Source organism: Nicotiana sylvestris, chromosome 11 (assembly GCF_000393655.2).
Source record: "Nicotiana sylvestris chromosome 11, ASM39365v2, whole genome shotgun sequence".
Taxonomy (NCBI): Eukaryota; Viridiplantae; Streptophyta; class Magnoliopsida; order Solanales; family Solanaceae; genus Nicotiana; species Nicotiana sylvestris.
The window spans coordinates 164761877-164833965 of NC_091067.1; the positions used below are offsets into that span (position 1 = coordinate 164761877).

General features: G+C 38.0%; 2 protein-coding genes and 1 long non-coding RNA gene across 6 annotated transcripts; 2 read left to right on the top strand and 1 right to left on the bottom strand.

The window, feature by feature from the left end:
• Positions 1-3736: 3736 nt before the first annotated feature.
• Positions 3737-56650, top strand: LOC138882193 (uncharacterized). 4 transcript variants are annotated; one of them, XR_011403652.1, is made up of 3 exons: positions 3737-4337; positions 12399-14332; positions 56456-56650. It is a non-coding gene; the product is annotated as an uncharacterized lncRNA (long non-coding RNA). The 4 variants fall into 4 exon arrangements; XR_011403653.1 differs by lacking the exon at positions 56456-56650 and adding an exon at positions 27635-28300; XR_011403651.1 differs by lacking the exon at positions 56456-56650 and adding an exon at positions 25156-25486.
• Positions 56651-62373: 5723 nt separating this feature from the next.
• On the top strand, positions 62374-67307 carry LOC104243121 (mitochondrial dicarboxylate/tricarboxylate transporter DTC-like). The gene is made up of 6 exons (XM_009798269.2): positions 62374-62690; positions 63374-63457; positions 64496-64557; positions 65552-65913; positions 66639-66853; positions 66944-67307. The coding sequence occupies exons 1-6, from the start codon at positions 62577-62579 to the stop codon at positions 66998-67000; spliced, it is 894 nt and encodes a 297-aa protein (XP_009796571.1). The 5' UTR covers positions 62374-62576; the 3' UTR covers positions 67001-67307.
• Positions 67308-67770: 463 nt separating this feature from the next.
• LOC104243123 (GDSL esterase/lipase At1g09390-like) lies at positions 67771-71025 on the bottom strand. Its single transcript, XM_009798272.2, has 5 exons — positions 70773-71025; positions 69595-69780; positions 69075-69232; positions 68674-68944; positions 67771-68103 (listed from the first exon to the last, which is right to left on the bottom strand). The coding sequence occupies exons 1-5, from the start codon at positions 71023-71025 to the stop codon at positions 67865-67867; spliced, it is 1107 nt and encodes a 368-aa protein (XP_009796574.1). The 3' UTR covers positions 67771-67864.
• Between the last annotated feature and the right edge of the window lie 1064 nt (positions 71026-72089).

A 72089-nucleotide genomic window follows, 5' to 3' on the forward strand; every position in this document is an offset into this window, starting at 1 on the left:
GAGGATTAGCTAGTATACCATGGGAAACTCCGGGTTTGTTAATGCCGGAAAATCGCAAGGGTAGAGGTATCCTCAAAATGATGGGTCTAAAGAAGAATCCGAACCTGATATGCTTGAAAGAGTCGTATATTCCCTTTGATTATTTGTACGAGAGATACGATCACAGCAAATCTTACCGTATTATCCGGACGAGTTCACCCTCATATCATTGGGGCATATTCACCGAAAGGTCTTTGTCTTTATGTTTTGCTTCCTGGGGATGATAGTGTTTCCAATAAAGAAAGCCAGGATCCACACCAGGCTAGCTATGGTAACCAAAACTCTAATGGAGGGAATTGGTGGGCAACCATTCAGCATTGTACCCATGATTATTGCAGAGATATATCGAGCCTTGGAGAAGTGTCAACGAGGAGTCGAACGCTTCGAAGGTTGCAATTTGCTACTTCAGCTTTGGCTCTTGGAGCATCTACAAAGGGGTGAATACCGACAGGAAATTCAGCAAAGAGACTGGGACGATCTTATCACCTTCAATCATCCAAAACGAATGAACTACATGCCCAACATGTTCGCCCAGCTAGAAGATGCCAAGGGATGGTCAGAGCTGTTTGAAAATCTAACTGAGGATCAAGTACAATGGATGTTCGAGTGGTTCCCTACTGAGGAGTTCATCGTCCGATCCAGGGATGTGCCATTTCTAATACTAATCGATCTGAGAGGAACCTACCCTTATGTCCCTCTCCAAGTTATAAGGCAGGCTAGTAGAAAGCAGGTTATACCAAGGGTAGACAAGAAGAGTCACTTCCGGGCTGACTTCTAAGCTATGGCAGTCCTTATAAGTGCCAAGCTCAGCATATGTGGCATTGCAAGATCATCATGGGAAGAGACACTATCGAACCAGACAAATACCATGCTGGTTGTACTCTATACTATTCAGGCTAGTTGGAATCTAATCACGATGGTCTGGGTTAGCCAGGACTTACTAGGGGCCACAAGATCATAGATGAAAGGGCCGAGGCACAGGTCAAATACAGTCAACTGCACAAGAGGATCCGGGAATGTGAAAGCGAGCACCGTGAGATACAAGAAGCCAACCAAAAATTGATCGAGGAGTGGAAAGACATGGCTGTCAGTGCCAACAAGCGACTGGGACATTTGGAGCGAGGCATAGTGGAGCTAGAAAGGAAGTTCCTCAAAAGGATCGAGGATTGCCAAAATGCTGAGGGAAATGAGGGCGGCCATCTAGCCAGAGCCTACCTATTGATAGGATTTCACGAGCTGGGAAAGTTGTTCAACGATGCTGAGTCTGGGGAAGGTTCTTCTGGAACCAAGTATATAGGAGCTTGTTCTTTTGCTTTAAGAAATGTAATAAGGCCCATGGCCACTAGTGACATTTTATTTCCTGTTATTCAGCATCGTTTTGGGATTCGTCTACTTTTTATCAATAGAATGAGGCATTTAGCATTCTAAGTTCTCCAAATCAACTTGTCACTAGGCCTACATCGGGCACAAAGAAGTTCCCAAATAGGACACGATTTATATTCTTACACTATGTGCTTAAATATCGCAACATTTTTTTCTTATAATTCGCACTGACTTGTTACCTTTTTTGTTTTTACTTTTGTTTTATTTATTCCCCTCTCCAAAGGTTAGTTCGTGCACTCTGGTAACATCATCTTATTCAACGAGATCCAGGGGCCCTCCACCCACTCCTCCTCTTAGTCCTATCAGAAACAAGAACAAAGGGAAGATGGAAGATTCGAACAAAAAGAAAAACTCAACTGAACGAGTAGAGGTCACTCATGGTACTCAGGTTTCCAAAGAAGGTGCATCCCAGCTTGAACAAAAGCTGCTTAAATTTCAAGAAGAACTTGATCAGGTTCGAAATCTGGCGAATCTGTCATTTTCCCTCACCACTCCCGACATTAATTTCCCGAATGCTCAGAACCCCACACCTCCAGAAAATATCCCAAAGTCACGAAACCATCCCGCTCCTCACCACCATTGCAATACTTGCCACACTCTCAACAGTACTCCACTGCTCATCTCGGAACCTTTAAACTCCACAAATGACCACTTCTACACTCATCATAACACCCCATCTACGTGGAAACCATGCCATACTCCACCCAACCCATGTTAAGCACACCCGAGTCTGATGATAAATACTCACTCATCAGGAGTCTGGTTGAAGAGCTTAAGAAGTTGACTAGCCGAATTTAGGGCGTTGAAGGAAGTAAGGGGATTGAAGGGTTGAACTATGAAGATCTCTGCATACAGCCTGATGTTGAATTGCTCGAAGGGTACAAACCTCCAAAGTTCGAAATGTTTGATGGTACAGGAGATCCAAGGGTCCATCTGAGAACGTACTGTGACAAGCTGGTTGGAGTAGGGAAAGACGAGAGAATTCGCATGAATCTTTTCATGAGAAGCTTGAAAGGAGATGCTTTGTCTTGGTACATCTGCCAAGATCCAAAGAAATGGTAAAACTGGGTAAGCATGACATCCGACTTTATGGACAGATTCAGGTTCAATACAGAAAATGCACCAGATGTGTTCTACGTTCAGAACCTAAAGAAGAAGCCCGCGGAAACATTTCGCGAGTGTGCCACTCGTTGGAGATCAGAAGCCGCTAAGGTCAGACATGCTCTAGAGGAAGAACAAATGAACAAGTTTTTTGTCCGGGCTCAGGATCCGCAATATTATGAGAGGCTAATGTTGATCGAGAACCATAAATGTTCTGACATCATCAAGCTGGGAGAAAGGATCGAGGAAGGCATCAAGAGTGGTATGGTTACGAACTTTGAAGCCTTGGAAGCTACCAATAAGGCTTTACAGTCTGGTGGTACATCCAAGAAAAGGGACGTAGGTGATTTAGTGGTTGCATATAGGACCAAATCCCCTATCAAATACCAAGCCTATCCAATTCCTCCGCTCACATATCAACCTACTCCGAACTACCAAGCACCCTCACCCTCTCACCAAACTCCACCGCCCACTTACCAATCATCCCCACCTCACACATATCAGCCTACTTCGCCCAGATACTCTCAACCCACACATGTTTACCAAGCCTACAATACTCAACCATCCCACTATCAATCACCTCCCACACGTCAAAACTTTCCTAAACATCGACCAAATTTTGACCGCAGGCCTCCCAAACAGTATACCGCCATTGCTGAACCCATTGACCAGCTGTACGAAAGGCTCAAAGCTGTTGTTTATGTCACCCTTCTCAATGGGTTAACCCAAACAAATCCTGTGCATACCATTCCAGCATGAAAGGAAATACCATTTGTAGACATGTGATTTTTGACCCTCCCCAAGATTTTTTATATTTTAGCACGTAAATATTTAATTTAGGACTAATATAGCTATTTCAACTCATTTTTACTCTTTTACTTTATTTTATTACAAGAAAACAAAAATTACAAAAAATAGATTCATTAATGTTTTGTAGTCATTTTTTTAGTCTTGAAAAATAATAAAATTAGTTTTGTTTTAACGGCCAGTCTTATTTTAATGGTTATTTTACTTAAGTATGATTAATTAATAAATGAGATCGTATTTTTAGGCTCGTTCGCGGAGAAAGAATAAAATTTGGGCTCAAACGACCATTTTAAGCCTAATTACCAGACCTAGCCCATTATTTCCAAAGCCCATAACTCCTAGTCCCATACCCTTAACCTAAAAAACCCTATAAAACTAATCTAAACCTATACACAAGAGGGGGGATCAGCTAAAAATACAAAGAAAAGACCTAGGGATCTAAATGAGACCTAGAGAAAAGAAGATCGATCAGCATCCTAACACGCCTAAATCTCCAGCCGTTTCCATCGCTTTTGAACAAAAAAGAACACCCCTTGAGCAAGAAGGAGAAGTTCCATCTCCTCCATCCCAAGAACCTTCAGCCATTAGAGTCCAAAAAGCTGTCCAAAATTATCCCAAGTATCATCTTCTTCCCTCTGTTTTTAGCCTTGTAAGAGCTCCAAAACACCACCTCAAATCACCCCTTAATCAGCTCTGTTTTATTCTCAAAATAACTCCATAAAACCAGCAAAAAAGAGCTCTAATACCCAGATAAAACCTCCCTTAAAACAGTCCACTCTTTCATATAACACAGCAGCAGTTTCGAGCTTCAGTTCCGTCGAAGTCACCGATATAATTTCGCGGTCGATAGGTGGTCCGCTCATTGGTTCCGTTCCTAGTTTAAAGTTGTTGTTCATTAGATCAGCTGAGCAAGAGCTTTTGAGCTCAAAGAATGGACTAACACATTTACTTCACTGAAATCTATGTTAAGCTTCAAGTGATCAGTGACAATCGCCAAGCTGTATGAGGTAAACTAATGAGAGTATTATTTTTTTCATAATTTCATCTTTAACATCGTCAGTTCTTGCTTATACTTACTCAGATCTATGAATGATTGATTTTATTTTGTCAAATTTCATGTTTTTCTTTAGTCATTTTTTTAAGTGGTAGTTTAATATATTGCCCCATTTTAATTTACAGATTTCGTTCTTGTTGTGTTTGAGACTTTAGATATACAAAAATGTATCTTATCAATTGGATCAAATCTCGTATCGAGATATCACCTTCCTGATATTTCAGTATGGGATTAATATAAAAGTTTACTTGATATTACCACCAGGATAGTTAATATGGGAGTAATCTAACTGTAGTTAGACATGAATATATAAGATACATTTTTGTATAAGTGCTGATTATAAATAATTTAATCATACATCTAAATGATATCAACTTTGTATAATAAAAAGTATTTAAGGTAAAATTGTGATCCAATTGGCTAACTGCCAAAATTTATACCGAAAAATGACATGTATCTAATTGTGCCTGAAAGTTTGTTATATTTAATTGGAATTACCTAAACAAATAAGTGTTATAGTGAGCTCATAAAAGTTATAAAAACGATGGGTTGGTCGTCAAATTTGCTCTGTATTTCGTTTTTTGATTAGTTGTTTTAATTAGTTTTATTGTGATGTATGTAGTCTTGGTTCTTGAATAAATGCTTTTAATTGGGTAGATGAAAACTGGAGTTGTTTCTTTCTTGGCAAGGAATGAGAATGGGCTATAGGGTGGGTCTTGAACTATAAGAAATTTAGGCCAAGTAATAGATCATGTTAGCTAGCCTATTTGCTCCCCAGTAATATCTTGTCCATAAATTTGGCATCACAACAATCTCAAAAGATCAGGAAAATAATCCAAATGCGCTAGTTTGCTTTAGGCGCGTTAATTAATTTGTCATAGCTACGGGTACGGTTCCCGTAACGTAGTTGTGACGCTTAATTGCCAAAACTCGGGTACGCATTTATGTGACCCAAATCCAAATCTCAACAATGTTGGATAAAATGTGTCGGGGACCGCAGGTGCATTTATGTGACGTGGTTCAAGACGTATTTTAAATGACGTTGCAATCTTCCTTAAAAATAATTAAAAGCGGTTAATTAGTTAAAATTGTATCATAGGCTAAACATGTACTAAAATCAGATAATATGCCAATTATAACAGTTGAGAGACCGTGCTAGAAACACGGAATCTGGGAATGCCTAACACCTTCTCCCGGGTTAATTGAATTCCTTACCCAGATTTATGTGTTCGCGGACTATAATACAGAGTCAATCTTTTCCTCGATTCGGGATTTAAAACCGGTGATTTGGGACACCATAAATTATCCCAAGTGGCGATTCTAAATTTAATAAATAAATAATTCCGTTTCGATTGTCACTTTAATTGGAAAAAAACTCTCTTATATGCCCTTTTCGGGATGTAGGAAAAAGGAGGTGTGACAGCTCTGGCGACTCTGCTGGGGAATAAACACCCAGAACTTCTGGTTCGGGGTTCAGAATTCGAGCTTGGAATAATTGTTATAGTTGGCTTTGTTTATTATCTGATTTTTACGTGTTTGGGCCTAATGTGCTAAGTGTTACTTTTTACCGATTTGATACTATTTGAATTGTATATAAACTGTTACGAAACCCTTCTCTTCTCATCTTCGGGGATGTGCATGCTGGCGTGACTCCTCCTTCTGTTAGTGTCATAAATTGAAATAAGAAAGAGGCTCGGACAAGTTACAAAGCCGGATGGCCTTTCGGTTCCCGGTACGTAGCCCCCTCCTCGGCTCGAGTTGTTCGCTCGGGTACACAAGTCTATAATAATATACCCAGGTTTTTAGCTTAGAATAGCTCAGCCTCATGCTGGATCCCTAGTAGGAACGTTTGTTTGTATCATGTGCATTTGACTTTGGGGACTCAACACAGGGGTTGGGGCCATCTAGGACAGGTGCACCCAAATTAAAAGACCATCCTGATACATCTTAAGTGCTACTTGTGTATCTGTCTATTTCGGCTTGCATGTTGACTGGCTTCTAGAATAGGGAAAGAAAATGTAAAAAATAAAAATCGAAAAAAAAAAGAGAAAAGAAAAGAGAGTGAGAGGTAGGTATTTGAATTACCGTGAAATTCTGTTGAAATTTTGAAAAAAAGAAAAGTTATTTCAAAATAAGTCATATTTTCTTTTGTTCCGTCAAAACTAGGCGAACTACACGGGTCTGATTCTCACCGGATGTGAGATACGTAGGCAAACCTCATCGGTTCCGGCCCATAATTTTCAAAAAATCCAAAAATATTTTTCTTTACTTCTTCTCTAGAAAAGTCTTTTTTTTTAGACCCCAATTTTCAAAAAATCCAAAAATATTTTCCATTACTTGATTCTTTAGAAAGCCTTTCTTTTAGATCCTAATTGTCTTTTAAAAAAAATATACAAAAATATTTTCTTTTAGTTCCTTCCAAAAATCCAAAAATATTTTCATTCTTCTTTCAAAATTAAAAAGAAAATTCAAAATTCAAAAATATTTTCTTTTTTTTAGAAGCATTTCTTTCATAAATTCAAAATAAAATTCAAAAATATTTTCTTTCTTCTTTAGAAGTTTTTCTTTCGAAATTCCAGAAAAAAAAATTCAAAAAAAAAATCTTTTTTCCTTTAGAAGTCTTTCTTTGCAAAAATGCTGAAGAAAAATCAAAATCCAAAAATATTCCCTTTCTTCTTTATAAGTCTTTCTTTCGAAAAATAAAATAAAAAATTCAAAAAAAAAAGTTAGTTTATTTACTTTATTCATGATCTTTCCGAACTACACAAGATCTGATTCATGTTCCCACATGATATGTAGGCAACTCACATCAGGTTCGATCACTATTAAAAAGAAATGAAAAAAAAATGAAGAAACGAAAAAATATTGATAATAATAAGGAAAAAATATTGATAATAATAAGGACCGACTGAGTCCATTCTAACATGTTTTGTTTTGAATTGTGAAGAAAGTTGAGGTGGTCGGTTTGTGGTAAGCTGGAAACACAAGATCCAAGGAAAAATGATAACTGACATCGAAGCTGCTACAAGTGCTCAAGAGATTCAGGGTCAGAGGGTTCAATAAGAGTCTACTGTATTTGAGAAAAATAGAATACCGAAACAACAAATGACCGAAATGTGTCAAGCATGGGCTAGTGGTCAAGGACAGCCTCGTCATGAGTCACAATTTTCTACACAGCAAGAGCAATACCACTCTCCTAAGTACCACTCGTACTCGTTTGATCTGCCTACAAACATTGAGAAGCCTGCCCGAAAGATGGTACAGGAAGAAATGACCCAAAGAGTGAAAATCTTAGAACAACGGTTGAAAACATGCAAGGGTTGGCCGGTCAAAAGAGTGTTGCCTTCAAAGATCTATGTATATTCCCCGATGTCCACTTGACGCCTGGTTTCAAGACTCCCAAATTTGAAAAGTATGATGGACATGGAGATCCCATAGCCCACCTGAAAAGGTATTGCAATCAACTGATAGGTGGGGGAAGAAATGAAGAATTGTTGATGGCTTATTTTGGGGAAAGCCTTACGGGAGTAGCCTCTGAATGGTTTATGGATCAAGACACGTCTCGCTAGTATGTCTGGGATGACATGGCACAGGCTTTGTCAAACAGTTCCAATACAACATTGACATTGCCCCAGACCGTAATTCCCTTTCAAACTTAAAGAAGAAACCAACTGAAAGTTTCAGGGAATATGCCATTAAATGGAGAGAGCAAGCAGCTAGAGTTAAGCAACCCATAGACGACCATAAGCTAATCACTGTCTTCCTTCACACTAAAGAGCCAGATTACTTTCAAAACATGATGTTCGCAGTTGGAAAATCCTTCTCAGAAGTAATCAAAATGGGAGAAAAGGTCTTAAGACAAGCAAAATTATAAGTCAAGTAGTTTTTAAAGCCGCAACTCAGGCTGTCCGGGTTGAATCTGATAATTTTAGCGACACAAATGAGAAGGTTGAAGAAATCATGATGACATCAGGGTCGAGAAGAGGTTCCAGGAGAACATCTCGAAGGTATGAGCAGCCTCCTCAAGTTTCCCATGACTCCCCTGAGCAATATTATCCACCTTAGAACCCTCAATACTCTGTCGCTCCACCTCAGTATGTTGTCCAGCCACCAAAACACCCCAGAAGGTGAGCACGAGCATCACAAAATCTCCAACAGCCTCCATAAAATTTTTAGGTGCCCTATAACCCATATCCAAGCCAGAGGTATAAAGGGGAACAAAGGTTGAAAGATAATTTTACACCAATAGGAGAGTCCTATGCAAGCTTATTTGAGAAGTTAAAGCATTATGACATGATTGCACCTATTCCTCCAAGTCATGTGGATCCACGTGCAAGAAGCTTTGACCCTTCTAAAAGGTATGAATACCATTCCAATGCTCAGGGGCACAATGTTGAAAGTTGTCGGGATTTGAAAAGAGAAATAGAAACGATGATCCAGGAAAATCTGATTGTGATCCAAGACAATGACAGCCAAAATGTCGCGCAGAATCCTTTACCTGCACATCATGATGCACACTTTGTGGGGATGATGCCTGGTGACATGGAGTATGAGAATCCTCTTGGGAACTTGCTAATTGAAGTTAATGATGTTGAAATTAGAGAAGGCTCTGCTGATTTTGATGAGCAAATTTGTGGCTAAATGTCAAGCCTAGCAATTGAAAAGTCATTCCCTTCTCACTATGAAGGAATCTTGGTAGCATTGTTTTGATGTTTTTTTTATTATCTGGGTTATTTCAGGGTTGTGATCCAGATTTTATTTATTTTATTGAGTCAAACCCTTCTATCCCTCCATTCTGTTTGTGTGAGTCTTGTCTGTCTGTTCTGTTGCTATTTTCATTATTCGGGTTATTTTAGGGTTGTAACTCGTATTTTAGGTTGCTTGTTTAGTTGTAAACCCTTTCATCCTTTACTCAATAAAATATAGTTTGTCCTTTTGTGTCATTCTGTTCTTAGTTCTTTTGTCGCTAGTTCTAATGACATGACATGCATGCAAAAATTTTGGCCAGATCTTAGGAACTGATTTAATCTGGAATCCGATAACTAAAAAAATACTTTTGAGGATGAATAGAGAGTTGGAATACTTTGGAACTAAGGTCGAGTAAAATTCACCTTCAAATCATTGTGAAGATCAGGCTTGAGGATGTTTAATCAATTGATGTTTGTTGGAAAGTTTGTCACTAAGGGATGAAAAAATGTCTTGTGACCACGGCACACCAAGAAGACAGACATGTTCGAAAATGTTGTGATCGCGAAAAGATATCATGTTTGACGTTCTTGAGGTTGGGAGGCCCTTTTTCTGCTACCCAAACACTTTATATCATTTGCTACACCTTTTGAGTCTGTGTTATTTTTCTTTGACTACCCTCTTTTGGAATCAAGTTTAGAGTCAAAAAAAAAGAAAAGAAAAGAAAAAATCCATGTCCCAAGAGTACAAACTAGGGCAGTTCTTAGAAAGCTCAGAAAAAAAAGAATTATCAAAGGTCCACGCCCTCAAAAATAGAAGCTGGGGCAAACAAAAAAAAGAAAAAAAAAGAAAAGAAAAAAAGAGAAATAGAAAGAAAAATGAAAAATAGTTTAGGTCAGATGTTTGAACTACGTTCGACCTGATTCCTTAAAAAATAAGGATACGTAGGCAGCCTCACGATTCGGTCCAACCAAATAAGAATTTAGAAGAAAAAGAAAAAAACTAGAAAAAATAGAAAAATCCAAAAATCCCCAGCATCTGAAAGTGGGGCAAAGCTTTTATTTCATTTTTGAAAGAGTCGATTCTAAGAGTTGTAAGTCTACAACCCCTCATTTTGAGTTTATTTTGAGCCTTCATGCCGACCTTTCTTTCCAACCCTATCCAAAAACCTTCCAAATAAAGACCTCCCAATATGCCTTCAAGAATGCCAAGAGAAACATGCAATGAGCAATGGTTGTCACATGACGTAGAACACCGTCGAGTTTCTCACAAAAAGAGAAAGAAAAAGAAAAGAGTCTTATTAGTGAAAACCCTCACGGGCACTGTAAGACGACAGTAAGCAGAGATGAATAAATGAGAGAGACTTGTTGGTGAAAACCCCTCGGGGCACCACTAGTCGAAAGTGAGTCGCGAAGCTGATGCAAAGAATTGGCACGAACAAGCCCGAATTCAAAGCTCATAAGAATGGTAAAATGGAAGATTGGATTAGTTTGATAGATCAGGCCGTTGAGTCCAAAATGCATGTCATGATCATTAAGGCTAGTTATTGAAAAAAAAGAAAAAAAATCTTCCTTCTGTCCTTCCGACGGGGGCATTTCTTGTTAATATTTGTTTCTTTGCATCATTTGTGTCTTCCACTCTGAGTCAGTCCTTCTCAAAACAAGCAAGAAAAGATTTCAAAATCTGCTACCAGCTTTTCAGTTGTACCAAGTAAGTTTGGCCAGCAAACTTAGTTGTTAATGTCAACATGCCTTGAGGATTCATACAAAGGCTCCCCCAAAAGACTCTTGTCAGCCTGCTTGGCGCAAACAAAGATAACTTGTGATTCTCTCTGACAGACAAATTGCTCAAAGCAGGAAGTCATTCAAGATATCGAAAAGGGTCACCTAAGAAAAGATCTCTGGTTGGGATAAAGCTATTTGAGCTGCAAATACAAATGGTACTGATGTTAAACAATCAGAGTTGGTGCAGAACAAAGGTCTTTTAAGACCGACTTAAGCTGATTGAGCAGAAGCCAAGTTGCCAAAGACTCAAGGCCACAAACCGACCACCATTTTCAAAATTGACAAATTTTTCCTTGTATGAAACAGGAACAAAGCGGTGCAAGGAAAGTGATTCAAAAAGAGAAAAAAAAAGAAAAAAAAAACAACAACAAAAAAAAGAGAAGAAAAAGAAAAGACGAGAAGAGCCGAAAAAGGGAAGTTTCTCAACCCTTTGTCTTTATTTATCTTGCTAATTATGCATAAAATCTTGCCATTGATCTTCTCATTTTTCCTCCTAGGATAAAAGTCCTAGTCTGATGGATTTTCCTCCCAATATCTTAGTCTGATGAATCTTTCTCCTAAGATAACAAAAATAGACCTAGTCTGATGAATCTTCTCCTAGGATCAAAATCTTAGTCTGATGAATTTTTCTCCTAAGATAAAAATACCTAGTCTGATGAACTTTCCCCTATGATCAAAATCTTAGTCTGATGATTTTTTCTCCTAAGATAAAAATACCTAGTCTGATGAACTTTTCCTTAGGATCAAAATCTTAGTCTGATGAATTTTTCTCCTAAGATAGAAAACATAGTCTGATGAATTTTCTCCTAGGATAGAAATTTTAGTCTGATGAATCTTTCTCCTAACATAACAAAAATAGACCTAGTCTGATGAATCTTCTACTAGGATCAAAATCTTAGTCTGATGAATTTTTCTCCTAAGATAAAAACCTAGTCTGATGAATTTTCTCCTAGGATCAAATTCTTAGTCTGATGAATCTTTCTCCTAAGATAACAAAAATAGACCTAGTCTGATGAATCTTCTCCTAGGATCAAAATCTTAGTCTGATGAATTTTTCTCCTAAGATAAAAATACCTAGTCTGATGAATTTTCTCTTAGGATCAAATTCTTAGTCTGATGAATCTTTCTCATAAGATACCAAAAAAAAAAGATAAGGGACCTAGTATGATGAATTTTCTCCTAGGATAAACGTCTTAGTTTTTATGAATCTTTCTCCTAAGATAGAAAACCTAGTCGGACAAATTTTCTCCTAGGATAATTTGAAAAAGAGGAAGTCTAGATTTGCAAAAAAGGGTCAATTTTTAGTTTTCTTAAGTTATCAATGTTTAGTTTTCTTGAAATCAGGGGTCCCGCCTGGAGAATAGGGTCAGTCTTTACTTTAGTCAAGCTTAGTTTATAGTATTCCTAGTCTATTCTTTAGTTTACTCTCATCATTGCATCAATAGTACAAGTGGTTTACAATTTTGCTAACAACTCACAAATCTTCCTAGTGCAAATTGGGGCAGAAAAAATTTATTTTGTTTTGTCTGTTTTGTTGTAATCAGGCGCCCACCTAGAGAACAAGGGAAGACAACTCAAGTTTCTAGAGAAATCAGTGTAGAAGGAAGACAACTCAAGTTTCAAGGGAAAGCAGTTTCGAAGGAAGACAATTCAAGTTTCAAGGAAAAATGGTTTAAGGTGCAAGGGAAAACAATGTCAAGTAACAAGAGAAGACGGTTCAAGTTCAGCAATCAGGCGCCCACCTGGAAAAAAAGGGGGATTCAATTCAGAATGCAATTCAGGTCAGCAACAAAAGAAGCTCGCGTCAAGAATGCGAGTCAGCAGTCCAAGATGATCAACATAAATTAGTCACAATCCAGAATAAAAAGAAAAAAAACAAAAAAAAGACAAGAAGTGAATCCAAATGCAGAAGTTAATAAAATATGTGAGCTGCTCAAGACAGGGCTGAGGTCACAAGCTCTGCATGTCCCGTTTTGGTCTGAAAAGCTGAAGAAGAACGAACTAGCACCTACAACTAGCAAGCGTCAAGGCTTAAATCTAAATTCTGCATGAAGAACCACTCAAAACTCAATATCAAGCTTCAGAAGACTTATAGATAGGAATCTTGTAACTCGTAGTTGGTAGGCTTAGCTAGTCTTTTTCATGTTTTGATTTTTGATTTAATAACAGGACTGCGAATCGGAACCTTGGCAGAACGCACCTCGACCGGCTCTCTACCTCGGTATACTTCATCATCTCACTAACCTCTAAACTACACGTGGTGTGATTCCTTTATAGCCAAGTATATGTAGGCAACTCAGATATCAGGGCTCGGTCACCTTCCCATAGTTTTAGTCTCTCCAAATAAGGCTCGGTATACTCCATCATCTCACTAATCTCTCTAGTCGTTCTTTGTCTGAAAACTCTTCGCGTTTCCAGTCAAAGAGGGGTAGATGTAGACATGTGATTTTTGACCCTCCTCAAGATTTTTCATATTTTAGCATGTAAATATTTAATTTAGTCCTAATATAGATATTTTAACTCATTTTTACTCTTTTACTTTATTTTATTACAAGAAAACGAAAATTACAAAAAAATAGGTTCATTAATGTTTTGTAGTCATTTTTTTAGTCTTGAAAAATACCAAAAATAGTTTTGTTTTAACGGCCAGTCTTATTTTAATGGTTATTTTACTTAAGTATGATTAATTAATAAATGATATCGTATTTTTAGGCTCGTTCGCGGAGAAAGAATAAAATTTGGGCTCAAACGACCATTTTTAAGCCTAATTACCGGACCTAGCCCATAATTTCTAAAGATCATAACTCCTAGGCCCATACCCCTTAACCTAAAAAACCCTATTAAACTAATCTAAACTTATACACAAGAGGGGGGGATCAGCTAAAATACAAAGAAAAGACCTAAGGATATAAATGAGACCTAGAGAAAAGAAGATCGATCAGCATCCTAACACGCCTAAATCTCCAGCCGTTTCCATCGCTTTTGAACAAAAAAGAACACCCCTTGAGCAAGAAGGAGAAGGGCCATCTCCTCCATCCCAAGAACCTTCAGCCATTAGAGTCCAAAAAGCTGTCCAAAATTATCCCAAGTATCATCTTCTTCCCTCTGTTTTTCAGCCATGTAAGAGTTCAGAAACACCACCTCAAATCACCCCTAAATCAGCTCTGTTTTCTGCTCAAAATAACTCCATCAAACCAGCAAAAAAGAGCTCCAATACCTAGATAAAACCTCCCTTAAAACAGTCCACTCTTTCATATATCACAGCAGCAGTTTCAAGCTTGAGTTTCGTCGAAGTCGCCGGTATAATTTCGCAGTCGATAGGTGGTCCGTTCGTTGGTTCCGTTCCTAGTTTAAAGTTGTTGTTCATTAGAGCAGCTGAGCAAGAGCTTTTGAGCTCAAAGAACGGACTAACACATCTACTCCACTAAAATCTATGTTAAGCTTCAAGTGATCAGTGACAATCTCCAAGCTATAAGAGGTAAACTAATTAGAGTATTATTTTTTTCATAATTTCAGCTTTAACATCGTCAGTTCTTGCTTATACTTATTCAGATCTATGAATGACTGATTTTACTTTGTCAAATTTCATGTTTTTCTTTAGTCATTTATTTAAGTGGTAGTTTAATATATTGCCCCATTTTAATTTACAGATTTTGTTCTTGTTGTGTTTGAGACTTTAGATATACAAAAATGTATCTTATCAATTGGATCAAATCTCGTATCGAGATATCACCTTCCTGATATTTCAGTATGGGATTAATATAAAATTTTCCTTGATATTACCACCAGGATGGTTAATATAGGAGTAATCTAACTGTAATTAGACATGAATATATAAGATACATTTTTGTATAAGTGCTTATTATAAATAATTTTAATCATTCATCTAAATGATATCAACTTTGTATACTGAAAAGCATTTAAGGTAAAATTGTGATCCAATTGGCTAACTGTCAAAATTTATACCGAAAAATGACATGTATCTAATTGTACCTGAAAGTTTGTTATATTTAATTGGAATTACCTAAACAAATAAGTGTTATAGTGAGCTCATAAAAGTTATAAAAACGATGGGTTGGTAGTCAAATTTGCTCTGTATTTCGTTTTTTGATTAGTTGTTTTAATTAGTTTTTATTGTGATGTATGTAGTCTTGGTTCTTGAATAAATGCTTTTAATTGGGTAGATGAAAACTGGAGTTGTTTCTTTCTTGGCAAGGAATGAGAAAGGGCTATAGGGTGGGTCTTGAACTATAAGAAATTTAGGCCAAGTAATAGATCATGTTAGCTAGCCTATTTGCTCCCCAGCAATATCTTGTCCATAAATTTGGCATCACAACAATCTCAAAAGATCAGGAAAATAATCCAAATGTACTAGTTTGCTTTAGGCGCATTAATTAATTTGTCATAGCTACGGGTACGGTTCCCGTGATGTAGTTGTGACGCTTAATTTTCAAAACTCGGGTGCGCATTTATGTGACCCAAATACAAATCTCAATAATGTTGGATAAAATGTGTCGGGGACCGTGGGTGCATTTATGTGACGTGGTTTAAGACGTATTTTAAATGACGCTGCAATCTTTCTTAAAAATGATTAAAAGCGGTTAATTAGTTAAAACTGTATCATAGGCTAAACATATATTAAAATCATATAATAGGCCAATTATAAGAGTTGAGCGACCGTGCTAGAACCACGGAATCCGAAAATGCCTAACACCTTCTCCTGAGTTAACAGAATTCCTTACCCGGATTTCTGTGTTCGCGGACTGTAACACAGAGTCAATCTTTTCCTCGATTCGGGATTTAAAACTGATGACTTGGGACACCATAAATTATCCCAAGTGGCGACTCTGAATTTAATAAATAAATAATCTCGTTTCGATTGTCACTTTAATTGGAAAAACTCCTTTATATGCCCCTTTCGGGGTGTAGGAAAAAGAGGTGTGACACCATTGATGAATGTCGTTCTCTAAAAGATAAGATACAGACCTTTATTGATAACAAGATTATCGTGACGAAAGAGCCTGCTTCGAATGTCCGCAATAACCCTCTGCTAGACCACAAGGGTGGAGGTGTTCACATAATTGAAATAGAGAATGATTGGGACCCCAAGGGATCGATTGGGTTGATCACAAAAGGTGACGATCCAAAGAAACCAATAGTTACACTTAATCAAATTAGAGTCCAGATTCAGCCATCTGGGGATACTGAGGTAGACATGTCTGTGCCACTTGAGTTCGAAGCAACTGCAAAGACACCAACACCAATCGAGATCGAATTCATGACTCCAGCTAATGCACCTCCACCATTTGAAGTTGCAGTTTTACCTCCCAAAGAACATGCTCCGTTCGGAGTGGAGATGTCCACGCCAATCCCAGTGGTGTTGTCGGCCGTAACACCATTCCATATCAAGGCTATACCATGAGACTATACATCTGAGGCAAGGAGGAAGGGTAAGGTTAGGTTCGAGGAAACTGTTGCCGCACAGGGTATGATGAGGAACGGCAGGATCTATACCCTAGAACACCTAGCTGAGTCAAGCAAGCATGCCTCCAATCGGTCACCCATCATTGAGACAGGTCCAGACGATCTTTGCAGAAAGATATAGGCCAAAGAATACTCGGTCATCGACCAGTTGAACAAAACACTGGCGCAAATCTCCATACTTGCTTTGCTACAAAATACTAAGGCACACAAGAATGCCTTGATAAAAGTGGTGAGTGAGGCATATGTACCAGGCAACATCACCGGAGGAGAAATGGCAAACATGGTAGGGCAAGTATTGGAAAGTCACAAGATCACTTTTGATGAAGATGAGCTGCCACCAGAAGGGTTGAGTCACAATAAGGCGTTGCACATCACCGTACAATGCGAAGATTATTTTATCACTAGAATTCTGATTGATGGAGGGTCCAGCCTCAACATTTGTCCGTTGGTAACACTCAGGACATTGGGAAAGGGGTTGCACGAGATAAAGGACGGAGCCATCAACGTGAAAGCTTTCGACGGTTCCAAAAGGTCCACCATCGGGGAGATTAGCCTGTGTTTTCAAATGGGGCCAACTTGGTTCGATGTTGATTTTCAAGTGATAGACGTGCCGGCATTTTACAATTTGTTGTTGGTACAATCGTAGATTCATGCCGCTGGGGCCGTAGCGTCAACACTACATCAGGCGGTGAAATTTGAGTGGAACCACCAAGAGGTGATCATTCACAGTGACGGTAGCAATCCCATATACAGTCGCCAGACCATCCCAGCAATCGGAGGCAGTAGAAAGATAGGCGGGGAGACCTATCACCATATCGAGCGAGTCAACGCCGTCGACAAGGACAAATGGTGGGACAATAAAATTGAAAGCATATTGAACTGGAGCGGATACGAACCTGGCAAGGGGCTTGGCAAGAACCTCCAAGGAATCGCTAAGCCTATCACACTAAAGAAACATGGCACCACCTTCGGTCTGGGATATGAGTACACTTGGGAAGAATTCAACAACTAGTCGCCACCATGGTGCGGTCCTTACTATCCGCTAGAGCAGCCAATACCACATTTGGAGCAGACTTTCCAGCCAGTCGATGTTATCTATGGGTCAGAAGAAGAGGAAACACTGGCATCAGTAACGAATTTGTTCCTAGAAGATAATGACATGGATTGTTGTGTCATCTTCAAGGAGGATGGGGAGAAAGGCCCTTCCATACGGGTAGTAAGCAGAGGATCATGCCTCAATAACTGGATCATCATAACCACCAGAGCCCGGAAAGCCTCGGGGTAGCGAGGTTGAACAAGCGTCATGCACTATCTTTTATTTTTACTAATTGACTTTCCTTTTGAATTTTAAAATTTCGCAATAAGACATTCAATGTTCAAAACAGTTATGGAATTTATCAAAGAATTTCGATTTTCCCTATAAATCCTACTCTTATTATTTCTCTCTCATTACTTTACTTATACATCATTACTATTACTTATCTTGATGAACCAATAACTGTGACATGCAACGAGACAACACAATAAAAGGACATAGATTTAGAGGAAGACGACATACCGAAAGAGATTGTTAAAGAAGTCGAGAATTTTGAGAACAGACCTAAGTCCAACCTATTACAAGGAGATGTACTGTTACAAGATGATGTCGTTTGGCCTGAAGAATGCAGGGGCCACCTATATGAGGGCCATGACCACCATTTTCCACGATATGATACACAAGGAGATCGAATTATATGTAGACGATGTTATCATCAAGTCCAAGAAAGCCACTAATCGCATGGAAGATTTGAGGAAGTTCTTCAGTAGACTAAGAAGGTACAACCTAAAAATGAATCCCGCGAAGTGTGCATTTGTGGTTCCTGCCGGAAAACTATTTGGGTTCATTGTAAGTCACCAAGGAATAGAACTGGATCCATCAAAGGTCAAAGCTATTCAAGAGTTGCCACCGCCAAAGAACAAAAAAGACGTAATGAGTTTCTTGGGGAGACTTAACTATATCAGGCGATTCATAGCACAATCTACAGTTATCTGTGAGCTGATCGTTAAGATGTTGAAGAAGGATGTCGCTACCAAATGGACTGATGAGTGCCAAAGGGCCTTCGACAGAATCAAGGAGTACTTATCAACACCACCAGTTTTGGTCCCGCTCGAGCCAGGTAGACCTCTATTACTCTACCTCGCAGTATTGGATGGAGCATTCGGTTGTGTTCTGGGGCAACATGATGAAACGGGGAGGAAGGAGCAGGCCATCTATTACCTCAGTAAGAAGTTCACCCCATATGAGGCCCGGAATTCTCTGTTAGAGCGCACATGTTGTGCTTTGACTTGGGTAGCTCAGAAGCTTCTGTGCCTCCAGTACATATCTCATATCAAGGATGGATCCTTTGAAGTACATCATTCAGAAGCCCATGCCCACTGGCAAGCTAGCCAAGTGGCAAATCCTGTTGAGTGAATTTGACATTGTCTACGTGACTTAGAAGGCGATAAAAAGACATGCATTAGCAGATTACCTCGCTGAAAATCCCATGGACAAAGAATACGAACCCCTGAAAATGTATTTTCCCGACGAAGAGGTATTATTCATAGGAGAAGACATTGCAGAATCCTATGATGGTTGGAGGATGTTTTTCGATGGAGTAGCAAATTTCAAAGGATTTGGCATAGGAGTAGTCCTGGTATCAAAAACTGGTTAGCATTATCCGGTCTCTGCCAAACTCATATTCCCGTGTATCAACAACTTTGTCGAATACGAAGCATGCATCTTAGGGCTCAAGATGGCTATTGACATGAACAGTCAAGAGTTGCTAGTGATTGGGGATTCAGATTTTCTTATACATCAGGTTCGAGAAGAATGGGCAACCAAGAACTCCAAAATACTCCCTTATATGCATCATGTACAGGAGTTGAGAAAGAGGTTCACAAAGACGGAGTTCCAGCATGTCCCCAGAGTCCAGAATGAGTTCACAGATGCATTGGCTACCCTATCATCCATGATACAACATCCATACAAGAACTTCATTGATCTCATTCCAGTAAAGGTCCATGATCAGCCAACCTACTATGCTCATGTCAAAAAAGAAACAGACGGAAAGCTTTGGTTTCATGATATCAAGGAATACTTGCCAAAAGGAGAATACCCAGAGCTCGCAAATCCTACTCAGAAACGCACACTTCGGAGGTTGTCCAACAATTTCTTTCACATCGGAGGAATCCTATATAGGAGGACTATGGATTTGGGATTACTGAGGTGTGTCGACGCAAAGGAAGCATCTACACTACTAGAAGAAATCCATGTTGGGACCTGCGGTCCTTATATGAACAGTTTTGTCTTAGCCAAAAAGATACTCCGGGCTAGTTATTTTTGGATGACTATGGAAACGGATTGCATCCAGTATGTCCGAAAGTGCCACCGTTGTCAGATACATGCAGACATGATAACGGTGCCTCCAAATATGCTTAATGCAATAAGCTCGCCATGGTCGTTCGCCGCTTGGGGAATGGATGTCATCGGACCAATCGAACCTGCCGTATCAAAAGGGCACAGGTTCATCCTTGTAGGAATTTATTGTTTCACCAAATGGGTTGAAGTAGCATCTTACAGAGCAGTGACTAAGAAATTCGTGGTAGACTTTGTCCGCGATCGTATAGTTTGTCAATTCGGGATCCCAGAATCAATCATCATTGATAATGGTTCCAATCTTAACAGTGACCTGATGAAAGCCATGTGTGAAACTTAAAGATCAAACAAAAGAATTCTACAGCCAACAGACCTCAGATGAACGGAGCCGTAGAGGCCGCCAACAAGAATATCAAGAAGATATTAAGGAAAATGATAGAGAAGCATAAGCAGTGGAATGAGAAGGTATCATTTGCTTTATTGGGGTACTGCACCATAGTCTGCACATCAACTGGGGCAACCCCTACCCGCCGAAGTAGAAATCCCTTCCTTGAGGATCATATAGGAAGCAGAACTCGACGATATAGAGTGGGTGAAGAGTCGTTATGAGCCGCTGGCTCTTATATATGGAAAAAGAATGAACGCAGTTTGCCATGGTCAACTTTATCATAACAGAATGTCTAGAGCCTTCAACAAAAGAGTCAAGCCAAGACAATTCACACCAGGGCTGCTGGTATTAAAGAAGATTTTCCCGCATCAGGATGAAGCCAATGGGAAATTCTCTCCCAACTGCCAGGGTTCGTACATGGTTCACCGGGTTCTAACAAGAGGAGCCCTCATACTTGCAGAAATGGACGGAGAAGTTTGGCCAAAGCACATTAATTCAGACGCAGTCAAGCGATACTATGTGTAATCTTTATGCTTTCCTTCATTATGTAATTTGAACTACGCCTGACTTGATTCCCGTTTAAAAGGGGATACATAGGCAGCCCTATGGATTCGGTCACAAGTTAATAAAATTTTTATTTCCCCCTGCAATTAGAAACTGGGGCATAATTTTGAGGAGGACCCTAAAAATTCCGAAGTGATTTCAGCCATTCGCCGCAAGCAGCCGTCAGAAGCAGCAGCCCAGTAAACTAGGGAAGAATTTTGAGAAGTACCCTTAAAATTCCGGAGCATGAGAAGTTGCAATGTCTTGAACCACGTCGCAGTCGTCGGTTCATCTAAAGAAAACTATTCTCGATTATGTATTTATGTTATATTTTTACTAAATCATGCATGTCTGTTACCGAAATTGCTTTGTGTAGCAACGTTACCCCAATGGTACACACAGTATCACCGAAATAGAGCCAAGCAGGTCAAGCAGAGCCAGCGGGGATACGAACTAACCTCCCCTTTACAAAACTCACGACTTTTATTTAGATGCAGGCACTTGAGTTGCAAAATCATCAAATATACTATACGCTCACTCATAAAGTTCAGGAATACAACTCTCCGAACTGTTGCACTTGCTCGCAACTATTATCCGCACACAACAATGTCCCCAGCAGGCATAATATCCCTAGCAATCACGATACCACAATCCGCTATCAGCTAAGAAAACTCTATTGTCGTTTGCTCTTTTTACTTCCCGCATAAGGCTACCATTATGCCTTCCGAGGTTAAGCTCTACCTCTATCTGCATTTTCTTGCACTGCATAAGGCTACCATTCTGCCTTTTGAGGTTAAGCCCTACCTTCATCTGCATTTTCTTGCATCGCATAAGGCTACCATTCTGTCTTCCGAAACTAAGCTCTGTCTCCATCTGCATTCTCTACATTGCATAAGGCTACTATTCTGCCTTCCGAGACTAAGCTCTTTCTCCATCTACATTCCATGCATTGCATAAGGCTACCATTCTGCCTTCCGATTTTAAGCTCTACCTCCATCTGTATGGCTAAAAGATCGCCAATTTATTTACATTCTACATCAGCTGAAAGATCGCCACTTCATTTACATCTTGCATCGGCTTACAGATCGCCACTTTATTTACATCTTGCATCGGTTGAAAGATCGCCACTTCATTTACATCTTGCATCGGCAGAAAGATCGACACCTTCTGCATCTCATGGGCAAAAAGATCGCCAATCTATCCAAAGGCATCATTGTTTGGAGGCACCATTTTCATAGCCCGATAACACCATATCAGGGCCTGAGGACCCCTTTTATTCTTTTGCATATCATTATTCAAAGGCGTCATAGTTCGGAGGCATCATTCTCATAGCCCGAGAGCATCATTTTATGGCCTGCGAATCCCTTATTATACGTTTCATGGCCTAGGACGTCATGGTCTAAGGACATCATCCTCATCGTCTGATGACAACTCTTATGGTCCAACGGGAATTTGCATCATGTTTAATATTACGCACAATATATGCTTGTATTGCTTACTTGCAGGTAAACCAGTGAGCAACAAACATCCCAGCAGGAGCGATCCCGCTCCAGTTCCCGCAGCCCTTGCATGTTTCAAGCCATTCACCCCAAACTGAATATTGCATCCATTCTTGAAAGTCTCCATCGGCCTACTCCTCCGATGGGTCCTGAACTACATATGGCATGATTCCTATAAAACCTGGGATATGTAGGAAGCTCAAAAACTAGAGTACGGCCTAAGTCTCCTCGAACCCTTTCGTTCGGTCAAAATTGGCCATCATATCTTTACCCGACAACTCTTTCATCCTTCCCGGGTAAAGAGGGGCAGCTGTTGATACCTAATTTTCCCCCGTGTATTTTATATGTAAAATGCCTTTCAAATAGCATGTATATACATATATAAGTATACCCCAAGGCTACATTATTTTTCTTATTTTTTAAAGATTTTTAAATCAATTTACTGCCCTATTTTATCAAGAAAAACCCCATAATTATCCCCAAAATTATCATCTTGGTGATTCATTTATTGAATTCTCATATTTTTACCAAAATATAACTAAGATATTTTTTTTACACATTTTTTTGGTATTTTAAGGATAAAATTGCATAATTGCAATATTAGCCTCTTTTATGATTTGATTGCATTTATACTTATAAAATTAAGTCCAGTATTTTTAAATTGATAATTATATGTTATAAATCATATTAGTTTATTCAATTTATTTCCAGGATTTAATTTACTATTTTTATAAAAATTAAAAGCGAAAATGGGTATTTAAAATCTAGCTAGATTTCATTTTGATTGTAGCCTAAATTCTACCCCAATTAAATCCAATTGAACCCCAGCCCAATTCCTAAAATTACCCGCCCCTGACCCACCTAAATTCAACCCGCCCGGCTCCCCATTTAATTCAGGTCGTTGATCAAAATGATCAACGACCACATTCTCTCCTTTCCTTTTTTTAATTCACCAAGCCCACTAACCCTAAGTCATTTTCACCTACCCGCCGCCTCTGAAACCCTCCACTCTCTCGAGTCCTCTCAGAACCCTAGCCGCCTCTTACCGCTTCCACCCTGAAAGCCACCGGAATCCATGGCTTCCAGGGCTATGGGAGTCTTATACCTACCTCATGTTGCTCTTATACACCTGATCTCTGAAGATTCAAGGCCTGACCATGAAGGTTTGTACCCAGACCTTGTTCGATTCAAGTTCCACGGCCATCTGCGGCCTTGCTCCGGCGTACCATGGTTGATTGAGCCTGATCCTGACCTCTCCGACTTAGATCAGTGACTTTTCAAAGCCTTTCTCATTTCTAGGGTTCTTCTAAAACCCTAACCCTTCAAGGATTTTCCGATTCCCTTAGATCTGTTCCAGATCCATGCTTTCCTTAAGGTCTTAAACGTTTTCCTGACATTTCTTTCAAAAAACTACTTTCAAAATCTTTCTTTACCGATCTAGGGTTTTCTGAAAGTATTTAAGTGATTTCTAACTTTCTTTTTCCTCTTATGTGTATTTGCTTCTACTGGGTTCTTGTATTTTCTTCTACCATGTTCTTACTTTCTTCTTCTGCTATATTTTCCTATACTATGTTCTCGTATGCTCTTCTACTGTATGCTTTCTCTACTGTGTTCTGATATGTTTCTCCTACTATATTTTCTTACTAAGCTCTTAAGTTTCCTTATAAAGTTCCTTTTACTGAGCTTTGTTTAAAGTTTCTTCTAAAATTTCTTAGCATACTTCTTCTATTGATCTTATCAGTCATCTCTATTATATTTCGTATTAGCTTCTTCTACTCTATTTTTCTTTGAATTCTGCTACTATGTTCTGCGTGTTACTTGCTATCATTGTTTTCTCATGAGTTTCTGCTGCTTAAAGAAACATGCAAGAGGTTTCATAGAACTGAAACCTCTGAGCCTGTTTCGATTACTTGCCTTCTCATCTCTGTACTTGATTCAAGGTGGAAACCATAGAATTCGGGGATTCTGCCAAGTTTGATTATGTGATTTAATTGAACTAGGGTTTTTATTTTAGAACCCCTAACTCTTTCAGACCAACTTCGAGTCTCTGAACCGAGTTTGGACATCCGTGTTTGCATATGATTCTGACCTTTGGTTAAACTCTTCTAAAAACTCTTTTTTCACCGGATTTTTCTATTGATTTTTGCAATGGCACAACATTTTCTTCCAACTCAACGTGTTTGTGTGCTCTTTATATGTGATGAATCTTCCTCTAAAAAGGCTTTCAACTCGTGATTTATTCAACTTCCTTCTAAATAGGTCTGATTGATTCTCTTTCCATTGTTTGCTGATCTCCCTTAAGTTAAAAGACCTTTCTCATCTTTTTGACTCGGTTCATTCATACAAGATCCTTGACCTTTGATTTACTGGTTGTTAATTAATTTTCTTGCCTTGTTTGTGCAACCGCGTATTTCAAAAATTCTGTCGTTAAATAACCTTTATGTATTTTCCCTTAATTGCATGTTGTGCACAAAGTGCTTATTCATTTTTCTTTCCTTAAATTATTTTTACCCGTTTTAATATGAATTCCTTAATTAAGGGAAGTCTTGTGTAATTGATTGACAATCAGTTCCTTGACTATTTTCTTACATTATTTCTTCATGATTTTCACACTATAAAAGGCACGACCCTTTTTCACAGAGGAGAGAGGAGAATCCTTCTGAACTCACACTCTCTCAATAATATTCTTTTCTTGTCTGCGTTGTGGCCTATTTACAAGACCTACTGGATTTCCTTTATTTGTTTCTTTGAAACTGGTATGTCCTAATTAAGCTTCAGCATCACAACAATGTGTTTTCCATGTTTATGTGTTGTTTCTATAAAGTTCAATGTTTAAACTAGCATGCCGATTTCTTTCTATCTGTTTCTGCTATGAATCCCTGCTCCCTACCCCCTTATGTATTTTGAGTTATGGTTTAAAACATGGCAATATGTATGTTGTTGTCCATGGATTGAACTTGGTCCCTTAGGGGATACTAACCTCTAAACAGTGTGTTCTAACAGGCTTATGGGTGTAAGCACTGCCCGAAGTTCATATGAGACTCTTAGGGAACTTTGACACACCCCAAAATGGGAGAAAGGCTTTGAAATATGACCTCTTAGAGTTGGTCTACTTCATACTTCAGACAAGAAGTCTGAATCAGCCTCTCCTTGGTTGTACTTTTTAATTTCCGATGTATTTTTTACTTTGCTTTTTCTGGGCTGTAATAACTTTGTAGTAAACTCTCGGGGATGGATAGTGAAAAAGGGAGGGGTAACCATGTATGCAAAAAAGGGTAGATATCCTTCCTATAGGAGTTTCTGGATTCGTCCATTCTCTCATATAGATACCATATCTATAGGAATCCTGCATTCACTTATATAGATACCATGTCTATAATTACCTAAAAATATGAATTCTGCATATGCACATAGAGTATATGCCTATAGGTCTTTTGAACCTTGCACATCCATTCTTCATTAGGCAATCATGTTTGTAGGTCTTAATAATCAACCGCAATTAGATATCATGTTCATAGGTCTTAAACGAAATTCAGCACCTAGATATCATGCTTACAGGGTCTCTGAATTTTGCTATGTCTATGAAAGTGTTTAAAATCAATAATGTGTAGAAAGCATTCCTATAGGCGCTATTAATCAAGTCTGAATTGTTTCACTCGCTTATAAGTCTAAAATCAGCAATAATGATGCATTACCAGTTGCAGAACTTATGATCTTTTGGTGAAACTCGTCCTTCTTTAATAACTAACACCTTCTCTTAAATCAATATGTAATCATCTCACATCCTTGTTCCTGAAGTTTGTAGATATCACGCCTATAGGGTTTTCGTCTAACACTTAGGTAAGCCATAGCGTAAAAGTTTATAAATTGAATCTGTTGTTATTAACTACAACCCGCAGGCAGGCCTGATTCGGGTTTCTTATCTGAATTATGTGATTAATCAGTCTGCCTCGACCTTTTAAGTTTAATCAGGCCCAAAATAGTATGTGTAAGTCATGATGATTACTTGTTTTCTTTGTTTAAAGGAGGTGTATTTGAACCTTTCCACTTGCTGTATGCTTTTCCCAATTTTCTATACATGTTTTTGTATGTCGCCTTAGTATTTTACCCTTTTGAAACCACAAATAAGCCCAATATCTCCCCCTATTTAGGATTAGTAGTCCCAAATACCTCCGGGACTGATAGGATCGGGACAGGTAATAGTATGCAATAAGTAAACGAAACCATTCCGCGCTTTAATACCTTAAACAGGGCGGGAATGGTAGATATGGATATGATGACCACGCGGTAACATCACGTATAGCCCCTCATTGAGGAGTGATTACCGGATGTTGTGTGGGGTGATCCATATTATTAATAAACCTAGGACCCCCCCCCCCTTTCATTTGTTTCTTCCTTTTAAACCTTTTAAATTGTTTCTTCAAAATCAACTCTTTTAGTTTTCTTACTTGTAACCCTCATGTGCAAAATCCCTTCTTATTTGAAGTGTTATTCGCCTATGTATTGTTTGCGCTTAAAGTCACAATAGTTGTCTTGCCGGTAACCATACTAGTGGATCCTGAGGGGTGCCTAACACCTTCCCCTTGGGATAATTTCAAGCCCTTACCCAATCTCTAGTTACTCAAAACAAACCCTTTTTAGTGTCCTAATGCACTTTAATCATTAGGTGGCGACTCTTCTATGCAAACCCAATTCCCAAAAGGGAACGAGTTGTCCTCCCAAATGTCATAAACCTGATTTCACGAGATAAAGAGGGCGCGACAGCGTGGCGACCCTGCTAGGGAACTTTTAGGCTTTTACCATTTCAGACTATTGTTGTGAATTTATGCGCAATTATTTGTTTATTTCTTTTAAGCATTCAATTTCCTTTTCGATTCCAAAACTGACTTGTCTTTTTGTTTCTTCCCTTTATTACTTTTCTTTACTGCTTTCCTTTACTAGCGCTTTAATTTTACGAAAAATGTTGTATTTACTGCTTTCCTAATGTGTAAATACGTGACAATCTTCTTTAATTATTGCATAATCATGCTCAACATCATATTCCACTCGTACCAAACAAAATACCATAGCAACGCTTATAATGAGTGGTTGCGCTCTTCCGATATTATCACCCCCTAAATTTGGAAAAGGTATATTTTCGGTAAAACCATTCGATCAACGGTGTAGTCGACGGTTCCGTGCCTTTCCCCCTTGAGTTGTTCGCTCAAGGGTACTAGTCTAAAATCCCATAGAAACCTTACTTTGTTTAACTGTGCATGCATCATGGCCAAACCTAGCCGAGTCGATTGTGTTGTCTGCATAATGACTCTTTAAGATAACGTTGTCCAAATTCCACCAGGTTTCCCTGAACCCAAACGGACATCATCATGTTTTGTGCATTTATTTGGAGAACTAAATGCTTCATGCTAATTGTTGATATTAAATAGTCGAGTCTAGTGGGGGTAAGGGCCTAACCCTTTTGTCTTGCAGAAATATGAGGCACGAAGTCCCCAGATTTGGTATGGTCACCAACATCCACCCAAAATTGCTAAGCTGGTGGGGGGATCTTCATTCCAGTGATCAGACTCTTGTTCGGAAATACCTAGGAAATCTACCTTCTCTCCTGGAAATCCAACATAACAACAAGATCATAGAAATTGCTACTCTATTTTGGGATTGTGATAGGTCTGTGTTCCGCTTCGGGGACATTGAGATGACACCCCTGCTGGAGGAAATAGGAGGATTAGCTGGTATACCATGGGAAACTCCGGGTTTGTTAATGCCGGAAAACTGCAAGGGTAGAGATTTCCTCAAAATGATGGGTCTAAAGAAGAATATGGACCTGACATGCTTGAAAGAGTCGTATATTCCCTTTGATTATTTGTACGAGAGGTACGGTCACAACAAATCTTACTATAATTATTCGGACGAGTTCACCCTCACATCATTGGGGCATATTTACCGAAGGGTCTTTGTCTTCATGTTTTGCTTCCTGGGGATGATAGTGTTTCCAATAAATAAAGCCAGGGTCCACACCAGGCTAGTCATGGTAACCTAAACTCTAATGGAGGGAATTGGTGGGCAACCATTCAGCATTGTGCCCATGATTACTGCGGAGATATACCGAGCCTTGGAGAAGTGTCAACGAGGAGCCGAACGCTTCGAAGGCTGCAATTTGCTACTTCAGCTTTGGCTCATGGAGCATTTACAAATGGGTGAATACCGATAGGAAATTCAGTGAAGAGACTGGGACGATCATATCGCCTTCCATAATCTGAAACGAATGAACTACATACCCAACATGTTCGCCCAGCCAGAAGACGCCAAGGGATGGTTAGAGATGTTTAAAAATCTAACTGAGGATCAAGTACAATGGATGTTCGAGTGGTTCCCTACTGAGGAGTTCATTGTCCGATCGAAGGATGCGCCGTTTTTTATACTAATCGGTCTGAGAGGAACCTACCCTTATGTCCCTCTCTGAGTTATGAGACAGGCTGGTAGGAAGCAGGTTATAGCAAGGGTAGACAAGATGAGTCACTTCTGGGCTAACTTCCAAGATGATGACAGTCCTTATAAGTGTCAAGCTCAGCATATGTGGCATTGCAAGATCATCATGGGAAGAGACACTATCGAACCAGACAGATACTATACTAGTTGTACTCCATACTATTCAGGCTGGTTGGAATCTAATCATGATGGTCTGGGTCAGCCAGGACTTACTAAGGGCCACAAGATCATAGATGAAAGGGCCGAGGCATAGGTCAAATACAATCAACTGTGCAAGAGGATCCGGGAATGTGAAAGCGAGTACCGTGAGATAGAAGAAGCAACCCAAAAATTGATCGAGGAGTGGAAAGACATGGCTGTCAGTGCCAACAAGCGACTGGGACATTTGGAGCGAGGCATAGTGGAGCTAGAAATGAAGTTCCTCAAAAGGATCGAGGATTTCCAAAATGCTGAGGGACATGAGGGCGACCATCTAGACAGAGCCTACCTATTGATGGGACTTCGCGAGCTGGGAAAGCTGTTCGACGATGCCGAGTCTAGGGAAGGGCCTTCTGGGGCCAAGTAGATAGGAGTTTGTTCTTTTGCTTTAAGAAATGTAATAAGGCTCATGGCCACTAGTGACATTTTATTTCCTGTTATTTAGCATTGTTTTGGGATTCGTCTACTTTTTATCAATAGAATGAGGCATTTAGCATTCTAAGTTCTCCAAATCAACTTGTCACTAGGCCTACATCGGGCACAAAGAGGTTCCCAAATAGGACACGATTTACATTATTGCACTATGTGTTTGAATATCGCAACATTTTTTTCTTATAATTCGCACTGACTTGTTACCTTTTTTGTTTTTACTTTTGTTTTATTTATTCCCCTCCCCAAAGGTTAGTTCGTGCACTCTGGCAACATCATCTTATTCAGCGAGATCCAGGGGCCCTCCACCCACTCCTCCTCTTAGTCCTATCAGAAACAAGAACAAAGGGAAGATGGAAGATTCGAACAAAAAGAAAAACTCAACTGAACGAGTAGAGGTCATTCATGGTACTCAGGTTTCCAAAGAAGGTGCATCCCAGCTTGAACAAAAGCTGTTGTAATTTCAAGAAGAACTTGATCAGGTTCGGAATCTGGCGAATCTATCATTTTCCCTTACCACTCCCGACATTAATTTCCTGAATGCTCAGAACCCCACACCTCCACAAAATATCCCAAAGTCACGAAACCATCCCGCTCCTCACCACCACTGCAATACTTCCCACACTCCCAACAGTACTCCACTGCTCATCTCAGAACCTTTAAACTCCACAAATGACCACTTCTACACTCATCATAACACCCCCATCTACGTGGAAACCATGTCACACTCCACCCAACCCATTTCAAGCACACCCGAGTCTGATGATAAAGACTCACTCATCAAGAGTATGGTTGAAGAGCTTAAGAAGTTGACTAGATGAATTTAGGGCGTCGAAGGAAGTAAGGGGACTAAAGGGTTGAACTATGAAGATCTCTGCATATAGCCCAATGTTGAATTGCCCGAAGGGTACAAACCTCCAAAGTTCGAGAGAATCTGCATGAAGCTTTTCATGAGAAGCTTGAAAGGAGATGCTTTGTCTTGGTACATCTGGCAGGATCCAAAGAAATGGTCAAACTGGGTAAGCATGGCGTCCGACTTTATTGACAGATTCAGGTTCAATACAGAAAATTCACCAGATGTGTTCTACGTTCAAAACCTAAAGAAGAAGCCCGCGGAAACATTCCGCGAGTATGCCACTCGTTGGAGATCAGAAGCCACTAAGGTCAGACCTGTTCTAGAGGAAGAACAAATGAACAAGTTTTTTATCAAGGATCAAGATCCGCAATATTATGAGAGGCTAATGTTGATCGAGAACCATAAATTTTCTGACATCATCAAGCTGGGAGAAAGGATCGAGGAAGGCATCAAGAGTGGTATGGTTACGAACTGTGAAGCCTTGCAAGCTACCAATAAGGCTTTATAGTCTGGTGGTACATCGAAGAAAAGGGACGTAGGTGCTGTAATGGTTGCACAGAGGACCAAATCCCCTATCAAATACCAAACCTATCCAATGCCTCCACTCACATATCAACCTACTCCGAACTACCAAACATCCTCACCCTCTCACCAAACCCTATCACCCACTTATCAATCATCCCCACCTTACACATATCAGCCTACTTCGCCCAGATACTCCCAACTCGCACATGTTTACCAAGCCTAAAATACTCAACCACCCCACTATCAATCACCTCCCACACGTCAAAACTTTCCTAAACCTCGACCAAATTTTGACCGCAGGCCTCCCAAACAGTATACTGCCATTGCTGAACCCATTGACCAGCTGTACGAAAGGCTCAAAGTTGTTGGTTATGTCACCCCTATCCCTACTATAACCCCGGAGAACACTTCTCAATGGGTTAACCCAAACAAATCCTATGCATACCATTCCGGCATGAAAGGACATACCATTGATGAATGTCGTTCTTTGAAAGATAAGATACAGACTTTGATTGATAACTAGATTATCGTGATGAAAGAGCCTGCTCTGAATGTACGCAATAAGCCTCTGCTAGACCACAAGGGTGGAGGTGTTCACCTAATTGAAATAGAGAATGATTGGGACCCCAAGGGATCGATTGGGTTGATCACAAAAGGTGATGATCCAAAGAAACCAATAGTTACTCTTAATCCAATCAGAGTCCACATTCAGCCATCTAGGGACACTCAGGTAAACATGTATGTGCCACTTGAGTTCTAAGCAACTACAAAGACACCAACACCAATCGAGATCGAATTCGTGACTCCAGCAAATGCACCTCCACCATTTAAAGTTGCAGTTTTACCTCCCAAAGCACATGCTCTATTCGGAGTGGAGATGTCCATACCGATCCCAGTGGCGTTGTCGGCCGTAACACTATTCCATACCAAGGCTGTACCATGGGACTATACAGCTGAGGCAAGGAGGAAGGGCAAGGTTAGGTTCGAGGAAACTGTTGCTGCACAGGGTATGACAAGGAACGGCAGGGTCTATACCCCAGAACACCTAGCTGAGTCAAGCAAGCAGGCCTCCAATCAGTCGCCCATTATTGAGAAGGTCCAGATGATCTTTGGAGAAAGATACAGGCCAAAGAATACTCGGTCATCGACTAGTTGAACAAAACACCGGCACAAATCTCCATACTTGCTTTGCTACAAAATTCTAAGGCACACAAGAATGCCTTGCTAAAAGTGCTGAGTGAGGCATATGTACCAGGAAACATCACCGGAGGAGAAATGGCAAACATGGTAGGGCAGGTATCGGAAAGTCACAAGATCACTTTTCATGAAGACCAGAAGGGTTGAGTCACAATAAGGCGTTGCACATCACCGTACAATGTGAAGATTATTTTATCATTAGAATTTTGATTGATGGAGGGTCCAGCCTCAACATTTGTCCATTGGTAACACTCAGGACATTGGGAAAAGGGTTGTACAAGATAAAGGACGAAGCCATCAACGTGAAAGCTTTCGACGATTCCCAAAGGTCCACCATCGGGAGATTAGTTTGTGTTTGCAAATAGGGCCAACTTGGTTCGATGTTGATTTTTAAGTGATAGACATGCCGACATCTTACAATTTGTTATTAGGACGACCGTGGATTCATGCCGCTGGGGCTATAGCGTCAACAATACATCAGGCGGTGAAATTTGCGTGGAACCACCAAGAGGTGATCATTCACAGCGATGGTAGCAATCCCATATACAGTCGCCAAACCATACCAGCAATTGGAGGCAGAAGAAAGATAGGCGGGGAGACCTATCACCATATCGAGCGAGTCAACGCCGTCGACAAGGATAAATGGTGGGATAATAAAATTGAAAGCATATTGAACTGGAGAGGATATGAACCTGGAAAGGGGCTTGGCAAGAACCTCCAAGGAATTGCTAAGCCTATCACACTAAAGAAATATGGCACCACCTTCGGTCTGGGATATGAGTACACTTAGGAAGAATTCAACAACTGGTCGCCACCATGGCGTGGTCCTTACTATCCGCTGGAGCAGCTAATACCACATTTGGAGCAGACTTTCCAGGCAGTCGATGTTATCTATGGGTTAGAAGAAGAGGAAGAACTGGCAGCAGTAAGGAATTTGTTCCTAGAAGATAATGACATGGATTGTTGTGTCATCTTCAAGGAGAAGGGGGAGGAAGGCCCTTCCATACGGGCAGTAAGCAGAGGAGCATGCCTCAATAACTGGACCATCAGAACTACCAGAGCCCAGAAAGCCTCGGTGTAGCAAGGTTGAACAAGCATCATGCACAATCTTTTATTTTTACTAATTGACTTTCCTTTTGCATTTTAAAATTTCGCAATAAGACCTTCAATGTTCAAAACAGTTATGGAATTTATCAAAGCATTTCAATTTTCCCTATAAATCCTACTCTTATTATTTTTCTCTCATAACTTTACTTATACAGCATTACTATTACTTATCTTGATGAACCAATGACTGTGACATGCAACAAGACAACGCAACAAACGGACATAGATTTAGAGGAAGACGACATACTGGAAGAGATTGTTAAAGAAGTCAAAAATTTTGAGAACACACCTATGTCCAACCTGGACGAGACTGAGATTGCTAACCTGGGAGATGCAGAGAATGTCAAAGAAACACGAATCAGCATTCATTTGTCACCGTCATAAAAGGAAGAGTACACAGAATTTTTAAGGGAATATGAGGACATATTCGGCTGGTCGTATGATGACATGAAAAGTCTGAGTACATCTATGGTGGCTCACAAATTGCCAACCGATCCAACATGTCCACCGGTAAAGCAAAAGCTCAGAAAATTTAAGCCTGACATGAGTCTGAAAATCAAGGAAGAAGTTACTAAGCAAGTCAAAGCCAAGGTTCTCAGGGTAGTAGAATACCCAACATGGTTGGCCAATATTATGCCAGTACCAAAGAAGGACGGGAAGGTCAGAGTCTGTGTAAACTACCGGGATCTAAACTTGGCCAGTCCGAAAGATGTCTTCTCCTTGCCAAATATACACATCCTGATCGACAATTGTGCTAAGCATGAATTGCAGTCATTTGTGGATTGTTTCGCGGGGTATCATCAGATCTGGATGGATGAAGAAAATGCTGAAAAAATAGCTTTCATTACGCCGTAGGGAATGTACTTTTACAAGATGATGTCGTTCATCCTGAAGAATGCAAGGGCCACCTACATGAGGACCATGACTACCATTTTCCACGATATGATACACAAAGAGATCAAATTATATGTAGATGATGTTATCATCAAGTCTAAGAAAGCCATTGATCACATGGAAGATTTGAGGAAGTTCTTCAGTAGACTGAGAAGGTAAGTCCTAAAACTGAATCTTGCGAAGTGTGCATTTGGGGTTCATGCGGGAAAACTACTTGGGTTCATTGTAAGTCGCCGAGGAATAGAATTGGATCCATCAAAGGTCAAAGCTATTCAAGAGTTTCCACCGCCAAAGAACAAGAAGGACGTAATGAATTTCTTGGGGAGACTTAACTATATCAGCCGGTTCTAGCACAATCTACAGTTATCTGTGAGTCGATCTTTAAGATGTTGAAGAAGGATACCGCTACCAAATGGACTGATGACTGCCAAAGGGCCTCCGATAGAATCAATAATTACCTATCAACACCACCAGTTTTGGTCCCGCCCGAGCTAGGTAGACCTCTATTACTCTACCTCACAGTATTGGATAGAGCATTCGATTGTGTTCTGGGGAAACATGATGAAACGGGAAGGAAGTAGCAGGCCATCTATTACCTCAGTAAGAAGTTCACCCCGTGTGAGGCCCGGTATTCTCTGTTAGAGCGCACCTATTGTGCTTTGACTTGGGTAGCTCAGAAGCTGAGGCACTATTTCTGTGCCTACACTACATATCTCATATCAAGGATGAATCTTTTGAAGTACATCTTTCAGAAGCCCATGCCCACTGGCAAGCTAGCCAAGTGGCAAATCCTGTTGAGTGAATTTGACATTGTCTACGTGACTCAGAAGGTGATCAAGGGACAGGCACTAGCAGATCAACTCGCTGAAAATCCCGTGGATGAAGAATACGAACCCCTGAAAATGTATTTTCCCGACGAAGAGGTATTATTCATAGGAGAAGACATTGCAGAATCCTATGATGGTTGGAAGATGTTTTTCGATGAAGCAGCAAATTTCAAAGGAGTTGGCATAGGAGCAGTTCTGGTATCAGAAACCGATCAGCATTATCCGATCTCTGCCAAACTCAGATTCTCGTATACCAACTTAGCCGAATACGAAGCCTGCATCTTAGGGCTCAAGATGGCTATTGACATGAACATTCAAGAGTTACTATTGATTGGGGATTCAAATTTGCTTATACATCAGGTCTGAGAAGAATGGGCAACCAAGAACTCCAAAATACTCCTTTATCTGCATCATGTACAGGAGTTGAGAAAGTGGTTCACAAAGATGGAGTTCCAGCATGTCCCCAAAGTCCAGAATGAGTTTGCTGATGCATTGGCTACCCTATCATCCATGATACAACATTCAAACAAGAACTTCATTGATCCCATTCCAGTAAAGGTCCATGATCAGGTAGTCTACTGTGATCATGTCGAAAAAGAAGCAGATGGAAAGCCTTGGTTTCATGATATCAAGGAATACTTGACAAAAGGATAATACTTAGAGCTTGCAAATCCTACTCAAAAACGCACAGTTCAGAGGTTGTCCAACAATTTCTTTCACAACGGAGGAATCCTGTATAGGAGGACTACGGATTTGGGGTTACTGAGGTGTGTCGATGCAAAGGAAGCATCTAAACCACTAGAAGAAATCCATGCTGGGACCTGCGGCCCTCATATGAACGGTTTTGTCTTAGCTAAGAAGATACTCCGGGCTGGTTATTTTTGGATGACTATGGAAACAGACTGCATATAGTATGTCCGAAAGTGCCACCGATGTTAGATACATGTAGACATGATAAAGGTGCCTCCAAATATGCTTAATGCAACAAGCTCGCCATGGTTGTTCGCCGCTTGGGGAATGGATGTCATCGGACCAACTAAACCTGCCGTATCAAACGAGCACAGGTTCATCCTAGTAGCAATTGATAATTTCACCAAATGGGTTGAAGCAGCATCTTACAGAGCAGTGACTAAGAAAGTCATGGTAGACTTCGTCCGCGATCGTATCTTTTGTCGATTCGGGATCCCAGAATCAATCATCACTGATAATGGTTCCAATCTCAACAGTGACCAGATGAAAGCCATGTATGAAACCTTCAAGATTAAACACAAGTATTCTACAGCCACAGACCTCAGATAAACGGAGCCGTAAAGGCCGCCAACAAATTTATCAAGAAGATACTAAGGAAAATGATAGAGAAGCATAAGCAGTGGCATGAGAATGTATCATTTTCTTTATTGGGGTACCGCACCACAGTCCGCACATCAACTAGGGCAACCCCCTACATGCTGGTATATGGTACAGAAGCGGTCATTCCCACCGAAGTAGAAATCCCTTCCTTGAGGATCATAAAGGAAGCAAAACTCGACGATGCAGAGTGGGTGAAGAGTCGTTACGAGCAGCTGGCTTTTATAGATGGAAAAAGAATGAATGCAGTTTGCCATGGTCAACTTTATCAGAATAGAATGTCCAGAGCCTTCAACAAAAGAGTCAATCCAAGACAATTCACACCAGGGCAGCTGGTATTAAAGAAGATTTTCCCGCATCAAGATGAAGCCAAAAGGAAATTCTCTCCCAACTGGCAGGGTCTGTACATAGTTCACCGGGTTCTAACAGGAGGAGCCCTCATACTTGAAAAAATGGACGGAGAAATTTGGCCAAAGACGATTAATTCAGACGCAGTCAAGCGATACTATGTGTAATATTTATGATTTCCTTCATGATGTAATTTGAACTACACCTAACTTGATTCCCGTTTAAGAGGGGATACATAGGAAGCCCTATGGGTTCGGTCAAAAGTCAATAAAATTTTCATTTCCCCCGCAATTGGAAACTGGGGCAGAATTTTGAGGAGGACCCTCAAAATTCCAAAGTAATTTCAGCCATTCGCCGCAAGCAGCCATCAGAAGCAGCAGCCTAGTAAACTGGGGCAGAATTTTGAGAAGGACCCTCAAAATTCCGGAGCAAAAGAAGTTGCAATGTCTTGAACCACGTCGCAGTCGTCGGTTCATCTAAAGAAAACTATTCTCGATTATGTATTTATGTTATATTTTTACTAAATCATGCATGTTTGTTACCGAAATTGCTTTGTTTAGCAACGCTACCCCCAATGATACACATTGTATTACCGAAACAGAACCAAGCAGGTCAAGCAGAGCCAACGGGGATACGAACTAACCTCCCTCTTTACAAAACTCACGACTTTTCTTTGGATGCAAGCACTTGAGTTGCAAAATCATCAAATATACTATACGCTCAATCATAAAGTTCAGCAATACAACTCTCCGAATCATTGCACTTGCTCGCAACTGTTATCCGCACATAACAATGTCCCTAGCAGGCACAATATCCCCAGCAATCGCGATACCGCAATCCGCTATCAGCTAAGAAAACTCTATTGTTGTTTGCCCTTTTTACTTCCTGCATAAGGCTACCATTCTGACTTCCGAGGTTAATCCCTACCTCCATCTGCATTTTCTTGCATCGCATAAGGCTACCATTCTGCCTTCCGAGGTTAAGCCCTACATCCATCTGCATTTTCTTGTATTGCATAAGGCTACCATTCTGCCTTCCGAGACTAAGCTTTGTCTCCATCTGCATTCTCTGCATTGCATAAGGCTACCATTCTGCCTTTCGAGACTAAGCTCTATCTCCATCTGCATTCCCTGCATTGTATAAGCCTACCATTATGCCTTCCGAGGTTAAGCTTTACCTCCATCTGTATGGCTGAAAGATCGCTACTTTATTTACATCTTGCATGGGCTGAAAGATCACCACTTCATTTACATCTTGCATCAGTTGAAAGATCGCCACCTTCTACATCTCATGGACTAAAAGATCGCCAATCTATCCAAAGGCGTCATTGTTCGTAGGCACTATTTTCATATCCCGAGAACACCATATCATGGCTTGAGGACCCCTTTTAATCTTTTCCATATCATTATTCAAAGGCGTCATAGTTCGGAGGCATCATTCTCATATCCCGAGAGCATCATTTCACGGCCTGCGAATCCCTTATTATACCCTTCAAGGCCCAGGACGGCATGGTCTAAGGACATCATCCTCATCGTCCGATGACAACTCTCATGGTCCAACGGGAATTTGTGTCATGTTTAATTTTACGCACAATATATGCTTGTATCGCTTAATTGTAGGTAAACTAGCGAACAACAAACATCCCAGCAAGAGCGATCCCGCTCCAATTCCCGCAGCCCTTGCAAGTTTCAAGCCATTCACCCCAACCTGAATATTGCATCCGTTCTTGAAAGTCTCCATCGGCCTACTCCGCCGATGAGTCCTGAACTACATATGGTCTGATTCCTGTAAAACCAGGGATGTGTAGGTAGCTCAAAAACTAGAGTACGGCCTAAGTCTCCTCAAACCCTTTCGTTCGGTCAAAATTGGTCATCATATCTTTACCCGACAACTCTTTCATCCTTCCCGGGTAAAGAGAGGCAGTTGTTGATACCCAAATTTTTCACCGTATATTTTTATATGTAAAATGACTTTCAAATAGCATGTATATGCATATATAAGTATACCCCAAGGCTACATTATTTTTCTTATTTTTTTAAAGATTTTTAAATCAATTTACTGCCATATTTTATAAAAAAAAAACCAATAATTATCCCCAAAATTATCATCTTGGTGATTAATTTATTGGATTCTCATATTTTTACCAAAATATAGCTAAGATATTTTTTTTACACATCTTTTACAAATTTATTTGGTATTTTAAGGATAAAATTGCATAATTGCAATATTAGCCTCTTTTATGATTTGATTGCATTTATACTTAAAAAATTAAGTCCAGTACTTTTAAATTGATAATTATATGTTATAAATTATTTTAGTACATTCAATTTATTTTCAGGATTTAATTTACTATTTTTATAAAAAAAATAAAAGGGGAAAATGGCTATTTAAAATCTAGCTAGATTTCATTTCGATTGTAACCTAAATTCTACCCCAATTAAATCCAATTGAACCCCAGCCCAATTCCTAAAATTACCCGCCCCTGACCCAACTAAATCCAACCCGCCCGGCTCCCCACTTAATCCAGGTCGTTGATCAAAATGATCAATGGCCACATTCTCTCCTTTCCTTTTTTAATTCACTAACCCCACTAACCCTAAGTCATTTTCACCTACCCGCCGCCACTGAAACCCTCCACTCTCTCAAACTCTCTCGAGTCTTCTCAAAACCCTAGCCGCCTCTTACCGCTTCCACCCTGAAAGCCACCGGAATCCATGGCTTCCGAGGCTGTGGGAGCCTTATACCTACCTCATGTTGATCTTATACACCTGATCTCTGAAGATTCAAGGCCTTACCTTGAAGGTTTGTACCCAGACCTCGTTCGATTCAAGTTCCACGGCCATCTCCGGCCTTGCTCCGGCATACCATGGTTGATTGAGCCTGATCCTAACCTCTCCGACTCAGATTGGTGACTTTTCAAAGCCTTTCTCATTTCTAGGGTTCTTCTAAAACCCTAACCCTTTGAGGTTTTTCCGATTCCCTTAGATATGTTCCAGATCCATGCTTTCCTTAAGGTCTTAAACGTTTTCCTGACTTTTCTTTCAAAAAACTACTTTCAAAATCTTTCTTTTCCGATCTAGGGTTTTCTGAAAGTATTTAAGTGATTTCTAACTTTCTTTTTCCTTTTATGTGTATTTGCTTCTACTGGGTTCTTGTATTTTCTTCTAGCATGTTCTTACGTGCTTCTTCTGTTGTATTTACCTATACTATGTTCTCGTATGCTCTTCTACTATATGCTTTCTCTATTGTGTTCTGATATGTTTCTCCTACTATATTTTCTTACTAAGTTCTTAAGTTTCCTTATTAAGTTCCTTTTAGTGAGCTTTGTTTAAAGTTTCTTCTAAAAAAATTTAGCATACTTCTTCTACTGTTCTTATCAGTCTTCTCTATTATGTTTCGTATTAGCTTCTTCTACTCTATTTTTCTTTGAATTCTGCTACTATGTTCTGTGTGTTACTTGTTATCATTGTTTTTTCATGAGTTTCTGTTGTTAAAAGAAACATGCAAGAGTTTTCATAGAACTTAAACCTCTGAGCCTGTTTCGATTACTTGCCTTCTCATCTCTGTACTTGATTCAAGGTGGAAACCCTAGAATTCGGGGGTTCTGCCAAGTTTAATTATGTGATTTAATTGAACTAGGGTTTTTATTTTAGAACCCCTAACTCTTTCAGACCAACTTCGAGTCTCTGAACTGAGTTTGGACATCCGTGTTTGCATATGATTCTGACCTTTGGCTAAACTCTTCTAAAAACTCTTTCTTCACCGGATTTTTCTATTGATTTTTGCAATGGCACAACATTTTCTTCCAACTCAACGTGTTTGTGTGCTCTTTATATATGATGAATCTTCCTCTAAAAAGGCTTTCAACTCGTGATTGATTCAGCTTCCTTCTAAATAGGTCTGATTGATTCTCTTTCCATTGTTTGTTGATTTCCCTTAAGTTAAAAAACCTTTCTCATCTTTTTGACTCGGTTCATTAATACAAGATCCCTGACCTTTGATTTACTAGATGTTAATTGATCTTCTTGCCTTGTTTGTTCAACCGCGTATTTCAGAAATTCTGTCCTTAAATAACCTTTATGTATTTACCCTTAATTGCATGTTGTGCTCAAAGTGCTTATTCATTTTTCTTTCCTTAAATTGTTTTTACCCGTTTGAATCTGAATCCCTTAATTAAAGGAAGTCTAGTGTAATTGATTGATAATCAGTTCCTTGACTATTTTCTTACCTTATTTATTCATGATTTTTATACTATAAAAGGCACGACCCTTTTTCACAAAGGAAAGAGGAGAATCCTTCTAAACTCACACTCTCTCAATAATATTCTTTTCTTGTCTGCGATGTGGCCTATTTACAAGACCTACTGCATTTCCTTTATTTGTTTCTTTGAAACTGGTATGTCCTAATTTAAGCTTCAGCATCACAACAATGTGTTTTCCATCTTCTGCTATGAATCCCTGCTCCCTACCCCCCCCCCCCTTTTGTGTTTTAAGTTATGGTTTAAAACATTGCAATATGTAAGTTGTTGTCCATGGATTGAACTTGGTCCCTTAGGGGATCCTAACCTCTAAACAGTGTGTTCTAACATGCTTATGGGTGTGCCATCACTTCAAATTGTTGGGTATGCCCATTAGCCTGTCTTTGCCTATTTACCACCTCTCCATTCCATATACCACTATGTGTATTGATGTAATATTTTTTCCCTTTCCCTTTCCCCTTTCAGAATTCTATTCATGCACTTGCACGCTCTCTTAGTCCCTAAGTTTTGCCCCCCTCTTATGAGTCTTGCCTTGGGACCTTGAGTTCCCTCTAAACTTAGACACCTGAGCGTTGTCCCTTCTACACTGCACTATGTCCTAATCTGGTGATACATTTGGGTGTAAGCACTGCCCGGAATTCATATTAGACTCTTAGGGAACTTTGACACACCCCAAATGGGAGAAAGGCTTTGAAATATGACCTCTTGGAGTTGGTCTACTTCATACTTCAGAAAGAAAGTCTAAATCAGGCTCTCCTTGGTTGTACTTTTTAATTTTCGATGTATTTTTTACTTTACTTTTCTGGGCTGTAATAACTTTGTAGTAAAATCTCGGGGATGGCTAGTGAAAAAGGGAGGGGTAACCATGTATTCAAAAAGGGGTAGATATCCTACCTATATGAGTTTCTAGATTTCTGCATTCTCTTATATAGATACCATACCTATAGGAATCCTGCATTCTCTCATATAGATACCATGTCTATAATTACCTAAAAATCTGAATTCTGCATATGCACATAGAGAATATGCCTATAGGTCTTTTGAACCTTGCACATCCATTCTTCATTAGGCAATCATGTTTGTAGGTCTTAATAATCAACCGCAATTAGATATCATGTTCATAGGTCTTAAACGAAATTCAGCACCTAGATATCATAATTACAAGGTTTTTGCATTTTTCTATGTCTATGAAAGTGTTTAAAATCAATAACGCGTAGAAAGCATGCCTATAGGAGCTATTAATCAAGTCTGAATTGTTTCACTCGCTTATAAGTCTAAAATCAGCAATAATGATGCATTACCAGTTGCAGAACTTATGATCTTTTGCTAAAACTCGCCCTTCTTTAATAACTGACACCTTCTCTTTAATCAGTATGTAATCATCTCATATCCTTGTTCCTGATGTCTGTAGATATCACGCCTATAGTGTTTTTGTCTAACACTTAGGCAAGCCATAGGGTAAAAGTTTATAAATTGAATCTGTTGTTATTAACTACAACCCGCAGGCAAGCCTGATTTGGGTTTCTTATCTGAATTATGTGATAAATCAGTCTGCATCGACATTTAAGTTTAATCAGGCCCTAAACAGTATGTGTAAGTAAGCCTGATTTGGGTTTCTTATCTGAATTTGGGTTTCGTATATATGGATATGATGACCATGCGGTAACATCACATGTAGCCCCTCACTGAGAAGTGATTACCGGATGTTGTGTGGGGTGATCCATATTATTAATAAACCTAGGACCCCCCCCCCTTTCCTTTGCTTCTTCCTTTTAAACCTTTTAAATTGTTTCTTCAAAATCAACTCTTTTAGTTTTCTTACTTGTAACCCTCATGTGCAAAATCCCCTTTTATTTGAAGTCTTATTTGCCTACGTGTTGTTTGCGCTTAAAGTCACAATAATTGTCTGGCCAGGAACCACACTAGTGGATCCTGAGGGATGCCTAACACCTTCCCCTTGGGATAATTTCAAGCCTTTACCAAATCTCTGATTACTCAAAACAAACCCTTTTTAGTGTCCTAGTGCACTTTAATTATTAGGTGGCGACTCTTCTATGAAAACCCAATTCCCAAAAGGGAATGAGTTGTCCTCCCAAATGTCATAAACCCGATTTCGCGAGGAAAAGGGGGCGTGACAGCAAGTATAGACTAATCTCCCCAATGGTGGACCTTTGAGAACCATCGAAAGCTTTCACATTGATGGCTCTGTCCTTTATCTCGTGCAATCCCTTACCCAACTTCTTGAGTGTTACCAGTGGACAAATATTGAGATTGGAACCCCATCGATCAGGATCCTAGTGATGAAGTAGTCCTCGCATTGCACAGTAATGTGCAGTGCTTTGTTGTGTCCCAACCCTTCAGGTGGTAGCACGTCCTCATGAAAAGTGATCTTATGGCTCTTCAACACTTGTCCTACCATGTTAGCCATTTCTCTGCCAGTGATGTTTCTTGGTACGTATGCCTCACTTAGTACCTTAGGCAGAGCATTTTTGTGTGCCTCAGAGTTTTGTAGTAAAGCAAGAATAAAGATTTGCGCTGGCATTTTGTTCAACTAATCGATGACCGCGTATTCCTTGGCTTGTATCTTTCTCCAAAGATCGTCTGGACCTATCTCAATAATGGGTGGCCGGTTGGAGGCCTGCTTGCTTGACTCGGCTAGGTGTTTTAGGGTATAAACCCTACCAGTTCTCATCATACCCTGTGCGGCAACAGTCTCTTTGAACCTGACCTTGCCTTTCCTCCTTGCCTCGGTTGTATAGTCCCAAGGTACAACCTTTATATGGAATGGCGTCATGGTCGACATCGCCATTGGGATCGGCGTGGCTATCCATACTCTGAATGGAGCATGTGCCTTGGGCGGCAAGACGGCAACTTCAAACGGTGTGGGTGCATTTGCCGGAGACACAAATTCAACCTCAATTGGCGCTGGTGTCTTTGTGGATGACGTTGCTTCAAACTCAAGTGGCACAGACATATTTACCTCAGCATCCCCAAATGACTAAATCTGGACTATGATCGGATTAAGAGTAACTATTGGCTTCTTTGGGTCATCACCTTCCGCGATCAACTCGATTGATCCCTTGGGATCCCAATCATCCTCTATTTCAATCATGTGAACGCCTCCACCCTTATGGTATGGCAGGGGGTTATTGCGGACATTCGGGGCGGGTTCTTTTGCCACAATAATCTTGTTATCGATCAAAGATTAGATCTTATCTTCAAAGAACGGCATCCATCGATGATGTGCCCCTTCATGTCGGAGTGGTAGACACAAGATTTTTTTGGGTTAACCCACTGGGAAGGGTTCTCAAGGGTTGCAGCAGGAATGGGGGTAATATAAGAGCAACTTTGAGTCTCTCGTACAACTGGTCAATAGGTTCAGCAATGGCTGCATATTGTTTTGGGGGTCTGCGATCAAAATTTGGTCGAGGTTTAGGGAAATTTTGGTGTGTAGGAGGTTATTGATAGTAGGATGGTTGAGTATTGTAGGTTTGGTAGACATGTGTGGGTTGGGAATATCTAGGCGAAGTGGGTTGGTATGTGGGAGGTGGAGGTGATTGATAAGTGGGTGGTGGAGCTTGGTATGCGGGTGATGGTGCTTGGTAGTTCGGAGTTGGTGGATATGTGAGTGGAGGTATTGGGGAAGTTTGGTATTTTATAGGAGATTTGGTTCTCTGTGCAACCATTACGGTGCCCACGTCCCTTTTCTTGGACACACCACCGGACTGTAAGGCCTTATTTGTAGCTTGCAAGGCCTTGAAATTTGTAACCATACCACTTTTGATGCCCTCTTTGATCCTTTCACCCAGCTTGATAATGTCAGAAAATTTATGGCTCTTAATCATCATTAATCTTTCATAATAGTGCTGGTCCTGAGCCCGAACAAAAAATTTGTTCATATGTTCCTCTTATAAGGCAGGTCTGACCTTAGCAGCTTCGGACCTCGAGTGAGTAGCATACTCGTGAAATGTTTCTATGGGCTTCTTCTTTAGATTCTGAATATAGAACACGTCCGGAGCATTCTCTGTGTTAAACCTGAACCTGTCCATAAAGTCGGACGCCATGCCTACCCAATTTGACCACTTCTTTGGATCTTGGATAATGTACCAAGACAAAGCATTTCCCTTCAAACTCCTCATAAAAAGCTTCATGCGGATTCGCTCGTCTTTCCCTACTCCAACTAGCTTGTCATAGTACGTTCTCAAATGGACCCTTGGATCCCCTATACCATCAAACATTTCGAACTTTGGAGGATTGTACCCTTCCGGCAGTTCGACATTGGGCTGTATGCAAAGATCTTCACAGTTCAACCCTTCAATTCCCTTACTTCTTTCGACGCCTTGAATCTGGCTAGTCAATTTCTTAAGTTCTTCGGCGAGGTTCCTAATGAGCACGTCCTTATCATCAGACTCGAGTGTGCTTGAGATGGGTTGGGTGGAGTGTGGCACGGTCTCCACGTAGATAGGGGTGTTATGGCGGGTGTGAAAGTGGTCATTTGTGAAGTTTTGGAGTTCTGGGATGAGTAACGGGTGTTGTTTCAAGTATGGCAAGTGTTGCAGTGATGGTGAGGAGCGGGATGGTTCTGTTGCTTTGGGATATTCTATGGAGGTATAGGGTTCTGAGCATTTGGGAAATTGATATCTGGGGTAGTGAGGGAAAATGATAGACTTGCCAGATTCCAAACCTGATCAAGTTCTTCTTGGAATTTCAACAGTTTTTGTTCAAGTTTGGATGCATTTTCCTTAGGAACCTGAGTACCATGACCATGAGTGACCTCTACCCGTTCAGTTGAGTTCTCCTTTCTGACGTTGTTCAAATCTTTCATCTTCCCTTTGTTCTTATTTTTGACAAGACTAAGAGAATAAGTGGGTGGAGGGCCCCTGGATCTCGTGGAATAAGATGATGTTGCCAGGTGCACGAACTAACCTTTGGGGAGGGGAATAATAAAAACAAAAATAAAAACAAAGGGTAACCAAGTTAGTGAGGATTATAGGAAGTATTGCAATATTTAAACACATAGTGCGAGAATGTAAATCGTGTCCTAATTTGGGGGACCTCTTTGTGCCTGAGGTAGGCCTAGCGACAAATTGATTTGGAGAACTTAGGATTCTAAATGCCTCATTTTGTTGATAAAAAATAGACGAATCCCAAATTGACACTAAATAAACAGGAAATAAAATGTCACTAATGGCCATTGGCCTTATTACATTTCATAAAGCAAAAAGATAAAACTCCTATCTATTTGGTCCCAGAAGGACCTTCCTCAGGTTGAATGCTCTTGTTGATCAGATCCTCCAATTCGCATAGGTTCACCAGTAAAAATGCCTTTGTAAGGTGTTCTCCTTCGTTTCCCTCAGCGTTCTGGCAGTCGGTGACTCTCTTCCTCACTTTTCCTTCTAATTCCAGCAGACTGTATTCCAGATATTTCAACTTTTCGCTAGCTTTGGTGGCCCTATCTTTCCACTCATTGATTTGGTCACTGGATGGAGGAATCCTCCACCAGTCTAGCAAAGTGGGGGCATGCTAATCATACCGAAACTGGGGACATCGTGCCTCATTTTATGCAAAACAAAAGGGTTAGACCCTACCCCTACTAGACTCGACTATTTATCATCAACAATTAGCATGAAGCATTTAGTTTCCCAAAAAAATGCACAGAACGTGATGGTGTCCGTTTGGATTTTAGGGAAACCCAGTGGACTTTTGGACAAGGCTATATTAAAGGATCATTATGTGGACAATATAACTGATCCGGCTAGGTTTGACCATGATGCATGCATAATTCGAACCGAGTAAGGCTTCTATGGGGTTTTAGACTGGTAACTTTGAGCGAACAACTCAAGGAGGAAAGGCACGGAACCGTCGACTGCATCGCTGATTGACTGGTTTTACCGCAAATATGCCTTTTTCGGATTTAGGGGGTAATAATATAGGAAGAGCGCAACCACTCATTATAAGTGTTGTTATAATATTTTGTTTGGCACGAGTGGAGTATGATGTTGAGCATGGTTATGCAATAATTAAAAGCATGTTGACATGTATTTGCACATTAAGAAAGCAGTAAATACAGCAGTTTCATAATTTAAAGAAATAGTAAAGTAAAGAAACAAAGAAGACAAGTCATTTTTGCAGTTGAAAAGGAAATTGAATGCTTAAAGGAATTAAACAAGTAATTGCACATAAAGAGGTAAAAATTCGCAATAACAGACTGAAATGGTAAAATCCTAAATATCCCCAACAGAGTCGTCATGCTGTCGCGCCCCCTTTTTTCCCTCTTATGAAATCGGGAGATCGGGTTTGTGACATTTGGTATGGGACAACTCATTCCTTTTGGGAACTGGGTTTTGCATTTTGAAGAGTCGTCACCTAATGATTTAAGGTGCATTAGGACACCTATAAGATCTACTCCTAAGCTTGTTTGATAACCAGAGATCGGGTAAGGGCATGAAATTATCCTAAGGGGAAGGTGTTAGGCACCCCTCAGGATCCACTAGTGTAGTTCCCGGCCAGATAGTTTATTGTGAATTTGTACAATTTAGCAAATAGACAAATATAGGCTCAAATAGTAGGGGGTTTAAGTTTAAACACATAAGAGTTTGAAAACAATTAAAGGCGAATTTTGAGAAGAAAGGGTTATAATTTCTACAAATACTTAAAAATATAAAAGAGGAAAAGAAGGGGATCCTAGGTTTATTTATAATATGGATTACATCAATGTGATACCCGGTATGACACTCCTCAGAATAGTGGATACATGTGGCATTAGTGCACCAGTCATCATATCCATATCTATCCTTCCCACCCCGTTAAGGTATTAAAGCGCGGATTGGTCTCAATGTCTATTGCATGCTACTACCCATCCCTTCCTATTAGTCCCGGAGGATTTTTAGGACTACTATTCCTAAAGGGGAGGGATATTAAGCTGATTTTAGGTTTTAAAGGTGAAAAAGCTAAGGCGACATACAAAACATATAGGGGCTGCACATTAGGGGAAACATATAACAAATAAGAGGCTCATGTATACCTCCTCAAACAAAGCACATAAATAGCATGACTTAAACATACATCTAAGGTCTGAATTTAACATACTAAGATAAGGGAAATTTCAATTGTTGAGACAGACCAGTTTATTACATAACTCATATAAGAAGTCTGAATCATGCCTACCTGCTGGTTGTAGCAATTAACAAAGGCGGATTCAATTTTTTGGTTGTTATCACCTAAGGCTTGCCTAAGCGTTTAGGAGAGATCATATAGACATGGTATCTATTCAGAATGAAGCGAAACAGTAACAATTGAAGACGAACGATTTGGATCCTATAGGCATGCTTTCTAAACCGCGTTAAAGAAAGAGTAAGGTTGTTTAAAACTGATTCAGAGTCAAACTGATTTTAAATTGGTTTCAGCCTATAAGCAGGATATCTAGTGTTGCTCATTTTAATTCCTATAGACATGATATCTAGTCGAGCGTGAATTGAAGCATGTAGTATCCCTATAGGCATGACTTCTACGAAAGGGGGTACTGAAAATGATATCTGATTTTTAGCCCGTTAGTTCCTAAGCAAGGTGTTTAAGTGTGGTAATGCAGAAATTAAGACAAGTCCTATAGACAGGTTCTCTAAATGCAGAATTCAATATGCAGAATTTAGGTCCTATAGGCATATTCTCTAAATGTAGAACATTCAGAAATTTAATGAAATTGGATCTTATAGGCATAGTATCTAGATACATAATTAAACATGCAGAACAACAGATGATATCTAAATTGCAGAACTGAACATGCAGAATTTTAAATCCTATAAACGTGATATCTACCCTTGAGCATGCATAATTACCTAGTCCATTTCACTAGCCAATCCCCCAAATGTTTATTACAAAATTATTACAGACTAGACAATGAATTACATCAAGGAAGCACAAAGAAAAGTTACAACTAGAGGAAGCCTGATTCTTGACTTCCTCTCGGAGTTATGGAATAAACCACCTCAAGTGTCATTGTTTCAAAGCCTTTCTCAGACTTGAGTGTGTCAAAGTTCCCTAAGGGTCTTAAGAGGACCCCGGGCATGCTTACACCCAAGTTTCATAACCAAATAGAGATGAGTGCAGTGTGGAAGGGCCAGCCCTTATGTGTCCATGTTCAGACGGAGCTCATGGGTCCCAAGGCAAGGCTCACACAAGAGGGGCGGAACTTAAGTCTAAGAATATGGTGGAAGTGCAGGAGTAGAGATTTAGAACTGAATGGAGAATGGAGAGGGGAGAGGGTTGAGTTGAAAACAGTAGCAGTAAAGCTAAAATCACAGAATCAGCAATTGCAGAAAAGGGTTAGGGGTTTGGGAAATACATTGCAAGGAGCATATATCCTTAGGCAGGGACCAGGTTTGCGCACGCACAGTAATAGATAGTGTTGTCATGCCTATAAACCAACCAGAACACACAACATATAGAGGGGATATGGAGGTTATGATCCCAGGGAATCAGGTTTGGGTCATGCACAGCAATGTTCAATGATGTCATGCCCCAAAACCAACCAAAGATACCAAACACATAGGGGATGTGGAACATATGACCCAGGGAGGGTCAGGTTTAGGTCATGCACGGCAATGTATGATGCTGACATGCTCTCAAACCAATATACAAACACATAGGAGGTATGGGGTATTGGGTTCATACATGAGAAAACATTAATTCAGAAAAAGGAAAGGGCAGATCATAGCATGCTTGATAATGAAACTCGATTAAAAATAAGCAGGAAACAGGTAAGAGTGAAGGAATTAATAAAGAAACATGTTGTTGCTGATGCTGGAAGAGTAATTAGGATATACTAGTGAAGAAAGCAAATGCAGAAAGAAAAAGTAGGCAAGTTTCCTACAACCTAGCCTTGGTTTTTAGCCGGCTATACAAGGTAGCAACACAAGTAGTAACAGAGAAAAGAGAGAGAGTTTGAGTGAAGTGTGTGTTTTTGAACTCAATTGATTCTTGTCCTTGAAAGACGAGGGGTGCAGGGTATTTATAGTTTTTTTTTGAAAATGAGTGAAGGAAAAGTAATAAGATACAAACATGCAAACAATCATAGGTCAGAATCAATTACATGGGTGATTCCCTTTAATTAAGGAATCGTTGTTTAACAGATTCAAATAAGGAAAGAGATCAGTTTAGATATAGATTGATTATTGCCATAAAAGAAATGGTACAAGCATTCAGTAAGTAATCAAGTCTAAGTACAGAATATACTTATTTTGGAAATAGATTCAGCAAGGTAAATATTACAATAAAGGGAAAAGAATCAATCAATTTCGAACGGGCGAGTGAAATCAGGGTTCATAAAAGGGAAACTGTAGAAATCAGTCACAAGGTGAAGATTAATCAAGGAAGAAATTTCAGCATATAAATAAAGTGAATAGGGTGATCAGACATGCGAGGCCAAACAAAAGAGATAATCATAAACATGCAATAGTGGCAGAAATAAGCTAGTAGTAAAGCAAACATTCGAAGCATATTAATCAAGTAGGTCAAGTCACATTGAATCAATAGTGAAAAATATATAGTATCAGAGACATACAAAGGTCTCACAGTAACAGATGAGAAACCTTTTGAAAAGTTAGGGTTTCAAGCATAGTCAAGTTTTAAAGATAGTAGAAACCTAGAGTCAGAGGAATCACATAAAGGAAAAGGGATTCTGAAACAAGGAACTTCAAATCGAGTTAGGCATTTAAACGAACAGTTTCAGACCCAAAGCCACAGGGTTTTCAACAATAGTCGAGCCCTAAAAATAGATCAAACAAAACTTAACCAAACAAATACTCATCTAACAAATAACTTTTAGAACTCGACTGAGACCCACAAGAATTTAGAGTTTTCAACAACAACGAGTTCGAAAGATGGTAAACAGACGAGTCAAGCAAGATTTTAAACAAACAAATGCGCATCTTAAACATATTAAAAGTCAGAGAAAAGATTTTGAAATAACTTAACAGGAAAAACCCTAATCGGAAAAAGACAAAGAATCATTTTTGAAAGCAAAATTGAAGAAACTTCGAGAAGATGCTTAAAAGTTCAGAGCAAGCATATATCTAAAGTAGATCTGAAAGAAATCAAAAGACCTTAGAGATTAGGGTTTCAGAAAACCCAAAAAAGATGAGAAAGACTTCGAAAGTTACTGATCTAACTAGGAGAATCAAAGGTCTGACTCGAATGACCATGGTCGGCCGAAGAAAGGTCGAAGATGACCGGAGAAGGGCCATGAACTAAAATCGAACGAAGACTGGACCAGAGCTCTTCATAGTCTGGCCTTGAAACCATAAGGACGAACACATAGGAGCCAGGGAAGGCTGGTACAGGTCTCCGATGACCTCGGAAGGCCATGGATTAGGGCGGATTAGGGTGGTGGCGGCTAGGGTTTGAGTGGTGTTGCAGAGAGTGTTTGAGAGGAAGGGGATTCTAAGGTGGCATTAAGTGAGAAATGATAGGGTTTTGGGGTCGTTTGGAATTAATTAAGGCAAGGACGACTATTGGGCGTTGATCTGAGTCATCAACGGCCTGAATTAAAACGGGTAAGTGGGGCGGTTTATGAAAGTAGGTTTGGGTCTGGTCCGATGGGTTCACCACGCCTGTATTGTAAATATGTAGTTAGGAATAATCCAGCCAAAGTAATAGGAATTAGACCTAACACGATTCCAAATAGAAAAACTTCAATCATTTTTCTTTGTTTGAAAGGAGAAAAAAAAAGAGGTAATATCTATACCTAAATATTAATCCGAATTGACATGAATCTCAATGACAATGACCAAGAATTGACAATTGGTAACGTAAGTAAATATAGAATACATGTAATCCCACAGAAAGATTTCTTTTTATGAATTGTTAATTTTAAATATTCAGTTTAAATAATAAGTATCTTGCTCAGACCAATAAATAGAGCTGAGGTTCTAGTTAAAGCCGCTAATAGAAAAGCGAAATAACTAGTTATAGTAAGCATGAAAGGGCTAAATTAAATGAAAGATGTTCTTTTTATACATATGTTTAGAAAGCACTTACCTAAGTTTCCATTTTTTCAAAATAGGAGGATAGGCAAAAATCTCAATTTCAATTGAAAGAAGAAGTTGAATGAAAAGTTTTTGATTCATCTATCATTATAGGCAGACAGCACTAACAAAGATAAAGTGACAGACATATAAAAGAAATTGATTCATCATCTGTAACATCTATCCATCCCGCAATTCCAATCAACCGATTCATTGAGTAACTCTTGAGTAAACTATTAAACTAATAAGAGCTGTATCGTCTAACTGCATTCAAAAATGAAACTTGAATTTTTATAGAATAAAAATAGAAATGATTGGGTATCAACAAATATTATACATGGTCAAATAAGCAGTATGGTACAAACAGGATCAGCAGTAAGATTGATAGAGCATTTGACAACTATGAGTGGATGATGCAATGGGGTCATGTGACCACTGAATATGGGCTTCCATTTATATATGATCATAGCTCAATGCTAATTACCTTTCACTCAGCCTCAAAACCTGGCAAAATACCTTTCGAATTCTTCAATATATGGGCAGATCATGACAATTTTGCTACACTTATGGAAAGAGTTTGGAAACAGTCTCATACTACTTGCAAAATGAAGAACATTTGGTTAAAGTTGAAGGCACTAAGGCCTTTATCCAAAACTCTGAATAATGAATAATTTAGAACCATTAGTATGAAGATTGAACAGGCTAGAGTAAGTCTAGAAGAGGTGCAACAAAAGATCACTACAACATGCAATGATTCACTGCTTGAAGAAGAAAAGAGTATACTGCAGAATTTAGAAAAATGGTCTTTTTTAGAAGAAAGTGTATTGAAGCAGAAGGCAAGAACAAAATGGATCAAACTGGGAGATTCCAATACTAAGTACTTTGCAGCAATTATGAATGAAAGAAGCCAGAAGAAACAGTTGAATGGGCTTGTTGCACTCACAAGTGATAAGATTACTCATCCTGACATTATAAAGCAAGAAGTTGTGGAATTTCACAAGTCTCTAATGGAGTCAACAACTCACTCTCTCCCTGCTATAAATAGATTGATTATGGAAAACGACCCAGTTCTGTCACAACAACAAAAGATTTCTCTGTGTTCTGAGGTTACAGACAGAGAGATTTATGCTGGATTATGTGCTATTGACAGTGATAAAGCACCAGGAATTGATGGATACAATGCCTATTTCTTTAAGAAGGCATGGATGATTATTAAAGAAGAAGTTATTCAAGTTGTTAAAGAGTTCTTTATTACTAGAAATCTTTATAAAGCTATGAATTGTACTACTCTCACACTGGTACCTAAACTGACTAATCCTAGCACAATAAAAGATTATAGACCAATTGCTCGTTGCACCATGCTTTACAAGCTGATATCTAAAGTCCTAGCAGCCAGAATACAACAAGTTATTGCATCAGTCGTATGTGAGGCACAAGCTGGTTTCATTCCGGGTAGGAGTATAGCTAATAATATCATACTAGCACATAAGCTAGTGAAAGCTTACACAAGGAGGAACATTTCTGATAGATGCATGATCAAAATTGATCTTCAAAAGGCTTATGATTCAGTTGAATGGAGCTTTTTAAAGCAAGTTATGATTGAGTTGGGATTCCCAATGAGGTTTGTGACATGGGTATTGGAATGTGTTACTACAGTTAACTACACTATCATGATTAATGGAGAGCCTACCCCACCTTTTGATGCTGCAAAAGGCTTGAAACAGGGAGACCACATCTCCCCTTTTCTGTTTGCAATAGTAATGGAATATCTCAGTAGAAGCCTTAATAAATTGAAGGAGGTAAAAGGTTTCAAGTTTCATCCAAGATGTGCAAAGCTAGGGATTACACACCTCAGCTATGCATATGATCTTTTACTATTTGCTAGAGGTGATTTAAATTCTCTCTCTCATATTCATGGATGTTTCAACCATTTCTCTCAAGTTTCTGGTCTACAAGCCAATTTGAAGAAAAGCTCAGTATATTTTGGGGGAGTTCATCAGAGTGTCAGAATGGAGATTATACAGAAGTTGGGATTCACAGCTAGAGAGCTACCTTTTAAGTATCTTGGTATTCCTCTTACTACCAAGAAGCTCTCTTTGATACAATGGTATCCTCTGGTAGAGAAGATAGTTGCAAGGATCTCTTCATGGACAACAAAGAAACTATCATATGCTGGAAGAGTGCAATTGGTTCAAACTGTATTGTTTGGTATTCAGTCTTACTGGTCACAGTTGTTCAATTTTCCTACAAAAGTCTTGAAGATGATAGAAGCTTATTGCAGGAGCTATATCTGGTCTGGGTTTAATACCATCACAAAAAAGACTCTGGTTGCATGGAATAGAATGTGTACACCTAAATCAAGTGGGGGTCTAGGCTCGATTAACTTGCAATTGTGGAACAAGGCAACACTAGCAAAAATATGTTGGGATGTAGCAAGTAAATAAGATTGACTACGGATATGGTGGATTCATATTTTTTATATAAAAGATAAGAATTTAGAAGAGCTTGCAATCCCCCAACAGGCAAGCTGAAACAACACTATAGCAAGTGCAACATATGCAGCATGTCAAGAAGAGTGTGATTAGTCAGTTTTACCTCCAGCTACTGGAAAATAGGTCAAGAGTCTCTTGGAAATGTTTGATGTTCCAAAACAAGGCTAGACTAAAGGCTATATTTACAATGTGGTTACAATTGCACGAGAGACTATTAACATCTAACATGTTGATCAAATGGGGTGTAACTGTGGAACCAAGATGCTCTCTATGCCTGAACCATGATGAAACCAAAGATCACTTGTTTGTAAAATGCCAATTTGCAAAGGCAGTATGACAGAAAGTTCTTCAGTGGATGCAAAGGCAAGGTGTAGTTCGAGACAATTGGGAGCAACATGAACAATGGGTGATACAATGTGCTAAAGGCAGGACTCATGGAGCTCAACTGTATAGGATGGTGTATGCTGAGATCACACATATTCTGTGGATTGAAAGGAATATGAGGATATTTGAACAGAGAAGCAGATGAGTTGATAGTATTGCTAGAGAAATAGCCTACATATGTAATGTGAGAGCCACCAATGGAATTAGTAGTTTAGTACAACATTTTATGTTTTATTAGAAACAATTATGTAGGTTTGAGTTTTCTTATTTTGACAGATATGGCTGCTGAGTTATAAGCAGACCATGGAATTGTAAAGCTTATTGGTGATTAATAAAATTGTTAGTTACCTAAAAAAAAGTCGGCGGGTTGGGCTATGACCTAAATTTTAACCCACTTTTAGGTTGGCTCATTAACCCGCTCATCCATTGACTCAGCCCATTTGACACCTCTATTCCCAGTAAACTATATGTTTTTAACTACATTAGTTCTTGGACATGTGCGTTGCACGTGCATCATACGTTAATCGGTAAAAACTTTTAAATTATTATAAAATAATACTGTGTGATAAGATGCACGAATTTCTTAATTTTGAAATAAAAATACAAGCTCAAACTTAATTGTTGAATAAAAATGATTAGCTAAATTTAGTTAGATAGATACGATGTATACATATAAGCAGAAATCAACATAAACTTATTTTACACTTTGACTCTTTGACTCGTCCCTTGTACATCATGCGCCAAAAATATTTATGAAAAGCGCTTTATAGGAGATACAATACAAATTTTAAAGATAATTTTACTTCATATATTTGAGATGTCAATATACAATACCAAAGAGGCGTGGAACACCTAATCTAGTTTTTAAGTATATTATGGGGAAAAAAAATTATTTCTCGTGGAGTCTAATTTCAAGTGAAAATCGTTTTTTTGAAGAGGATTCAGAATTTTAAAAATGTAGCTACATGAAATGTTAAAAGTTTGTCTCCAATTAAAGTCTGCACCTTTCACAATTATTTGGAGGCGAGAAAATAAAGAAGGGTTAATAAGGAGAAGAAAAGAATTCTAATAAGAAGAAAAGGAAGACCAATTTCAGCACCAAAAATGAATAGAGAAAATCAAAGATAACATATACTATTTGGCAACAATATATTTTTGAGAAAATTTCACGTACGAACAATTGGGCTTCCCATTTTTCAATTTTATAGCCCATATTTCAATTTACAACCAACTAGCCCAAAAATAATAGGCTAAGATTCAACATCCAACTCTAATAGGTTTTCAAAATAACCATTTAATTTTTAAAAATAATTGCTCAAGCTTTTAAGTTAATTTTCGAATTAGTAATTGTGACTCAAATATTAGTTCAACAAACCAAATCCATTTGGGTGGTGAAAATTAGATTTTTAACAAGCTTAAATATATGGGTTTAAATTCCGAATTTGATTTTGTGAGAAATTTGGAGTGTGTGTTATTTAGACTTGTTAGAAATAGTATAAAGAGATTGTATATAAAATTTGAAGTCATTTAATGGAGATTTGGACTGGTTTTGAATAGGAATTGCAACTGAAAATCGTGGAAGAAGTTCGTCTACATATGTTTGTATAAAGGTGTATAATAGTGTATACGCTGTGTTTATACACTCATATACACTATTATACAATATTATACATAATTATACAAAAAACTGACTTCGTCTTCTTCCTTGCATTTTTTTTGAAATTTAACTCAAATCTTGCTCAAATCTACTCCAAATCACTTCAAATTTAATCTTTGAACTCCTTTTGATATTTTCAATCAATTGGAACAACACCCAATCCAAACAACTAAGAATTACAAGAAATTCTATTTTCTAAAGCAAAGCTTTGAATGTCCTTTAATGATGAACTTCTACTCTTTAATTTTTTTACATTGCAACCAGGTGCTATAGGGGGAGAAGCAGTAATGGCGGATGGCCCCTTGAAGCATATGTAAAAAAAAGTGAGAAGAAGAGAAAGTGAAAATAATGGTTGTGAGAACACAGATTTAACTCCATAGCTTTTAGAAGCAATGATTGTAAGAACATATATTTTGAATTTGCAAGAGCTAGTATTTTCAAAATATATACAATATAGGCTAGGTGGGGTAAAACTTAAAAACATGGGCCATTTTTTGTTATGGTTAGAAGTCATGTGTATTTTCTTGTAATTCTTTCTATATTTTTGACACCATTAATTACTACTTTCTTAATCATTGCTGTTGAAGTTATACCTTTTCTTAATAATTTTTAACAATAAAGGAAAAGTAATTTAGGCTCAATCTACTTTTGTAATACAATTCAAATAATTCCTTATAATTTAGATCACAAGTATTAAACGTGCCCTTGGAAAAAATGTCATTTATATAAATCATTACTGGGAAAAAAAATAACAAAGAGAGCATTATAATTTTAGTAATAAAGATTAAGAATCATATGATCAAATGATAAACTGTATCGTCGTAAAAGTTCTTTATAAACAAGGATATTCTTTATACAAAAGCAAATCAAGAAACATAATAAAATTATTAACTACACCAGTTATTAGGAGCCATGATGAAGTTGTTCTTCCTATTTTGGTCCCAAAACCCTTGTAAAAAAGAAAAAGGTGCACCTTATTTGACATTTTGTAGATGCGTTATGTATACAGGAGACGGTGACCAGCGAAAGAGAGAAGATAAAGTAATTCTATTTAGGAATTAAAAGGCTGCAAACCAATACAATTTTATCTACGAGTTGAAAGGATGCAACACACACATTTAGCATTTACTGTAGCTATCTTTCACACTATTGTCTTCTCAATTATCTGATTTAATGTATACATGGTTATTTATTGAAGCTAAATTTACTTTTTAATACAAAAATAATATAAAAAGTAGCATTCAGGAGAAAGGATAAAATGGTCTTTTAACTTTTATGGGATATTTTAGTAATTCATTTTTGACTTTGGGACACTTATAATATAGTATGATATGATATATGAATTGAGTATTAATAGAAAACCTTATAGCTTTAAAATTATTAACACAATTCACAAATATAGATCAAGCTTTCGTAGAGGTCCCGTGAGAAGATCTTTTACAAGTGTATCACTGAAGTTTCAAAGTAGAGATGTAAATAATACTCGATGAATGTTAGTGTTTTTTTTTAAGGAAATTTTTCAGGGAAACCCGTCGTCGTTATCCTTCGAATGCGCACTGTGCAATAACTCGCAAACCACACAGGAGGTGAATTTTAGTTTTACTCGTCGTCAATATTAATTTAATTGTACCAACAGGAAAAGTTATAATGTTACTTTACTGTACCGTTTGTAGATCTATTCTTTCAATTAGTATTACATATAACTAAAACTAGCATAATTGAAGAATTTTAATTATGAGACGTGTGTATGACGTCTTATATTAAACATGGCAAATAGTTACTATGGGAAAAAATATTCATGTTCACCTAATTTAGACTAATGTATAATGTGTTTGATCACAAGTTCCGGTGGATTCAGGATTTTAACAGCATGAGTGCACTATTAAGAAGCGGTGAATCCAAAATATAAATTGGGGCCCATTGCACTTTTGAAATTATAAGTTCAAAATTATTATTTTTAAAATAGTAATTTTTTTACATCTATATCTATTTTCCATGTTGAAAATATTGAGATCGGTTGAACTCACTGACTATATGCTACATCATACATTGCTACTAGTTTTAATATACACATTTTGTTTAATCATATATAAGATTTTTCAGCGATAAAAGAAGAATAGGAATTTCAAGGTGTGAAAATTTTGAAAGAATAAACCAAACAAAAAAGAAATAAAAAGAAAAAATACTTAATTAATATGCAAAAAATAACACCAGACACACCCATCTCCCGTAGGCGTCTACTTCTAGAAAAAAAGAAAAAAAAAACAAGATTAACATAAGATCTGAACTCATAATTTCACTTAAAGAGATCCACTTAATAACAATCACATCATATAATATTTTAAGCACCAATGCACACAAATATATTTAAAAAAAATAACATTACCATACATAATTTAGCACGGAAAGCGTGGGTTCACGTGACCCATGCAACTCACCCTTATACGCCCAAGTTCACAGCCTCTCCACCACACTTTCTTGACTTCATTTGTTTAGGCGCATTGTACTTTTCTTGACTTTGACTTAAAGTGAAAGACAAGAAAAAAAGTGTTATGACTAGTTAACTAAAATCAATTATTGACAGCGCTGCCTTTTAAAGTCGTAATATAACATGTGATGTGACAATTAAATTTCCCACGAAATTACACAAATTTTGAACCTTAGTAAATTCCAAGAGCACTTTGGCTTTATCAATAAATAAGGAATTATTGAAAAAGACGAAAAATATTGCGTTGACATCAACTTAATTCTTAGCCATTCTTCTTGTTACATTTGTTGCATAGTACTCTTTGTTTTTGTTTTGAAATAAAATACAAATTAAAGAGACAGTTGAAACTTAGCCCTACCACCCCTGAATTTGGGAAGAGGAAAAAAATGAGAAAAAGAAAGGATAAATGTATGAAAATGTGAGGAGGAAAAAGTATGAAAATACTTGCAATAAAAAGAATAAATAAAAAATACATGTTTAGCCACCGTTTGGACATAGATTTTGCTAAATATTTTTCAATTTTTTTTTTTTGGAAAATACATGTTTGTTTATAGATTTTATCTATATTTGGCAAAATTCCGAATCTGAAAATTTAAATCCCAAAACCAGCTCAAGAGCTGTTTTTAGCCCAAAATATTACCGCTTGGTTTTTAAAAAAAATTTAAAAAGTACCTCAAACTTTTATATTTTACAAAAATACCCACTTTCTGTTATTATGACCGAACTAATCCATAACTACCAATTTTTCCCTTATTAAACTCACGCGGCTTTACGCTTCTCTATAATAGAAGAAAACCTTCGCTAAAGTTGTTGTGCCAATATGTGGCCATTCACCACAAAGACAAAATTTGAAGGTAATTTGCTAAAATCTGCTAATATTTTTATGTAAATTTTTTCAGATTTGTTTCACTTATTTTGTATGAATTTTCTTCTGATTTGTTTCGCTTGTTTTGTATGAAAATTTTCAGAGTTGTTGGGTATTTTTGATAATTTTTAAAACTTATGAGTATAAGTCACATTTCATATTCTTTCAAAAAATAAAAGTAAATTATACTTTAAAAAATTATGTCCAAATAAATTTTCATCTTCAAACGCTAGCTTAGATCGAGTGCAATTTAAGTAGGAGATAGATTGACATAGTTCAAGCAAAATAAACGATTAACAACATACAAAATTATTTTTTTCTTATATGTCTCTTGAGCAAACATTTTATAGTTTTATTGCTCCGAAGACGAATTCAATGAAAATAAGTGACATTTGAAAGGGATGACCTAACATTTAAAAATTGTATTTATTTAAAAGATTCCTAAAAGGAAATTAGTGGCGAAGCCAGAAATATTTCTAAGGGTATTCAAACTTGAAAGAAAAAGAAAAAAAATTCTGACAAAGGGTGTTCAATATAGGTTTTGTATATCTAAAACTAATATTTTACTTATATACACAGTGTAATTTTTCGGCGAAGGGTGGTCAGTTGACCACCCTTTGCTCTAGGTGGACCACCCTTTGCTCAAGGTGGCTTCGCCCATGAAGGAAATAATACAATGTTGGGTATGCGAACAAAGTCTCACATTGATAGCTTAAAAGATTTGGAGTCTACATATAAGGTGTAGGAATCTCTTAATGGTGTGAGACCTTTTGGGGAAAAGCGTGCGGGCTTGGCCCAAAGCGGATAATATCACACTATGTTAAGAGTATCTTTGGGTCATTTAGCCCAACATACAACTTAGATGATTTTAATTTGAAGATATAAATTCAAACGTTTAGCGCACAAAACATATGAACAGTGTCATCCGAAATGTGCAAGTGCAAATATCAATAGAACACAAATATTGAAACTCACAGCATAAAATTTTATTATTATTTATTACTATTGTTATTGATGTTACAGCTGGGGGTATTTTTGTCAAAACATGCTTTGAAGCGATCGTCGGATTGATTAATTTACCTGCAGACCTCGTAAGGCGGGCAAGATTGAATGTTTAAAGGTTTAGAATCCCTTTAACACCCTCTCTATAATCTAGTTTTACTTTTAATGCCACTATTTATTTTATTGAAAATATCGCCGCCTAAACAAGTGGGGAAAATAATTTAAAAAATTCTCATCACGCCAACATTGAAATCTGAATCTGGTGGATATTCGAAAACGAAAATTATAATATTGTCATTAAATTACATATGTGCCCTTGATTGGTCAATTAATTTACTACTCTTACAGAGAGTGTGTCAAGCAAAGGCAAAAAGTGCCTTATGTTAACAGCAAAGTCACAATTTATTTGGAAGAATCATCATCACCTCTACTTTAACGTTCTGCCCATTTTGTTGTCAAATTCCAATTTAAGAAAATGCCCATCACCAATTCTAATGTTTGGTTTTCTTGGAAGTTCGCGAAAACAGTTAGGATATTTTGTTTTTATTTTCAACTTGTATATGGAATAATACTCGTTATTTATATTTTTCTTCAATTTTAGTCTATGGTATATTCAGTGGTGAATCCAGAAAATTTAATAAGGGTATTCAAATTTTGAATACTCTTTGCCAGTGGGCTATGCAAGTGTGTTCAGAGTCTATTTTTAATCAATAACAAGTACATATTTTGTCTCATTTTATAATATCTTAATATTTGAAGAAAATGATAAAAGAAAATATCCTTGCTATATTGTAAATGTCTTGACATTTTGAGATACGTAATTTTCAAACAAGAGATTACAATTTCATTTCATTTAATTGTTTCTTAAGAAATATTCTTTCATTATATTATACAACACCAAATAAATAATAATTGGAATACTTGCTCTTTCACCTTAATAACCACCATTAAAGCAAGGTATCCCTTAGCATTGAGGAAGATCTAAAGTCAGCGTTGCCTTTTCGCTATCTTGAAGAATAAATTAGAAGCTGTCACGGCCATATGTTCCTTTCTCCAGATTAAGCAGACTTTTATTGAATTATATTTCTTGGAAAATTACATATATATTTTTTCCGAGTAAAAAGATTTCATATATAATTATACCAAAAATTGATTTAATTTTAGAGCTAAAAGAATGAGAGAAGAACTTTTATTCCAAGGTGCCCTTCAATTTATAGTCTATTATGTCTCTTATAAAAAAAGATGAAACTTTTTAATTTTAATATTTTTACTTTACTCTTAATAAAATGCGCTTAATAAATGACATGTTGAAGGCATCATGTATCAAAAAGGTTTTCGGTATGACGCAAATATTTAGCTTATGGGGTAATATTTTATTATTTATTAAAAACCGTTAAATACTATTACGTATATAAAGTGAGACGAAAGAAGTAGTGAACGCAAAGAATTTATCGCTTCGGGGATGACCTAGTTGGTTTGGAGGGGATCATCCATATAGATGACCTCAATGTCTTCTGGGTCGAGTCTGTCGCACAAGACTTGCCTAGTGCGATTTACATTTCCTGTATGGTTTGCATGTTATTACATAGTGGAAGATTTACCCAGTGCGCATAAAGTGCTCACCATAGAGTGTTCATCCAAAGGGCAGAGACGGTAGCGACCGCGCATTTTCCTAGAAGTTTCCAAAAAAAAAAGCAAAGAATTTAATTCAAAATCCCAAAAACAATAAATAAAAAATAGTAGTTTCTAAAAGTGTATTTTTTCCAAAATCAAGGGCCAAGAGTATAGACAATAAATTATGTAGTCCTAGTCACACACAAGCGGGATACAAGAGGCCACAAAGAGGGTTTGCTTTTGTTGGCTCGACGAGTGAGCTGATCTTTGCTGCTTCCAACTGTGTATAAATACGTAGCCCCCCTCTCCCTACATTTTCTCCTTTTTCTCTGTAAACCCTCAGAGAGCTTCAGCCCCCCATTTATTATTCTCTTTTTCTTTTTGAATCTGAAGGGAAAAGAGAACAGGAAAATAGAATGGGAGAGAAGCCAAAATCTGGAGGTGTTTGGCCCACTGTTAAGCCCTTTGTTAATGGAGGTGCTTCTGGTATGCTTGCCACCTGTGTTATTCAGCCCATCGATATGATCAAGGTATATCCCTTAAACCACGTATGACTATTACTGTTCTTGTTTGTGAAGATCCTTCCTTTTTGATGTTTTGAGGGTGTTCTGTTTTTTAGATGTGTTTCGTTAGTGGGTCAAGTTCAGATCTTGGCTCAAATGAGTGTCATTTTGGGGTTTTATTGCTTTTTTGTTTTGTATGTGATGTTTGGTTTTGATCTTATGGTGTATCTGGTGAATTCAGATCTTAGATCAAATGGGGATTATGCTGCAATGTCTCATTTTACGTTTTCCAATTTAGAGCTGTTTTTGTGGTGAATGAACAAGATCTAGCCTTAAAAAGATTTGATCTTTACACTAGGAATTTCTTCCCATCTACCTAACCCTTGGTGTCAGGGTTATCCGGTACCTATGTTCAGAGGCGGAGCTAGGATTTGAAGTTCATGAGTTCAGAATTTTAGTCTTTTTAAGTTAATGGGTTACCGAAAGGCTAGCGCCCTTTGCCTATGTTGGTGCTTGTGGGAGGTAGCAGGTATCCGATGGAATAGTCGAGTTGCGCGCAAGCTGGCACGGACACTACCAATATAACAAAAAACTGAATCTTTGGATTTTTTATTCAGTATGAGATAAAGTTTGAATCTTGCAGTTTGTAATACTACTACTTAAATTTGATGGGATCTATTCTGATTTATGGTACTTTCTTATGATGGCAGGTGAGGATACAATTGGGTCAGGGATCAGCAGTTGATGTCACCAAGACCATGCTTAAAAATGAAGGCTTTGGTGCCTTTTACAAGGTTTGTTTCCCTGAGATTTATATTGGTTAACTCGGTCCTTGAGTAATAATGTTGCACCATTTACTTGTTGATCTCTGACTGAATAATTCATTATTTTATCTTAGATCACAAGAAACAGATAGGTATTTTAATTCCCCACTAATAATGAGTATACCTGCTCTTTTAAACTTGGTGCTGAATGGGTTTGTAGTCCTTATATTATAGTATTCTCAAGAGACGACTGATAAATATTTCTAATGTTTCACCTTGGTTATGGCGTTGTGCCTTACCAAATTAGCTACTTTTTTGGAGTTTATGGTTAGCATTACCTTTTACTATCTCATATGATCCTGAAAAGTTTAAATGCCTGAAAGGAACAATTTCTGAATTGTTTTGTCAATCGATAGTACACCTGGAAAATATCAGAAAGAGAACTAGATGATGCTTTCCTCTAGAAATGAGCTGGTGAAAGTCTTTCTGTATTTAATACAAATGTTTTACGTCTTTCAATACCCATCTTTGGCGTAATGCGTAAGAGATACTCTTATTCCATTCAAACTTTTAATTGGTGAATGCTACAAGTATAACCTATCATGGATAAGACTGGTGCCGAGTAACATAGATTGGATTATATAAGGTGACTCCCAAATGCATTAATCTGTTGTATGATTATCAATTGAGATTTTTTAGATTTCCCGTGAGAGTTCTTGGGGAAAATAGATTATCATACCTAAAATCCAGATGGTTTTACTTGAAAGACAATTGATAAGCTTACAAATATTTTAAGCTTTAGTGACTGTAGCTTCAAAGATTAGTTGGACTTCGCAATACTTGAATAATCTTGACTCTGAGATGGATGTCATACTATCAATGTAAAATCTAAGGCTGATGTTCTGTGTCAAGGTTGTCCAAAGTAATGCCGTCCATTATTGGATCAGCTTCATTGAAAGCTGATGGCCTGATGCACTTGTTTTATTTAATGCATAATTTTCTCTAACTTTTTGTGTTGTATGGTTTTTTGTGATTCCATGCCATCAATTATTTTATCGTCATATGCAGGGTTTGTCAGCTGGGCTTCTTAGGCAGGCAACCTATACAACAGCCAGACTTGGGTCATTCAGGTGACTGTTTGTCTAAATTGTCTTTCCTCCATTCATAATGCGCCAGATTTATTTAAGTTTTCAAGTACTATTGATATACGTCAAGATTCATAATACTTCACAGCCCTTAGGATTGCCTTCAATTGTTCTTTGATGCATCTAGGCTCATAGTTGTGACATATCATTGATCATACCATCCCAATAGTATGTCTTATATATTACATATGACTAATAAATTGGAGGTTTTCAAAGGATTTACTCTGCACGCCGCTCATAATGAGGTGCTGTGCACATCTTATTGGAATTTCCGTCTAAAGAAGTTACTCTTTGGATATGTCAAGTGTCAGCATAGGAAAAAAATTAATGAACAATGTGATCTTATTGATTTTCTGCAAGTCTTGCTTTTCTAATATTTTGAAGAGCTTGGGATTAGTTGATTACGACACTCCATGTTATCCTTTCCCCCTTCCCTCCACTTGGCTGCTAAGTTTATTGAAAGTTTTGCGGTTTGGTCTTATTTTGTAATTTTTTTCGAGGTGGTTGTGCTTATTGGGTTTGCTCTGTTGTGCTTTTCTGATGATTCTTGTTGCAAGGCCTGTGATATCACTGTTGGACCTCCATAGAGATGCAGGGTTTTGCTAAAATTTTATGTGTTTATGGAATATTGAGCTAACACACCTTTTGAAAGAATTGGTGTGATAAAACTCAGCAGGTGGAAGAATAAGTGACACGACGAATTTTAGATAATACAAAGACTTAATAACCTACTTCACCATGCATGTTTGGAGTGTCGATTGTAGCTACTTGTGTAATAAGATTAAGCTCAATTTCCTCCTTGGAGCAAAGAGGACCTAGCTAAAAGCACTGTATTATTGGTGATATTGAGGATGATTTTATACAATAGCCCCACTTATTGCTGTTATGCTTTTTGCTTGATAAGATTCTTGCCTATATTCATCCAATAAAAGAAAAAAGGACTTACTTTTCTGCGTCTCTTCTGGTTTTCTTGAAATAGAATTTTGACGAACAAGGCCATTGAGGCCAATGAAGGAAAGCCCTTGCCTCTGTACCAAAAGGCTTTATGCGGTCTTACTGCTGGAGCAATTGGTGCATGTTTTGGTAGTCCAGCAGATTTAGCCCTCATTCGTATGCAAGCTGATGCTACCTTGCCTTTAGCACAGAGACGTCATTACACAAATGCATTTCATGCACTCTCCCGTATTGTGGCTGATGAAGGAGTTCTAGCCCTCTGGAAAGGTGCTGGCCCCACAGTAGTAAGGGCAATGGCATTGAACATGGGAATGCTTGCCTCTTATGACCAAAGTGTGGAGTTCTGTAGGGACAACCTTGGCATGAGTGAGGCTGCTACAGTAGTAGGTAATATAATTTCTGTTCTAATGCTTCTAAGGGTCCTGATTTTAGTCTTAAGTACTTGACTTTCTTCAATGTCTTCCCTCAAGAAGGGTTTAAGCTCAGATTGTAATTTCAAGAGGGGAACAAATGATGCAACTTGTCTTAGAAAAAGAATCAGTAAACTTTTCTTTAGGAAATTTCACCCATCTTTTGCATAGCCTGGTCAATCATTTAAGTTACTATCTGCTAGAGAATGCAGCATCTTTGGGCAGCCTGATTCCTTTCTTTGGTGCAGTTAGTGCCTTACGGAAAAAAACTGCTTGTTGTGAAATGCATATATTAATCTCTACTTTGCTTACTGCCTTTCTACTTATGAAACTTAATTTCATTCAAGTTGTTTGGTAGATTGAGGGAATTTGGGACTCTGGTAAAGTTGGTCATTGTAGACTGTTAGATGGTGTAAGCTATGCCTTTGAGGTGTTGCCAATGAGTAGGGCAGTTCATTCTTCTGCTCTGACTCTAAAATGTTCTCTAGGAAGTCATTTCTGCTGTGGCATTCAATAACATGGAAATAGTGCTTTGCAAAGTTTGTCTGGGATATTGTGTGTTCAAGTACATTTTTTTCTCTCGCTCTTCACATTGACTGTCTTGAACGTTGGTGTTATCATTGGATGATGTAAAATTTAATATCTCCCATGAGGCGCAGTGTTTCCCCTTCTTACAAATCCTTTCTCTTTCCTAAAACACAGGGGCCAGCAGTGTTTCTGGATTCTTTGCTGCTGCTTGCAGTTTACCATTTGATTACGTCAAGACTCAGATACAGAAAATGCAGCCAGATGCTGAAGGAAAGTTGCCTTACTCTGGTTCTTTCGATTGTGCCATGAAAACTTTGAAGGCAGGAGGACCGTTCAAATTTTACACCGGATTTCCAGTATATTGTGTTAGGATTGCTCCTCATGTTATGGTATGTTTCCCTCTGTTTCTTCCAACTAAAGTTCTTTCGATTCCATGTCAGCTTTTACCATATGTTTACTTCTTTGTTTTCCCTATGCAGATGACTTGGATTTTCCTTAACCAAATTCAGAAGGCGGAGAAGAAACTTGGATTGTGATTTGCTTCTAAAAGATACATCCGCTCAGTTGAGCTCTATTAGAATAACATCTTTGCATTGTTGTATTAGTACTTCTTTATCTATTTCTTTAATTTCACACCTTCAAAGTGAAAGGGTGCTTTAAGATTTTTTTGGCGATACCTTGACTCGTGAAATTTAGGTTAGGCATTTGGTCTTTTTTGATATTCCTACCAATTTAGTTTTGGGAGGACTGCTTTATCCAAATGGATGGGAAGATTCTTTTAGCTGAATAAGCTATGTACTTCAAAAACTTTTTTGAAGTAGGTTTTATGGAGTTTTACACCAATTCCAGCTTGTCATCTTTAGCTTGATCTTGTTACCTATATTTGGCTATTCTTAAATGGTTAAGTTTCTTTTGTTAGTATCATCTTGGAATGAGCTATTGAGTATTGGAGTGAAAATGGATCCAAATGGAGCAGAACATATGATAGAGTCATGTAGTTCTTAACTAGTTTAAGATTGAGATATAGTTGTCTATTGGTGTATATGCCTCTAGACAACAAGTACAGGTGTTCATGCCCCTATCTTGGGTCAGGCTGTTAAAAACTTTAACTTATTTATCCTTTGTTCTACGCGTTATCTATACAAAATCATGCCTCAAGAGCCTGATAGCATGCATTTTTGATTGATCTGCTTGTTTGTATATAAATTTTGAATTCTACAGGATCTTGTATTGAAGTTTTCCTAGTTTCCAGACTGGGGAGATAGGTTAGATAGCTTCTTTTGACATTGAAATTGCTAGGTTTGCATACTATTGTTTTTGATACAAAATCTGGAAAAAACTTATTTGCCAAACAAAACTGCATACAACCTCACTGATTGACCAGAGTATTTAGTCCCATATCAAGGTGCAATGTTGCAAAAACTATTGAACTTGAGTGGAGGTGTAGAGTAGTTTGATGAGAGTATTTTAGAGGCAACAACTGCATTAGCTGCTTCTGTATAATGAGCACCATCCCAGCTAATGTACTTGGATCTATCCTCACATATTGTGTAATTTCCTTGCCCACATTTGTTGTTTGATTCAAAATTGTATGGTGGCCCTCCATATCCACAACATGCCATCAATGGATTCACAAACCCTGCAAAAATAGACCCAATCACTTCTTATAGCGATACACAAGCAAGATATCGGTACACTATCAACAACAATCCAGTAAAATCCCACAAATAGGGTCTGAGGAGGGTAGAGTGTATGCAAATCTTAGAGAGGTTGTTTCCGAAAGACCCTCGGCTCAAGAAAAAGAAAATAAATAATGGATCACTGACAACAACAGAAGCCAGAAAAATAAAATAATATTAACATCATAAGAAACAGAAAATAAATATAAAAGCAATAACAATACCTAGTAATAATGCCATAGAAAATAGTGTGGAAGCTACATAAACCACTAACAATCCAAGGAGAAACATTATCAGCCTAGTCCCGCCCCCCGGAAATAATGTAGAAAACGCTAGACTCCCTCCTACAACACTTAGTATTTACACTAAACCAAGCAATTTATCCTTTAAGATAGTGATACACATGCAAGAAATCAGTAAATATATATCCACACTGAGTATTTACACTAAACTAAGCAATTTAACCTTTGAGGTGAAAAGGGTGAATGCGTCATTATATTTTTGGAAAAATGAAAGAAAGGAACACTTACCATAGTTTGAAGAATTGGCAATGAGGTCATATTTGATGGAGTAGACATCAACATAAACAATGGTGGTGTTCTTCAATTCATCTCTTAGTTTTTCGGAGAGAAGGTACAGTTTGTCATTGAATATTTTTGCACCTTCGTTTAGAGATCTTAGGCAACCATGCTCATCATAATCATCCTTATACTTGTTATATGTTGTAAGTGATTTAGGCAAGCACCCTATTGGCCCTGTATTATGTACCCAAAAATTCTTTCCACCTTCTTCATAAATTGCCTGCAATATAATGTATAAATTCAATATGATTGAAGAAAAAAAAAATAACAAGCAAAAAGAGCAAAAGTATACACATTTAGAAAGAAAAAACAAAAGATAAAAAGGGAGAGGAATATAAAAGTATGCTTACCTTTATTGCATTTTCAATTTCATAAATAAAATCAGGAATTTTTAGGATAGCTTTTTCATATGAGAGACCACCAAACACTCCATCCAAATCATTTTGTCCAATATCAATTGTGTAGAGGGCATTCCTTAAATCTTCATCTCCTAGCAAATTTCCATTGCCTAAAATATACAAATAATATTCCTAATTTAAGAATTGAACAACAATTAACTAAAAAGAATTCTTGTCTTGCCTTCGAGCCTCTGGTCCAATGGTAAGAGCGTATAAATGTATGGATTAGGCAAACGTTATGAGTTCAAATTTTGTCGTAGATAAGAACCTAATATTTAAATAGAGAGGGGTAGAACGACAAGTTCATTAGCCACCAAGTTTCGAACCGTGAGATTTCTTGATTATAAAAAGAAATTGTTGTCTTTGCATCGTCACTTCACTTTTTTGTCTCTTATTTCCTTTCGGCCTGAAAATGTCATTATTTTTAATAGGAAAGATTAACTTTTTAATATGGTTATAATTTCATATATACCTTTGTCAAATAACTCAAGAGAAAGAGATCGAAACCGATGGAACTGGGCAATTTGGATCTTTAAATTAAAAGAATCTGAGGCTGGAAGAGTTTTAGAACCAGCAATAGCAAAATTAACTCCGTTTGTAAAGTTTTTGCCCATTGACTCCATAAATGGAGTTAAATAACCATTTTTCACACTTTCGCCTGCAATTAAAAAAATGAAAATTAAACAAACAAACAAATAAATAAACAAAAGATGAACACGAGCCTTGAAAATGGACGAGTTAATGATATTTGTGCTTGCTTAACAAAAAAAGGATAAAAAAATTGGAGAAGTCAAGAATTTTCTTAAGGGTGTTCGAACTTAAAAGAAGTAAAAATAATTTCCAACAAAAGGTGTTCAATATATGTTATGTACCTACAATGGCGGACCCAGAATTTTATGCAAGCGGGTTCAGTCGGATAAATCCATAACTAACATAAGCGGTATAAGCCGTATAAGCGGGTTCAAAAATAATTTCTATACAAAATTTACCTTGCTTTAGCCATAATTTAAACATATACACAGTATTATTTTTTGACAAAGCGGGTTCAGTTGAACCCACTTCTCACCACTTGGGTCCGCCCTTGTGTACCTATAAAATCTGATATTTTACCTATATACGCAGTATAATTTTCCGACAAAAGATGGTCAATTGACTGCCTAACCAAAGTGTGGCTTTGCCTCTGACAACAGTAAAACAAATCCAGTGTAAATGGTATCTTTAAGAAAAAAACAAAAACATATGTATATGCAAAGACGTATACCGTTGAAAAAAAAACAATAACAATGACCTAGTGAAATTTCATTAGTCGAGTCTGAGGAGACTGTTTCCGAAAGACCTTCGGCTCAAGAAGATGAAAAGAGACAATATCAGTACCACCAACAGAAACCAATAACATCATGAAAACCAGAAAATAGATGCAAAGCAAAAGCGATAGCCATTACATAGATCCAACAGTATGAAAAACGAAAGAGTAATAAGACACAACATTATCACTAGCTGACTTAAACAAAAATTTTATCAGACTAGTCTCACAAAGGAGCAAATTCAAACGCTTATAACCCAAATTGTGTTAATAAATTGACACTGTTTGTTTACGAAAAATTTTGTGTACGCCATTGCGAGGTAAAATTAAAGTTTAAACCAACTTACATAGAAAATCAATGACTAATTTGCCATCACACATTCGACCAGCTAAATCATGATTGATGGTGTGTTTTTTCGGAAGCTGTCCGATCATTCCACGTATTATAACGTAGCCACCAGTATCAGAATTGGAGTCACCAAAATTGATAATTACTAGATTTCCATTACATTGTGAATCAACAGATAAAGGAAAGAAAAGACCAATAATAAGGGAAATTATAAAAGACAGAAAATAAAATATTCTCTCCTTCAAATCCATCATTTTGCTTCTTCATCTTTGATCAAACATCCTTTTTTTTTTGGTTGCAAATTTACTTACAATTTTGAGTATAGGGTAAGTGATAATTTATATCAAACTATGTTTGATATATGGAATTAAGTCTATAATATAGAGACGGAAAAATTAAATATTTTTTTTGAAAGAAAAGAAAGGTAGTTTGAGAAAATGAAATTTTATACCACCTTGTTTTTTCTTCCTTCAATTGAGCTATCTTTTTAGTTAGAAAAAAATATGAAGAAGCTATCTTTTAGGAAAAAAAATTGTAAGAACTAGCTATTTTTTGGTTGATTTCTCTTGATAGTGGAAAAATGAAGAACTATTTTGACCCCTTTAAAAAATAATATAAGAAGAATTTTATGACCAGTTATAGCATAAATGTCAAGGAATAATTGATACTATTAGATAAACAAAAAAGATTTATGTATACGTAGGGATCGTCTGTATTCTGTAATTGTTAAGACAGAAACCAACAGATTAGTAGAGTACCATTAATTAGCTTGTTAAATATTTGTTGAACCAAAATAAAACCGAAGATAATGGCACTATAATACCGTTAGAAAACACAACAAATTTCATGTCATTTATTCATGAAATTAAACATAAACAATAAATGAAGAAACTGAAAAGAGAACAAACAATTAAAACTGAAAATATAATTAATCAATGCAAAATAACTCCAAAGCCCCAAAAAGATTTACAATCAAAACAAAAGAAAAGGATAGAAAGACAAGAATTCATTACCCTTCAAATAAAACACATCACTACTAGAAATCAGGTGATTTCCGTCCAAGAATTTCCGACCGAAATCGGTTGGAATTAAGAGTATTTGGTCGCAAAACACAACAAAAGTGACTGACAGCAAAAAAAATAAACTTTCCGACCGATTTCGGTCGGAAAATTTGTCAAATATTTGGTCAAACTTGTATATAATGTAAAAAATAATTATTTATTAAAATATTTCCAAATTTTCGACCGAACTCGGTCGGGAACTGATCAAATATTTGGTCAACCTTGTATATAATGTAAAAAATATTTATTTATTA

Coding starts and splice junctions, on each gene's coding strand:
- LOC104243121 (XM_009798269.2), top strand. CDS start 62,577: ATGGGAGAGAAGCCAAAATCTGGAGGTGTTTGGCCCACTGTTAAGCCC. Junction 63,458..64,495: donor GCTTTGGTGCCTTTTACAAG/GTTTGTTTCCCT, acceptor CGTCATATGCAG/GGTTTGTCAGCTGGGCTTCT. Junction 65,914..66,638: donor TGAGGCTGCTACAGTAGTAG/GTAATATAATTT, acceptor CCTAAAACACAG/GGGCCAGCAGTGTTTCTGGA.
- LOC104243123 (XM_009798272.2), bottom strand. CDS start 71,025: ATGGATTTGAAGGAGAGAATATTTTATTTTCTGTCTTTTATAATTTCC. Junction 69,233..69,594: donor TCTTGAGTTATTTGACAAAG/GTATATATGAAA, acceptor TGTATATTTTAG/GCAATGGAAATTTGCTAGGA. Junction 68,945..69,074: donor AAATTGAAAATGCAATAAAG/GTAAGCATACTT, acceptor ATTATATTGCAG/GCAATTTATGAAGAAGGTGG.